The sequence below is a fragment of the Physella acuta genome, unplaced genomic scaffold, assembly GCF_028476545.2.
Source record: "Physella acuta isolate Inbredline_101_S28 unplaced genomic scaffold, ASM2847654v3 ptg001877l, whole genome shotgun sequence".
In the NCBI taxonomy this organism is placed as follows: domain Eukaryota; kingdom Metazoa; phylum Mollusca; class Gastropoda; family Physidae; genus Physella; species Physella acuta.
Genome location: NW_026733383.1, coordinates 31,781 through 103,869, shown reverse-complemented (window position 1 = coordinate 103,869; position 72,089 = coordinate 31,781). Strand labels below are relative to the sequence as shown.

The 72,089-nt window shown below is 35.5% G+C and overlaps 3 protein-coding genes across 5 annotated transcripts in view; 2 read left to right on the top strand and 1 right to left on the bottom strand.

The window, feature by feature from the left end:
• Positions 1-11,827, top strand: part of LOC131931026 (ras-related protein Rab6) — a 12,182-nt gene extending 355 nt beyond the window's left edge. The window contains exons 2-8 of one of the 3 annotated variants that reach the window (XM_059287706.1): positions 2,505-2,563; positions 2,659-2,712; positions 2,897-3,002; positions 3,297-3,408; positions 3,969-4,062; positions 4,664-4,724; positions 10,783-11,827. In XM_059287706.1, coding sequence (XP_059143689.1) covers positions 2,505-2,563; positions 2,659-2,712; positions 2,897-3,002; positions 3,297-3,408; positions 3,969-4,062; positions 4,664-4,724; positions 10,783-10,856 — 560 coding nt within the window. In that variant the 3' untranslated portion in view covers positions 10,857-11,827. The other 2 variants (XM_059287707.1, XM_059287708.1) reach the window with 2 other exon arrangements.
• Positions 11,828-18,172: 6,345 nt separating this feature from the next.
• LOC131931028 (putative methyltransferase DDB_G0268948) lies at positions 18,173-24,247 on the bottom strand. Its single transcript, XM_059287710.1, has 7 exons — positions 24,224-24,247; positions 23,271-23,489; positions 22,256-22,419; positions 21,729-21,837; positions 20,059-20,156; positions 19,091-19,222; positions 18,173-18,269 (listed from the first exon to the last, which is right to left on the bottom strand). Exons 1-7 carry the CDS (start codon positions 24,245-24,247, stop codon positions 18,173-18,175), a joined length of 843 nt encoding a protein of 280 aa, XP_059143693.1.
• A 24,380-nt stretch (positions 24,248-48,627) lies between these two features.
• Positions 48,628-54,861, top strand: LOC131931027 (putative methyltransferase DDB_G0268948). Its single transcript, XM_059287709.1, has 7 exons — positions 48,628-48,642; positions 49,619-49,837; positions 50,304-50,467; positions 51,889-51,997; positions 52,946-53,043; positions 54,049-54,180; positions 54,765-54,861. Exons 1-7 carry the CDS (start codon positions 48,628-48,630, stop codon positions 54,859-54,861), a joined length of 834 nt encoding a protein of 277 aa, XP_059143692.1.
• The last annotated feature ends 17,228 nt before the right edge of the window (positions 54,862-72,089 follow it).

Sequence of the window (72,089 nt, the reverse complement as noted above, 5' to 3'; positions counted from 1 at the left end):
GTTGTTTTTTCTACTTTTCAGTTATTCATAATTTGTGAATTCGACACTACCAACGCTGCCACTGAAAATATTTCTTTAAAACACTAAAAGTAGCTGGTTAAGGACGATAACCCCCCCCCCCCCCCCCCCCCCCCCCTCCGTTAAAGTTATTAGTTATTAAGTAAACTCCACTTAGTTACACCACCCCCCTACGTTTAAAATCGTCTCAAACTAAATTATCTGCCCCTAATAGTCATCACTAAACCCGGCTCAGTTTGTAAACATTTAGAGTGAACCACAGCTCACCAGACCATGTAGGGGTGGGGGTGGTAGGGAGCGCGTTTACAGCTTGTTTTCTAGCGTCTCCCAGAAGAGAATTATTTATTATATATATATATAGATTCTAGATATCTAATCTAGATTTATATCTAGATGTAGACTCTAGAAAGAAGCTACATTAGATAGTATATTAGTTGGTTTGATGGATGAATGAATGCATTTAATAATTAATTTAAATGGATTAGGCCTAAATGTCAAAGCAAAGAGTTACTAAACTATTAAAGAGTAAGACTACCACTTCAATTCATCACTAGATCTAGATGATGAGGCTACATGTCAATAATGTCATAATAATATGATAATAGTATGCAATATGTAGAATCTAGATCTAGTTCTAGCAGTTTTCACTTTTGGTTTAAAAAGTCAGACTAGTGACTGATGATTAGACTAGAGAAGAGAGTTGACTTAGACTTCTAGATCTAGTATTCTAGTGTCTACCTAGTTGTCACTAGTCTTACTAGCTAGATCTAGAATAGACTTTTTTGTTTTGTCTGCTAGACCTAGTTTTAGTATGAATCAGCCTGAGACAAGTGAGTGTACTTTGAACTTAGTGTAGTAGTAGTAGCTACCATTTCAAGTTATCTAAAATCTAAGTCTAATGTAGGCCGTTTTGTTCACAGCTTCTAGGTTTGTTTGTTTATGATGCACATCTAATGGCCCTAGTGCCTAACCTTAATTTCTAACCATTAAACTTGACTCAAGATTACAATACTACCAACAAACAAACACCTATTTTCGGAAGTGTATTATCAGACATTGTAAGTAAAAAGTAAAGTTTCCCTTTCAAACCTGACGGTCTATGGGGCAAGTGAAGTAGAGTTCACTTGTTTCTGTGACCTCGGCATATGAAGAGATAGTGTGGTCAGCACTATGCCCAGCCGCCTTTACTTTCCCTAACATGAGTTAGGTACCCATCAGAGTTGGGTGGACTCAGGGACGGTCTACTGACTTGAACCCGGATTCGAACTCGAGACTAGCGGGTTAGCAGTCCAGCTCTCTACCGCTAGACCACTCCGTCCCATCAGACATTGGCATACCCAATAATCCAACTAATGATTTTGATGCCATCATCAGTTGAAGTAATCTGAACTACCCATTTCTGTTTTCTATTAAAGTTTGATCTGAATTGTCTGGTGTACTTGCAAACAGCACTTTAGTGAAAGTAGCTCTCTGTATACTTGTATTCAGATCAAATAACTCATAAACACAGCTATTAAACCAGCATAATTATGTGGATATTATACTTCGAAACCTTAATTTTATACACACGACAATTATCTAGTAATTATTTTCTGGCTTTATGTGATGTGAGATTGGCAACAGATATTATTTAGAATGCAGTTTATGTAACTTGGTATACTTACCCTCTATCAATTTAAAAAGCATGGCATGCTAATTGTGTACAGATAATGTCATAGAGTAAAAAAAATACCAAGTTCAAATAGCAACATGTCATACCCCCTCAAGACAGAATGTGTTTACAATGATGTTTATCACACTTTGCTACTGTAATTTAAATTTATTTTAAATTATTTATTTTTTAAATATTTGTGTAAAATTAAGCACATTTTAACTTAAAATTAAAAGCAAGCAAGAGTAAACCAAGTTTTAATGGAGGTCACATGCCAATTAGTTTTGTACAAAATGATGAAGGATATGATAGGCACACGTTCACTTTGGAATATTTTCCTGTTATAAATTATAAATACTTGGGTCAAAAAGTTAATTTACGCTAAATTGACTTTGTTTACCTTTAAAAAGTGGATCTTCATAAAAATGCTAAAAGGGGTGTTAAGTTACTGGTATTAAAGTAAATATTAACTAATGTCAATGTCTTCGCTAAACCATAAGATTAAAAAAAGCTAGGCCTCTATCTACTGTTTTATTTAAAACTGATTTAAAAATGCATTTATGATTTTAACGTATTTACATTTCTCACAACTATTAGCATTTGAGCTTGTCTCAGGTCTTAAAATGATGTAACTATTGTTTAAATAGTTTACTGTCTGACATATGCATTTTATAGTTTAAGGTCTATTGTGGTTTGCATTACTTTTTAAATCCGTCTTTTGTCAATAGATAGCCTCCATTGCCTGTTCTTGGTATTTTCCTGATGATTAAGTTTTCTTTACTAAAATTTCTCTTGAACTAGGCTTACTGGAATTTGTATTATTTTATCATTACAGTTGGTAAAACTTCACTAATTACAAGGTTTATGTATGACAGCTTTGATAACACATATCAGGTAAGATTTCCCTTTTCAATTGTAACATGTACAGATATTGCATTTAAGTGATGTTTCTAAAATATGGTCATATATCTTAATACATTTTTTTATAGGCCACTATAGGAATAGACTTTCTTTCAAAAACCATGTATTTGGAAGACAGAACGGTAAGACACATTTTTTCTGTAATTTATGGTAGTCATTGATTTATTTGCCCTTATTTTTATTTTTAAAAAATAACAATTTCTTTGTCTTGACACTTTGGTATAGTAGGCCTTTATATTTTACTGTTTCCTTCTTATTTTGGTCTGCCTTTAGAAATAAAATGTAATGTTAATTTTTACTGACTAGATACGTCTACAATTATGGGACACCGCAGGGCAAGAGAGATTCCGCAGTTTGATTCCTAGTTACATTAGAGATTCTTCAGTAGCTGTTGTTGTCTATGATATTACAAGTAAGCTGTTCTCTCTTTTTGGTCTTTGCTTGGTGCTTTCTACTCTATTGTCATATTCATATCATATTTTAATTTTTTCTGCATTTTGAGTTAGTATTTAATATTTATAGTTTAAACATTCTTCAATGTTTTCTTTTTATTGCAAAATGCAAATCATGAACCAGTCTTAAAACAATGTTTAAAAAAAAATGAATTTCTCTCATAATAGCAAAAATTCTAATTTCATTCTTTTTCCAAAAAGACTACCAATGTTTTTTTCACATCACAATTTTAAAACTATCAATTTTGTTTTAGATGCAAATTCCTTCCATCAAACATCAAAGTGGATTGATGATGTTCGAACAGAGCGAGGGAGTGATGTGATAATCATGCTTGTTGGAAATAAGACAGATCTTTCAGATAAACGGTAAATTACATTTCTTGTGTTATATTTGTTTAGTGGTCTAGCCTTTATAGATAGTAGCTTTGTTTCCTACGCTACTGTCAATCTTGCAATTATAGTATTTTTCAAAAGCTAAAGTATGTTAAATACTCATATAAGTAATTTAAAAAGGAGTAATCAAATGTCAAAGGTTTTTTTTTAAAAGTTGCATATCATCACTTTTATAGAGGTGAGATGTTGAGGTGAAAAGATCTGAAGTGATAAGTCTGTAGCTGTACCTGGGCAATTTTGTTTTTCCGTAATTTTATTTACATAGTTAAGGCACTAGAAAAGGTTGTCTTGCTTTCTAATTTTTTAAAAACATAACTGTACCAAATTAGCAGGAAACTGCATTCTCATTTAAATTAGGCTGTTTGGGTTAATTTCCCATGAACAAGAACTAATGAATACATGGGTAAGATGGGCACTTGGTAAGAACGCCTGGTCTAGTTTGCTTGACATTTATCCCCCTTTACAATAAGATAAAGTTTTCAGTAATTAAGCTGTCCAATTGAAAATTAAAAGCTGATTTTTAAAACTTTCAGACAAGTGTCAACAGAAGAAGGAGAGAGAAAAGCAAAAGAGTTAAATGTGATGTTTATTGAAACAAGTGCAAAGGCTGGTTATAATGTTAAACAAGTAAGTTATTTTTTAAATGTTAGGAGTTTATTTACTTGTCCCAGCATACATATTTTTCCACTGTTCAGTTTTTTATTTTTGTATTGCCTGGTCATACATACATACCAGATGATTTCTAGTTTGTTGGAACTAAAAGGTATTTAGTCAACCATCCTATGGACCTGCTTTATTGTAATGTACCCTTGTACCAGGTATTTAATCACTATGCCTTAACTGGCCGTCAATATTTTAACCTACACTTGTACAAGGTAGTTAATCACTTGTACCAGGATTTAGTCACCATGCCCTAAATGGCAGTCGATATTTTAACCTACCCTTGTACCAGGTATTTAGTCACCATGCCCTAACTAGCCTTAAATATTTTAACCTACCCTTGTACCAGGTATTTAGTCACCATGCCCTAACTAGCCTTAAATATTTTAACCTACCCTTGTACCAGGTATTTAGTCACCATGCCCTAACTGGCCTTAAATATTTTAACCTACCCTTGTACCAGGTATTTAGTCATCATACCCTAACTGGCCTTAAATATTTTAACCTACCCTTGTACCAGATATTTAGTCACCATGCCCTAACTGGCCTGCTGTATTTTTCCCCCCAGTTATTTAGACGAGTTGCTGCTGCTCTTCCAGGAATGGAACAAAAAGATGATAAAAATACAAGTATCCTTTTGCATTTACCCCTCGCTACTGCTATTCATTTGGTCTTTAGTCTTGTTTTAAATTCAAAATTCTTTAGTGCTAATAAAAGTGCATTAATTCCCATGTGTTGTAAGATAGATCACCATATAGCTGTGCCTACAATCACTATTCACTTTTAGGCTGAGCATTCTCTTAAGTTTTCTTGTTGAATTTAGCTGATTTAATTTTTCTCTGATGTGGTAAAGGCTTGTGGAGTGTATTATCATTGGTAAAGCCCATTTTCTTTGTTCTAATGTTTAATCAACACTAGCTAAACCTGAGATGATGCAGGTAAGTGTTTATGGTATATTTACTCGAGTTTTCTGTCATTACACTTTAATGTTGGTGTTTCATATTGCACATCGTTGTAGGTTTTATGTTTAGTATTTTGATGTTTTATTGATGTTTTTTGTTACACATAAATACTGTCATATTTAGAACATTTTTGTCTATCAATAGGCCCAGCAGTTAAAATAATCACTCAGTGAAAATTTAGATCTGAAATAAATCCCTTTTACTCTTTTGTAAGGAAAATTAAAGAACTGAGACTCACATTTGATACAGTTTGAGAAACCTTTTTATTTTAACAAATTACTTTACCTGTTGATAATGATAGTTTTTAAGTTGTTTATTTTAAATAAATAAATCTCTAAAAGTAAGAAACCAGATAAACTGTTTTTAACCAAATACTATATATTCAAAAGAAAAAAAGTACTGTAATTATATCCTCTTAAATACTATCACTTCAAGCATGCTAATGAGTAATTGTGATGATTTCCATCCAAAATAAATTCCTTGACAAAAATTTTCTCAGTGACGGAAGTAAAATTGAAAGAAGCCCCTGTAGAAACTCCGCCCCCTGAAGGAGGATGTGCTTGTTAGTTTGTGTGTAATTTAAGGCTGTGACGAAGTTGCACAATTAATTGCTGAATGTATTAACATAAATGCTGCCGCTAGAGTTTATTTCTTGTCTGAATACAAGATGAGTAAATTATTTTAACACTTGATGTATTTGAACTTTCATAAATACAGTGAAGGTAAAATGATGAAATAAATGAATACTCTTTTAAAAGTGAAATGTCAAGTTTGATTTGTTTCTGTGGTCTAAGTGGATTCTGTTTCAATATATAATTTTTGCACTTGGTCTTGTTTTCACAAGCTGGGTTCTTTACATTTTCTTTTCTTTTTAAAGCATGATTCTATTCTTTACATAGATGATCCTTTGTTTTTTTCTGTTAGTTAACCAACCCACATAACAATTTTTGTTTGACTTGTAACCCACATAGTGATGTGATTCACGCACATACAATTTGTTTTGTTTTTGCTTTGCGTATTGTGTTCCTTAACCATTATTGCAGTGCATGATGTTGTTCTTAAGCCTGACGCCCCCGCAGAACAGCAGACGCCAGAAGGAGGCTGTGCATGCTAGAACTTGTCACGTTTTAACCTCTGATCAACTTTAACCTTTTTGTGTTTGCGCTGATGAATATTACGCACTGTTTATCTTTATTTTATAGCAAAAATGTACCACCAATTTAGAAGTAATTGAAGACGTTTAATCTGGATAATTCAAAATAAAGTACTATAATTTAGGATACAGTTTAGCAGACTATTAATTTTGAACATAAAAAGGCATGGGTGTTTAGTGTAAAAACAATTTTTTCTTTTCATCAGTAGAGAATTGTTTCATGGAATTTGATTTGCAACATTTGACAATGAACTATTGCAATTTTTAAATGGTTTTTTGTGACAGACAATAATTTATTTGGCTATGATCATCTATAAATTTTAAAAACTTGTTGGTTGATGAATATATAGGTATTGAAAATAAACAGTTGTAATATGAATATGCAATGACTGTAAGACTGTTAACGGTGAAGACAACACCTAAGTGACAACCTGTATATATCTGTATATGTAAATTGTCTTAAAACAGTGCTTCACCCTGGCCCAAGTATAATTTCAAGATGTCTGACTTGATTTCTACCATCCATTGAGATACCAACACAATGTGGAAAACTAGAAAAAACAAATATCTTGAGAAATAGTCAGCCGTCTTGAATTATGCAGATACTTTGAGAACCACTGTTATAAAGACAAGTGAATTGGGGCACATTCTTTCATTTAGCTTGATATATCTCTTTCCTAGATCCCATCCATTTGTGATTTATTTTTGCTACACATTTCTTCCAAGAAAGAAATGTTGTGCTTTATCAATATGATCAAAATCTCAAGTAATGTTAATGTTTTTTTGTATCATAAACATACTGTGTTGTGGTGTAGGGATTAATAATAGTTGCTAGGCATATTTAGTATTTATTTAATATTTTAAACTTCACAAAAGTGATTTCTCTAATGTTTGTAAAATAAATTTGATCAATGAACAATCAATACTGATTATCAAAGAGTTCACTTTGGGCCTGATAACTATTAATTTATTATTTTTAACATGTTTTTTCTAACACAAATATTGCATCTTAAAAAAATTGAATGAACACGGCACTTTGCATTCATATTTAAAAACCAATCCTGCAACAGATGAGTGTTGTTGATTGAATGTAATTTTTACATTTGAAGGTATAATTTTAACAAGTGTGGCCGCAAGCTAATTGTTTTGCAGAATTTGTAACTAATTGGCTTTTTACTCAAACTCGTTTGTCACTCTAGTTCTGGCTGTCTGATAGCAGTCATATAGAAAGGCAAAACCATATAAACAGCATGCTCATTTCTTTCATACACTCAGTCTTATGTTTGTATTTTTTAAGTTTATTTGTTTTGCTGAAAATAATTTCAAAAAAATTTTCAGTACCATATATTAAATATGATAGTAAAATCGACCTAGGTAACTGATAAATCAGTTTAAAGTACTTAATGTTGTTTAGTCTGTCGTTTAACAGAAATTATGAAATTTTACAGACGTGTGTAGGAAAGCTGTGATTTGATATCTGTTCTACTTTGTACAGTCTCACACATCAGTCTAGAATTTTAAGGACTTGAGGCATTTTTTTTTGTAGACAATTTAAGCCTTGTAATTCCAGGTTGTAGGCTGGTTAGATTAGTTTTCAAGCTTTGTTAAATTTTTGGGAAAGTGTGACAGCTCGGCTTGATGTATGGTTAATGTTGGCTGTGTAATCTTTTTCTACTATATGATGCCCTATGTGTGGAGCACATCACTGCTATGTACCAGTGTACTAACTATGCTATGGTTGTTTTTATAATATGATTTTCTTTTTCTTATTTGGGTTTTATTTTCTCTAAAGGCTTGAGTTATAATCGAGTGTTAACGTTCTCTTAGAACTTTCTCTGAGAAGTCGTATTATTTATCTACTTGTCTTGTAAAGTTCTATATTGGCTCGCAGTTCACCAAAAAATGCACCAAAGTTTTGAAGTTAAAGTTATTCCCCCCCCCCCAATCATTGTATTTTTTGTTTAATATTTTAACTGCATAAAAACATGATTGATTTTTATCTAGTGTAAACATTTATTGAAGTACTGTGTGCCTTTTTATGGGAAGCATTCATTTATTTTAACTTTAAGCTTTTAAAATAAAAGTACAAGAATAGGCTTACCTAATTAATCTTCATGAATAACTGTATTGACCAAATACTGCCACACATTTCAATTTCCCTCTGTCAAATTTGTGAGGATGACTGCACACTTAAAGCTGTAGTATTGCTTTTATCTAAATTAATTCAGTTACCTCCCCTGTACATGTACATTTTTGTATTGCTTATAAATAGTCAAATCAGTCATAGAGATAAGTCTTTTTCTAGTATTCCATTTTCTACATTTGTAAAGATCTTCCTGCATGGTTTTTAAAGAAAATCATATTCATAAGAGGGTTGCTTTATAAAATTATAGCTTGTAATTAGAGTGCATGAAAATAAATTTATGTACATTATGTCTTTTGATGAACCATGTAAAACTAAATACTATGCAAAAACTAAATTTAGTATTTAAAAAAAAACCCGCATCTACCTAGATCAGTTTTATAGATTGTGTTTTTGTGTTATAATTAACCAGCATGTCTGTAACACTGGATTTGCAATATATATTTTTTTTATTGGATTACACAAACCATGACCAAAATGAACGTTATTTTTTTTATACTTAAGCTACTAAAAAAATCAGAATCTATGTTCGCCTGAATGTCTAATTTTTAATAATTTGACTTAAAATATACACTTGGAAAGGGAATTTTTTTTTTTCATTTTGTTTTGTGGTTCATCATTAGCCATACATGGAGATGTATGTATGGAAATTGTGATTAGTTATAAAAAAATACTGATCAACATACTGTTTTGGTGGTATTTGTAAGTTATAATCCTGCCACTATCCTACATTTGAGTATTTGTGGCAATATTCCATACAGACATAAATCCTTATTTGTTGCCGATGGTGGTAGGATGGTGACAGACAAGTATTGTTTTATTTATATCACTGACTTGACTGTTAGTTAAACAAGGTTTTAATTTATCACTAGTGGTATTAGTATGTATGGCTGTTGTCATGACAACAATAATTGTGGAGAATTTATTCAATAAAATTATGTGTATTTTTATTTACTTTTTTGTTTTATTTTTTTTTGTTTTGCTTGGTGTTTATCTAGTACCTTTGTACTATTGCTTTATGACAAGAATACAGATTTGACTTAGTCCTTTGGAGTAATGGGCCTCAACCATAATCTCCCATTATGTCCAATCCCCAGACAGGTACTGTGCTATCTCCCAAGACATCCCTTTGGGTACCTCCAGATGTATTTAGCCATCTCTCAAGACATCCCTATGGGTTCCTCCAGAAGAGTCCACTTACAGCTCTGTCTTTGACGCCCTCTATTTTGCCTACACAGGAGTTCCATCAGCACCAGATGTGTCACATTTGTATGTGTGTCACTATGTTCCCCCCACCCAGTGCCACTCCCTCATTCTGATCTGTGTCGACATAGGCTCGTTACTTTATGCAAGCATGTTTTTGTGTTTTTTAAACTATGCATTTGGATGGTGTTGCTTTGAATATTTTGTGAGTGTTGCATCTATTATTTCACTGTTTGATGGTGCTGCAATTAATTGTTCAGTGTGATGGTGCTACATTTTGTTGTCCATTTGATGGTGCTGCATTTTATTGTTCCCTATTTGATGGTGTTGCATTTTATTGTTCCCTGTTTGATGGTGCTACATTTTACTGCTACCTATTTGATGGTGCTACATCAGAATTGAGAACTTGGTAAGGAAAACCATTGGACTTTATTCGGAATCTTATGTGTTGATGGTTAGAATTTGAAGCCTGTTACACAAAAGAAGAGCCTAAAATGTAAAGAATCCTGCAACAAGGTATACAATCATTTTATTGCAGTTATTGAAGCTATTCATTTGAACATGCAGTTTACATTAAGAAATTAGAATTTGCACACACAAAAATATTTTTAATCATGGCGGAAAGTTTGGGTCTTTACAAGAAAGAGGCAAATCACATCTAATCTTTTTATCTTTAAATACCCAGTAGCAAAATTTGACTGAAAGTTGACTGAATTGTAAACAAATTTATTAATCATTATGGGTTGTGTTGAGTTTAAGGAAAAGTATTTTATGAGTACACTAACACAATTAATAATGAAGAACATCGATTGATTAATATATTAAATTAATACAAAAGATTGCAATTTGGAGACTAACCTTCACAAAATGATTAACTCTTTGATGTCTATGAATTTGCCCTGACTAACTTGACTAAGTTGACTTAGTCCTCTTTGCTCCTTCTGGAACATAGAGCCTCCAAATCCTGACTGACCACCTACATATATAAAATCTGGTACAGGCACCACATAAGCTACGTAAACTATAAATAATTTATAAATAAAATAATTAAAAACATGGGCAATTGGACTACTACATTTTTGTGGGAAAACGACATTTTGAAAGTTAAATTAAGAATTTTCAGAAAAAATACTTTTGGAAGTAGAAGTTTTACAAAATAGTATACAAGTCTGTGGATATCAAAAGTTTTGAGTTTATCGTCTGCTTGTAGTCCTTAACCCAACCAGATATCGAACTCAAACCCAAGGAGCCTATGATGGAGGTGACCGACCAAGAGGGACAGTGTTCCTGTTTGCTGTAGTGATCAAATTCTTCTCCAAAGCCCAATCTGGGCAACCCATTCGCGCTGTGCAACCTCTCCACAGGAAAGAAAACAAAAAATACAGAATTCCAGTTTTGTTTTGATTTTTTGATTTCGCTTTTTAAAAAAATATGTAAATCTTTGTAAATTATACATCTATGTAATTATTTTATTAGCCTGATTTTTTGTTTGTTTTTAACTGAGAAATCAGTTGAAATTTTTTTCAGCCATTTATTTTATAAAAAATGTATGTATGTATTTTGTGTATAAAATCACTTCACAAAAATGCCGTCTTAGTATTATCAAACGCTACTGCAGAAAAAGTTTTAAATAAAATACACTATTTTCTCATCTTTATGAATTATAATATGCACAGTGGCTTTTAGATCTAGATCTAATTCCAAATGCGCTTCTTGGGTGCTGTGAAGCTACCCGTAAGATATTGGTTAGTTCGCTACTTCAAGTTGACTTGTTTCTGGTTTGCCAATTCTTTGTGGTGTTTCTAGATCCATTAGCTCTCAGTAAAGCTTTAAGACAAAAGATTACATTGTTAGATGGGCACCCACAGAGATGCAGGTGTTGATTTAATTTATGGGTTCAGAACACCTATGATTGCCCAAAGCATAGGTGAAGGTCACAATAGTTTAGATCTTTAATACTAAAAAAATTGTTGTGAGAAGATCCATATTAATATTACAAAAAAAACAACTATCAAATGAAAAACTACTGCTCAGTAATAATTTTGATAACAAAATAAAATTCAGGAACAATAACTCAATTTCACACAGAATTATCATTGCTTGCTTCCCTTGATTCTTCATTTAAAAACTCAAGTGGGGAAACTGTGTATAGATTTTAAATGCTATAGTTCCTAAAACAATGTCTTCTGCCTCAATTGAAAAGATCAGTACTTTTAACTGTACACTTGAAAAATAAACAACTAACTATTCATAGTTAGTAGCTTGTATTGAGCCATTGTTTTACAAAATATTTTTTCCGACTCCTGTTTAATTAACACCTAGTATTGTTCTGTCGTACTTCATCTTATAACCGTCTTAGTGAAAATGAAGTGACGAAATACTGCTCAGACTGTATCAAACAATGTTGATAGTTTCACGGATTAGGTGCACGTTGGTGCACGTATTAAATTTTACATAACACACAAAACTCTAACCAACCCCCCCCCCCCCCCCCCAAACCACTATACTATTTGATACAACAAAAACCGTTATGTTATATGTGAAATTTCAATAGACTTGCTGAAAATGACTTGATACATCTTTATTTTAAACCAAGCGTGAAGCTTGTGTATTGTGTTAAAAAAGATTTTCAACCTAGTAGTGCAATACTTCTAAAAGACGAAAATATAGCAAAAAAAAAGGAAAAAGAAAATCTAATTCCACAACCCCCACCCTCATAGAACACAATAACATATAAAGGTAGTTCACCAGCCCAATCCCACATTCCTATCATTTATGTTCTTAATATCATACAGCGACAAACGGCGCGCTTAATTAAAATGAAAATATCTTGTATGATTAAGTAGAGATCCTACCTTACATATAATAGTATGCAAATATTTATTTATTAGGAACAAAAATGATAAATAATAATAAAGAAAATCCGATACATAACTATGGGGTAGGGGTGGTGGGGGTCGATGGGGGTAGAGAGATCGTGATTATGGGCGAGTTACAGTGCGGGGTGGGGTGGGATGGGAAGAGTTGGTTTTACGTAACATCGGTAAATGTTCATATAATGGTGCTTATCAAGCGAAGAAAGGACTGTTTACGCACCGCTTGTTTCTCTATATTCAGGGATAATTCTAACTGACCCCCCTCCGGTAGAAGCGTATATAAATAAATAATTAAATAAATAAATTATATATATATATATATATATATATATATATATATATATATATATATATATATATATATATATATATATATATATATATATATAATGAAATATGAGACATTACTTGGTAGTTGTCAGATTTCTTCATTCTTTCTCTAGAAGTTAAAACTTCCAAAAATACAACAGTAACACACTCCAATTAAATGTAAAGAACGTTGCTCAACAGGGGAGAGAATATTTAGATCCTTCTACTGTTTGATAGTGGTTGAGAGATTCGGGGTACTTTGGAAGCTCATTCCCCACCCCCACTTTGCTACCCCATCTCCGTCCACACCAATACATCAACACCACGCTACTTCACCTACATCTTTCCCGACTTGAAATCGACATCCTAGACAGTGCTTTTTTTTCTATTGCTATTTCTACGTTTGAACTAGAAGTGATAAACGAATTCGTTAACTGCAAGTCACTATCTGTGTACCTATATTTACTCTACTTACACATGTGTTCTCGGAAAATTTCTTACCAATGGGGCATTTGATGAGATATGTGTGTATAGAAGTTCTATTTATAGACCATTCGGATGTTTTCCGCATTATTCTGTATGCATCTATTTTTTTAAATGGTACTGTTGCTTGGCCATATTACGTGATTTTAAGTTTACAATCAGAATATTTTAGAGTTAAAGTTAGTACTTTGATTAGGATTTGTGTTAGAATTGTTTGGTTTGTGTTTTTAGTTCGAGCTTAGGAAAGAGGCTAGTAGAAACTGAGGCTGTTTTTTTTCTTTGTATTTTTGGGTGCGACTGGACATAGTGTTAACACAAATGAAAAAAAAAACAATATCTCTAGTTTGTCTGCCCAATGGACCGTCAGATCTGAAATGGGTACTTTAAATTCGTACATGTACCGTTAGGGTTTTATTCAGGGTTTCTTCCAGACTTCTTTTTCCGGGGGGGGGGGGGGGCACTTGAAATTTTCGGGGGGGGGGGGGCAGTAGACTTTCTTCCGGGGGGGGGGGGGGCGGACACTGTTAAAAGTATATATTTTCTATATAAATTATATAAATTTCTAAGCCTGCAGTGCTTATCTTGTTGACATCACACGCTATTCAACTCACGGTCTTCGTGTTTATTATGTGCATGCAGCTTTCAGCCTAGTTGTAGTTAAAAAAAAAAACCTCAGCTTGTGTTTTGTTTTATGAAGGGAAACGACTACTTTTTTTGTGAGTTACCGAACCTGAATTTTTTTTCCTTCTCAGTATATATCCAGCCTAAAATTGTTTGTTGAATTTAATTTATTTCACAAATTTTTTTTACCCATCGTAAGAAAAATTCATAGATTAATTTTCAAAAACATTCAGCAAAAGTATTTCCAGTCAAGCTTAGTTTATTAGTATACACTTTAAAATAATTAGCAAAACTTATATTAAGGAATGTAGTGTTTTCATGATCAGTTTTTAAGAAAAAAAAAGCTGTGTATGCAAATAGATACACAGTTACATTTGCTTTACTTGTAATGTATTTTGTAAAATATTTAATTTGGTATAAAATGTTTCATGCTTAAATTAAATTTGGCGTATGAATATATTTCCTGGCCGTTCGCAGTATGCATTATGTCAATCAACCATAATATGTGCTAGCCTACTAAACACATAATACATCTGGCTTTATATTTAATTGACGTGCTCTCTCTAGTTTATTTTTTCGATACCCCTATTACTATTTATTCTAACTCATTATTTGCGAAACGTGTCTGCGAAAGATTAACCATTAACTGTTCAACAATTATATTGAATCGCATTCGTGCTTTGAAGATATTTAAAAATATCGCCGCCCATCAATTTTTTCCGGGATAATATTTTTTTTTAGTACGCCTGATTGTGAATGAGATTGTATATTCCTTTAGCGTATGGACCAATGCCTTTAAAGCTTATCATAGGTCTAGTAAGTTCGTGCTTTATTGTAATAAAATGCACAGGATCAATGTTCTAATAGTTTTTTTTTCGAAGGTAAAAAAATCCATGTTTACATTATATGATTCAAAACAAATAGATACACTGCTTATTTGTATAGGCTGTCAAATTAGAACTGATTTTGAAATTTGTTACAAATATTCTGTTATATTATTACACCTTTTCAAAATTATTTTTTTTTGCAGAAAAAAAATACGTAAAGTTTTAAATAATTGTTAAGTATTTAGATATAGTTAAATTTACTGCTACGGAATGTAAAAAGCTATATAATGTTTGCTTGAAATTTGTATCTCAAATTAAATTTTTCAAAGAAAAAATACAACGTGTTCGTTTGAATAATACCTATTCTCAAAAGCGATCATCTTCCTTTTGTTTATAATATATTTGCATTAGATAGTCTCCTCATACGGTAACCACGGTTCCAGCGAAAACGAGTAAACGGAAATATGCGCGATCGAAAACTGCGCAAACAGAAAAATGCGCAAACAGAAAAATGCGCAAACAGAAAAATGCGCATATACACACTCATTTTACTATTGCGTTCATTTTTCATATTTCGTGGTAAACTGTTTTATTATATGCTACAATGTTCATGTGGTCATTTTTTGCTATCGTCTGGAAATAATCGATAAGTAAATCAGTCTGGCTCATACAGAAGATTACGAATCAGGTACCCGACTACATGTATGCAGGTGTTCTTTGAGTAAATACACCCAGGGAACAAAAATAACTCTTACCTTTTTCCTTTCACAGTGACACGTTTTTACTTTCTCGTATATACGAAGTATAGAGAAAGTCTTGTAATCGTGCAAAAAAAAAAATCGAGATTTTTACAAATCTCGACGTTTTACACCTCACTGATCCGGAAAAACATAATTTTGCAATCTTGTCCGTATGTCTGTGTGTCTGTGTGTGTGTCTGTCTGTCTGTCTGTCCGTGTGTAAACACGATAACTTGAGTACCGTTACAGCTAGGTTGATGAAATTTCATATATAAGTATTTTATCAAAATCGTAGATCCGTATCAACTTTTGAACGATTTCCGATAACCGGAAGTGGTACTTTTTCTACTTTGAATTTTTCAAAAGCCTATAACTTGAGTACTATTTCAGATAGATAAATGAAATTTCACATGTAAGTAAAAGATCTAATTCTCTACCTTCTGTTAAATTTTGAGTAATTTCCGTTGACCGGAAGTAGTAATTTACGCTACTTCCGATTTCTCAAAAAACTAATGTAAATTTTAAAAGTACTAATAATATTGCGCACTATTATGCGCTTTTTTATTTGGCGTTCACTTGGTGTGCAATTAATTTGTCTACGAGATTTTATTCTATTTTTAAAACTTTAAGTATTTAAAATGGATTAAAAATCATGTCTATAGCCCGAGTTCCCATCCCCTGTTATTTTATATAAGAATATTCGAGAAAGTTTAGGGGAGATCACTCCCGGTTTATTTTTTTAACAAAATTATACTGCAATAGTTGAAGTTTCCACCCAAACACATACTTCTGCCTAGGACTACGGGCGGAACGTATTAACATGTTTACATTACCAATCAACTTACATGGATGTTGACAACCGTGTTTTTTGTCCATCGTTTTTACACATTTTCTACCATCAAATAATGTCACAAACAAACCTTAATTTTTTTTTCTAGGCTCCGTGCGCTCATTTAAATAGACGCGTTTTAAAGCAAAGTCTAATTAAAATTGCACACATAATTACAAATAAAATAAACGAAATGTAAAAAATGACGAACACTTCCATCTATTTTCAATGAAACGGAACAATAATCTTGAATTTTTAAACATATTTTTGTATTCATCGCAAACAACATTTGCTGAGGGTCAGCCTTTATAAAATAGCAATTGTTAATTCCCAACACCAACACACACACACACACACACACACACACACAGACACACACACACAGACACACAGAAAAAACATCAATAAAAAACATAACCATAGCTTCTTTGCACTAAATGAACCTTCCCTTAATGCTCTGAGCCTAACGAACGTAATTCTTAATGACACAGCGCTGCTGGGTAATTAATTAACCATGAACCCGAACAGAAATTTCGATCATTGTTGAAACGTCCTACGCTCACAACGTGTCTTGGGTTACCGTGAATTTTCATCGCTGGGTATTGTGTCTTAGCGTTACATTGTTCCCACTTAAACCCGTAACAGCTCAGGAAAACAATACCTTCTTTAAACACCATCGGCTGTTGAATTATTTACTGCCTTTTTTTGTCTTGGTCACATGACTTGCTTACGAATTAGCGATTGGGCGTAGGACGAATTGATTGAATCGGAAGGAAGTTCCAACCCGTTTTTTTGTTGTTTTAACTCGTAATTTTTTTGTCAACGTGATTAGCACATTTAAGTCACTAGAATTTTTTTAGATCTGACGAGGTGATTCATTCTCTCCTCTGACAAACACTAACACACTATGTATATATATATATATATATTATAAATATAGCCTAATGGTTTTTAAATGTACTGTAGTCCCATATATATATATATATATATATATATATATATATATATATATATATATATATATATATATATATATATATATATATATATATGCGGGACATAAACTACAGTACATTTAAAAACCTTTATATTTATAATAATGTTTAAAGGCACTGAATATAAGAAAATACAACATATTTGAAGTGTACATAAAAAATGTATACAGTTCATGAGATCTCTTACATATTTAAATGACAATGCTTTTATTAAAGGTAGCAAGTTTGTTTTATTATCTTATATTTAGTGCATTCAAAAACTTATTTTTAGGAAGGATTTTATATTTAATTTATTTTCTATTTTTTTAGTAATTAGTTTAAAATGAAAAGGACACCACTTAGGCTATGACTAAAACTATTTGCTTTAAAACCCAATTTATCGCTTGCTATCCTTAAAAGACAGTTATCTGCTCTTTCTTAGTCCACTGTCAACTGTTTGTGATTTGTTAGTACTTAATCTTTTTATTTCCCTTTAAATTATTGAATTTAGTAAATTTGAAATTAAATTTTTATTGACAAAACGAATTGCTAATTAGATTAAAACTATTATTCTTGCATTGTAATATAAGATGAATGTATTTGGACAGTTAGAATGAAATCGATTCATTATCGGTGGGTTTAAAGTGAGTTAAATGATTTTCCCACAAACGCCAAAAAAAAAGTGAACTAAATAAAAATTTATATTAAGACTGAACAATTTAATGAAGAGTTAATTTCTAAAACTGGCTAATTAAAACATTAGACAATCAAAGACACTCACAAAACAGATATAAGTTTATGAGAACATAATTTTTCTTTCGCCAATGGTAAAATATTGATTTTTTTTTAAAAACTTTATAATGGAAAAAAAATTGAAAAACGAAATGTTTTCTTCTGTTGTCCAGGTAACTGTTTTTGCCAATACATGAATAGTTTACTCGTGTAGTCATAGTAACCGTTAGTTCCGACATAGGATAACAAAATAGTACCAGTTGACCTTCACCTTGACCGGTTCAGTCAAGTGGTGATTAGATTTTTGGAAGATTTCCTGTAGGCTAGGGAAACGGAAAGTCAGAACAAATTACATGTAGGAAACAAGATAACCAATCAAATAACATATAAAAAACAAGTTAACCAATCAAATAACATATCAAAAACAAGTTAACCAATCAAATAACATGTCACAAACAAGCTAACCAATTAAATAACATGTCACAAACACGCTAACCAATCATATTAAAATGTTACAAACACGTTAACCAATCAAATAATATGTCAAAACAAGTAAACCAATCAAATAACATGTCGCAAATAAGCTAACCAATCAAATAGCATGTCACAAACAAGTTTACCAAAGTAAAACACTGCTAGCATTAGATGTCATCAACCATTAGATATTGTTATAAACTTTAAATTATTCATTTCTTAATTTCCAATGTCTGAATTCTTACATCAAGTTCTAGCCTGAAAATTTCGAGTTCGGATCTCCTTGAGCCTGCTCAGCTCTGATGGGTACCTAATTCACGTTTCGAAATGGCAAAGGAGACCGGGCATAGTACAGATCATAACATCACTTGATAAATCAAGAAACGTATGAAATCTACTTTATCTGCCAAATGGATCATTGGTCTAAAAGGGGAACTTTACTTACTTTACATTTACAAATTATATATATATATATATATATATATATATATATATATATATATATATATATATATATATATATATATATATATATATATATATATATATATATATATATATATATATATATATATACACACACACACACACACACACGCACACACACGTCTTGTCAAGCAAGGACTCTACCTACATACTCGGCTCTGGGCAGTCTAACTAAATTAATTACCTCTGTTTCATCTCCGCTAGAATATCCCTGTCTGGATTATCGTCTGCAAACAACTTTGTGTAGTGGAAGCTGGCCAGGTAACCCACAATCCCATCTAGCGTCAGCTCACCTGTCTTGATGATGTCATCGTGTCTAAGCAGGTGGGAGGGAGACGTTCGGTCAAAGCCAATCAAAATGTCGTTTATTGCCATTTTTATTTTCTCAACCAATCAAAACATCGCATCTCAATATTTGAATTGTTTAGCCAATTAAATAATTTGACTCTTGTAGTCTATACAGAGTCAATGCGAGGCTGGGGCGGAGGGCGCGGACCGCACCGGGTGAATCCGTTTAGGGGGTGACGCCATGGCGATAAATTGCACAATATATAAAAGAAATATGCATTTCGCCTGTTCAATTAATGATTAATTAGAGTAATTCCACATGTATTAATAACTGAATATAGATAAACATCTTTACTATTAACTGTGCACATGTTAAAACTATCTTTGGGGTGGGGGGGGGGGGGGGAAGGGGCTGGTTGAAACCAACTGCAAAATGTACAGAGGAAAAAAGGTTTTGTTGAATTTTTCGAATACCTAGAAAGTCAATCAACGACCGGGGTGAGGGTGACACCAAAATCTAATAATTTACATTGAAAACGATGCTGTGTCCACATGAATCAATAGGTGTATTAAAATAATGTGCGCACAAATTGACGCAATTTGGCAAAATGTGAGGGGGTGACACCATGAGGTGCCGCACCGGGAAACACCCGACTTAGCGACGCCACTGAGACTATACATTATCAGACCCCTGCTATCAAAAATTAGTCAGGCTCAGCTATGAAGAACGTCATCAGACCCTGGTATAAAGTTAAACATCATCTAGGAATTCTAAATATCACTAGACACAGAAACTGTCGCAGCAAAATAAGCAATTGATAACATTATCCCTACTCCCACTATGTGGTTACAAACTTTCCGTACCTCCTAATATCCTTAAACGGAAACTCCAGAGACTGAAACTTTTCTAGAATCATCCGGAAGCGTGTCGTTAGGTACCCTGAGAAGATGGTCGACTGCAGCTGGTGAGTAGAATTGATGATATATGTACTCACACAATAATCCACACACAAGTTACTCTAGGCTAGATAATGGTTGTTTGGTATATGCTGTGACTTATAACAGTGAACATAGTAGTTCAAATTCGGGTGTAACATATATATATATATATATATATATATATATATATATATATATATATATATATATATATATATATGTGTGTGTGTGTGTGTGTGTGTGTGTGTGTGTGTGTGTGTGTGTGTGTACATACTTTGGAAAAAATACACTGCAACAGTAAACAGATAAGTACGATAATACATGACAAACGGGACTTTAACATAGAAACACTCTTCAACAAGGAATACACGGACGATGAAAGCCAATATCTAAATTACATAACAAGGATAGACAATGATGACTATACTAAAATCAACAATCCAATTACAAAAGAGGAAATATCTGAGACGATAAACGGACTAAAACTAAATAAAACTCTAGGACCGTAAGGAATTTTATAAAACGTTTAGAAATGACTTAATATTCATTTTAGAAGCTACATTTCAACACACACATGGAGAGATGATTATGTTACAGAATTTAAAAGAGCATAAATAACACTCTTTTGTAAACACGGGCCTATTTCATTACTGAACGATTATTATAAAATACTGAAAAAAACATTAATTAAGAAACTCGAACCTTTCATACCTAAATTGGTACAACCCGATCAGCAGTACAGCACATCAGGTAGAAACATACAAAAACCACACGCACTTAATCAGAGACATCATACATTATAGCCCGCAGAAGGACACACGACTAGTAATTCTTAGTAAGAAATATATTTTAATTACTCCTTAAAAAATTAGTAAAGTATCCAATTAAATCCAATTTGATTTCAGATTTCATTGTCATTGGGTCTTGACCAACGTGTGAGGTTTTCAGAGAAATTGGTCGGTTAGAAGTGGTCGAAACATTGCTCGCCAGTTTCGTTCCGTAAAACAGTCATATGACAGAGGAAGCAAGTTGAATAAAAGTTTGCAATAAATGATTTTTTCTAAAAGTATAACAATGAACTGCTATTTAAATAACTAAGGTCGCTATTTTATGTATAGAATATATTTTCTAGAAATTAGGAAGCGGCCCACGCTATTCTCATGAAAAAATACAATTACAAAGGAATCTTCTATAGCAATTATCTCAAATTTAATCTTACAGTCATTAACTCTGCCCGTATTCGTAAACTATATTCATGAACACTAGATTTGATTTCGTTTAAATTAATCTGTGATGGCAATGTTAATAATAATTGAAATGGGGATATTCTGCCATTTTTATTGAACAAACTTATTCTGTTCAAAATTTTAAATGGATTCACTATTTTAGTACTAGGCCAATTTAAATTACAGGATTTGAACTCAAGCACACAAACTAGTTCCCACCTCACATTCTAACGCTCACACACATTTACACTCGCACTCGTACTTTCAGACAAACGCACACACACACACACACACACCTTTAACACACATAGAGACACACTTGCACTTGCACACACACTCGCACACACACAATTAATGTTGTGAACATACCTGAGCGATGTAGGCACGGACCTCTGGGTGCTCGAAGTTCTCGTGAAACATGCTGTAGACTGCCAGGGTACCGTCTGGTTTCAGGACACGCCTCGCTTCGCTGAAAAATCTGGGAATTGTGAAAACAAAATAAGAAATTGTTACAACATGTCTGTACTGAAATACCAAGACTAAGGAGTAAAGGATGCCACAGAAGACGAGGATGGGGAGCTGTGGGGTTGGATTACTTTTTGGTTACCCTGCGTGAGGGGCGGGATAAACAAATTTGAGGATGCAAGTGGAAAATTTATTTATTTTAAAAAATGAGTGTAATGTGTCAAAATTTGTTGGGATTATATTTAAGAAGTTAGAGTGGAGTTGAAATTTGTGATGTCAATTTACGGAGGAATGAAGAGAGAAGTATTACTTTTTGTGACAAAGATTAACGATAGGAATAAGGGGAGTGAAAATAACGTTACGTTACTTATAGACAACCCCTTCCCCATTAAATGTATAATTCTAACTGTAAATTTAATTTCGGTTCTTACTTTTTGTAATCCATCCAATGTAGGGCGGTTGCCACGGTTACCATATCCACCGTCTTGTCCCCCAGAAAGTTCAGGTCTTCGGCGTAGGCCACCTTGTAGTCTAGGTTGGGGGCGTTTCTTGGAATAATGGACAATTGGTCTTCGCTGACGTCTGACCCTATGACCTGTAGGTTGAGTGGTTTATTAAAATCCTTAATTTTTATAGAATTGAAGCCCACGCTCTCTAGACTAAGTATTTTAGCGTATCTTAATAATTTAAACATTAATGTTAGTTGATATTTGGTTTGCCCCACGTTTTTCATCGCTTATAGTAGAGTGATCGCTTGCATTATTGTGATGTATAGCATTTATTTTCTACTTTTTAGTTCAATCAGAAAACGTGGGTTTATTAAAACTTTTTTAATGATAATTATTTTCTACTTTTTAGTCATTGTCTGTTTGTTTGCTTTAAAATCTTGCTATCGATTTTATCTTTTCGCATTCACTTTTTCTTTGGGTAAACGAAGATAACTCGTAAAAAACACGTGCATTGAACCCGTGTCGAGTGGGTTAGCAATCGTGTGCCCAACCACTCGACCATATCGTCTCCCCCATACTGGCCACCAGTTGTTACGTTCTGGTTGTTTGTACACAAACACCGCGTGACAACTACTCAGTAAGCAAAAAGAGGGAGAGTACCGAACCTTGTTTTCATCAAATTTCCCCCCACGTTTTTTGAACAATTATATAGCGGTCTAAAATGATCAATAAAATGTTTCCATTGATCAATTTAGTAATAATAACAATTGAATATTCTATTGTCATCGGAAACAAAGCTTCCCTGAAAATTTCAGCGCGCTAGCTAACTGGGAAGTGCCCGAAATTTCGATCGCAAGATTTGATTGGAAAGACGAGAAAGCAAGTTAAAGAAAACGTGGGGATATAAAAATACAAGCGGGGTAGTTTACCTTGATGTATTGAACTACAGGTAAAGAGTCGGAAAAAAGCCAATAAAATATTAAAATACTCTCCATACCTGCTGGAAGTATTTGGTCAGGGGCCGAGTACTCTGACCAGTTTCACAACCAACGTCAACAGCGAGTAGTCTCTTGTTTTGTGGTATTTCTGAATGGTATGCCAGGATTTTCTCGTAAATCTCCTGGGGGTAGGTGGGCCTGTGGGTCGCGTAGATCTGGGCAAACTTCTCCCCCTTGTGGAGATCTTGGGGGATTTCGTCAAACTTGGACGTCAAGTCCTGGTAGTAAAGTTCTCAAGATATTTAAAAAAACTGATGAGGTGTTATCAAAATAAATTTGGTTATAAAAACATTATTGTGAGTAAAGATTTGATTGAATTTTTGTATTTTCGGTAACCGAACAAAATTACAAATTAAAAAAATCAAAAAAAAATCCACACAATATTTTTTTTCCATTTTAACTAGGTCATAAGGTTATAAAAATAAGTTTATTAAAATTTTTTTCAGGGAAAGTTTTGATTACAAATTACTATATAATGGGGTTTTCAGAAGATGGATCTCGGAGTTTCTGTATAAAGATAAAATTTGATTGAAAATTCAACCACCGGACTTAAATGGTTGTCTAGTTATTTATGCTTTGAGAAACCGGAATTAGAGGTAACCTCTAATTCCGGTTTCTCAAAGCATAAATAACTAGACAACCATTTAAGTCCGGTGGTTGAATTTTCAATCGCTCAAAAGTTGATTGAAAAATCAAATAAGATTAAATTCTTGCATACAGAACTACAAATTTGGTATTATAAATCCTCTATTCTTCGAATACCAGACACTAAAAATACAGAGGGTTTATTTTTTTTGTAAAATATTGAGGAGTGTCGTTTACGATTGAAAATTTTCCGGGAGATTGAATTTCGAATTAAAAGTTTGCCAGAATATGAATTTTGTTTAAATTTTATCGTTTTTGTTTTAAAAAATACTAATTAAAAGTGTAAAAAAAACATCCCATAAAATACCTTAATTGCATTAATATGCTCCATTTCAGAAAAATGAAAATATTGCTATAATTTTGATCATGAGTTCAACAGCATTAATTGTAAGCCAGGAAGGTGAAAAACAGCATCACTAATACAGGCAGCATAAAATGATATCATATCCACCTACAACGTACTGTGTCAAGAAAATTAGCCAGCGTTAGCATGACCACACCTCAGGTCATAATTAATCTGAAAGAAACATTAAAAAAAAACCGGGATTGATCTCCGCTAAACTTTCTCGAAGATTCTTATATAACACTACGGGGGGATGGCAACTTGGGAAATAGACATGATTTTTAATCCAATTTTAATTATTACTTAAACTTAAAAAAAAAGAATAGAATCTCGTAGAAAAAAGAATTGCGCACCAAATGAAAGCCAAACAATATGTGTATAATAGTGCGGAATATTTTTAATAATTTATAAATTCACATGCGTTTTTTTAAAAATCGGAAATTGCGTAAATTACATTTCTCGTCAACGGAAATTACTCAAAATCAGGCAGAGAATTAGATCTTTTACTTACACGTGAAATTTAATTGATCTATCTGAAAAAGTACTCAAATTATAGGCTTTTGAAAAATTGAAAGTAGAATAATTTCAACTTCTGGTTACCGGAAATCGCAGAAAAGTTGATACAGACATTTGATATAATACTTAGATATGAAATTTCATCAAGCTAGCTGTAACGATAATCAAGTTATCGTATTCAGAATCACACATACACACATATAAATACACACACATAGACATACGAACACAATTGCAAAACTATGTTTTTCCGACTCATAGACGAGTAAAACATCGAGATTTGTAGAATTTTTTTTTTGCACGATCACAATACTTCCTCTATACTTCGTATAGCAGAAGGTAAAAAACAAACAAACACCACAGCTAAGAATATATATTCGAACTTCATCAGCCTCCAATTTCTTGTCATTGCTAGATTTCGAAATGTTAGTGTTAGTTATACGGATGATACATCTCCCCCCCCCCACCCCCACCTTCACTAATTCTCGAGGTCGCAAATGTCAGATTGCCCTTACTGTCTGCATTTCAGGAATCTTTTTAATCTTTTATTTTTCTAAAGCCAGGTCGTTTCAAAGAGAACATTTTTTTTGTTGCAGCTAACCCAGCCAAGCAACTCTGCACACGTCGTCTTAATTTGCACACATTCAACTGGTTTATATAATAATACCTTCGGGATGACCTAGTGCTTGACATGCATGACAGGAGTTTCAACCTGTATTTACTTAAACACAGGTTAAATATGTAGGTGTAGTTCACAAAGAGACGGTCACATTTGGAGACAGGTGGACAGACAGAGTGGTCACATTTGGAGACTGATGTGGGCACAGAGATGGTCACATTTGGAGAAAGAAGATGGACACACAGATGGTCACATTTGGAGACAGAAGATGGACACAGAGATGGTCACATTTGAACTAGTTAAATATGTAGATGCAGGTCACAGAGAGACGGTCACATTTAGAGACAGGTGGACAGACAGAGTGGTCACATTTGAAGACAGAGGTGGACACACACAGATGGTCACATTTGAAGACAGAGGTGGACACACACAGATGGTCACATTTGAAGACAGAGGTGGACACACACAGATGGTCACATTTGGAGACAGGTGGACACAGAGATGGTCACATTTGGAGACAGAGTGGGACACACAGATGGTCACATTTGGAGACAGAAGATGGACACACAGATGGTCACATTTGGAGACAGAGGTGGACACAGAGATGGTCACATTTGGAGACAGAAGATGAACACACAGAGATGGTCACATTTGGAGACAGAAGATGGACACACAATGGTCACATTTGGAGCCAGAGTTGGAATCACAGATGGTCACATTTGGAGACAATTTATTACAACAACCACAAAATAAAGCTGCAACTTTACCCTACCTGCGCGTTGACCTGTACCAAAAAGTCAGACAACTGAATGTAGGCCAACCTAAACGATACTGGAATTTTTGCCCAGTTTTTATAAAAAAATATTTTTTTTGCAGCATGAAATATCTGTGCCAGGTCATGCTGAGCTTAACGCGTGTATGTTTGTGTGCGTGTGAGAGAGTGTTTGTGAGAGTGTTAGATAGAGAGAGAGAATATACGTCTCATCATCCTTTAAAATTTAAATGGTTTAATGTGTTTGTCTTGTAATTTTAATCTATCTCTTGTTATTAAATTTATTTTTATTGGACTGATCCAATTTCATCTCATTGAAACACATAAAGTGAATAAATTGTATTTTTTGTTGTTTTCAAAATTCGCTGGTAAAAAGCAGATTGAACATATTAATAAAAATATGGATCTCTGCAAAATAGCTTAAAATATCTTGTAAAGCATTTCTATGCATATCTGGCAAAATACAATTGCTAACCTAGGGCTAATCAATAGTTGTCGTAATTAAACCTCACTATAATTCAGATTGCTTAAATCATGGCAGATACGAATTTTTGCAACACCATTTATTTTTTGAAAAATTAACTTTGATTAAAAAAATATTCAGTATCACTGAAATAATAAAATATCTTTTCCAGTTTCTCAAAAAACAGTATATTCTAAGGGCAGTATCTTCTAAAAAGCACTATATTCTAAAAAGCAGTATATTCTAGAAGGAAGTATATTTTAAAATGCAGTATGTTCTAAAAAGCTGAATATTCTAAAAAGCAGTATAATCTAAAAAGCAGTATATTCTAAACAGCAAAAAAAAAAGGTTCAATCTTTGCGTTGCTCAAAAGACGAGCAGTTTTACCACAAACCTACATACATTCTCTAAATGTGTCACCATAACATTGATTATTATATCTAATATATAAAATTGAATTCTGTATGTAGAGGACGGGCGGATGGACTCGTGATTACAAAGGTTTATATAGTAAAAAAATAGACTGGATCGCCATAGTATAATATCTCTAAAGTGCTCATTATCTAAACTAATTATTAAAAAAAAATAACATTAAAGGTTTTCTAAAACAAATTTTATTTTCCAAACTTATGGTGTTAATTGACGACATGTGCATTAAACAAAATCAAAGAAAATGTATCACCTTTCAGAAAAATTCTTATTGTGTCTGAAAATTATTTTCATTTAGACCTTTAGCACTTATTACGCCCCTTGATAAATTAGGAAAAGACAATTACTTCCCATTAAAAAATATTACCTCGGGGAAAAATACTTTTTATTGCAGTATTTTGGGGTTGGCAAAATAATAATTACATTATTAGCGTGGATTGATAAAGTGCAATGAAGTAAGTAAAACACATGAACATTAAAAACTGTCTTTTATTTATTTTATATTTTGAACGTACTGTTTACTAAATATTATTTGTAATCAATAACAGTTTAGAAGCCGCTCCTAAATGTTCTCTATATTTACTTCTATCTTTCCGTTTGCGGAAAAGCTTGGCGTATTATATTCGTTCACTAAATTGAATCAGGCGTGTCCGCTGGCGCCCCGGCAGGATGCGATTTTTCGCCCTGGCCTATCCTGTTAGAGCTATTGTGTAAACGTTCATTTTAAACTATGCAATAGGCTGTGAATAAAAAGAGTTACTATAGTCGGACACTAAATCGAATCCAGTGCGTCTTCTGGCGCCCCCAAGAGTGCTATTTGGCACCCCTGGCCTTCCCGTGAGCGCTATGGCGCCTAAGTTCGTTTTAAACAGTGCAATAGACTATGGATAAGAAAGGTTACTATAGTCCTTAACTAGATCGAAACCGGGCGTCCTCACGCAAGATATATATATATATATATATATATATATATATATATATATATATATATATATATATATATATATATATATATATATATATATATATATATATATATGAAAACTGTCTCACTATATTTTAAATTAAACCATTTAAACTTTATCATTGCAAAATATATCCACCATGCGACAACAAACCACACAGAGGTAGGCTCAAACTCAGGGGCGTAGCAAGGGGGGTGCGGGGGGTGCGGACCGCACCGGGTGACACCATTTAGGGGGTGACACCAAGGCAAAAATAGCAAAATATATAGAGAAAAACTTAAGGGGGGGGGGTGCAAATCGAAAGTTTGAGGGGGAGGGGTGCAAATCGAAAACTTGAAAGTTTGTCCCCGGGAAGGGTCGCTACGCCTCTAGGGGGTGACACCATTAAGTGCCGCACCGGGTGACACCCGACCTCGCTACGCCACTGCTCAAACTCATATCTGGCCTGAAATAATCGAGTTTTAAAACGCCTTAATCTCATTTATGTCCGCCGTAGCTTTTTTATTCTCTACGCAACAGTATGTTAGTTACTGTAGAACAATCACTGTCGTCGTCATAAAGGATGCAAAATAGAATATAATGTTCTAATTATTGGAATCTCTCTTCAATAGACTATATACCCATATCCAAGATAGTGTAGTAGAATTCTACTTTGAAATTCTGTTTAAGATCTTGTGGTGCCAACAATTAATTTAGTTTGAAAATTGAAATCTCTCACTGGTTAACGAGATTTCTAATTCAAAGTGAGAGAAAACGAGACTTACAATCCCTATTAAAAATAAAAATTGCACGCGTTATACACGTCTCGACATGGAGTGATCTCTAAATCAACATTAAAATAAGATAGTCATCTGAAACACCACAGCTAAGAATAGATTCGAACGTCATCAACCTCCACTCCCTCCTCCATGCTAGATTAAAGAATAGGGCTGGTAAGTAGGTCACCAACCAGTTCTATGGCTCATACAGGTTTTATTGAGCCGTAGAACTGGTTGGTGACCTACATACCAGCCCTATTATTTGTGTTATTTTCACGAATGTTACACCACCCTTCCCACACGCATGATTTCTTGATGTAGCACATGTCAGACTGCCCTAGCCGTCTGCGTTTCAGGACACCCAGGTCGTTTCAAACAAAATAAAACGTTTGATGCTCCTAACCCAGTCACCCATTAATTTACATACATTCAGGTTAAAATACGTTTACCCTTGACTTATATTCTATCTGGTTAATACCTTCGGGATGACCTAGTGCTTAACATTGCAGGACCGGAGTTTCTGCCTGTCTTTAATTAAACACAGGTTAAATATTAAGGTGTAGGAGATGGTCACTTTTGGAGACAGAGGTGGACAGAGTGGTCACATTTGGAGACAGAGGTGGACACAGAGATGGTCACTTTTGGAGACAGAGGTGGACACAGAGATGGTCACTTTTGGAGACAGAGGTGGACAGAGTGGTCACATTCGGAGACAGAGGTGGACACAGAGTTGGTCACTTTTGGAGACAGAGGTGGACACAGAGATGGTCACTTTTGGAGACAGAGGTCGACATAGAGATGGTCACTTTTGGAGACAGAGGTGGACACAGAGATGATCACTTTTGGAGACAGAGGTCGACACAGAGATGGTCACTTTTGGAGACAGAGGTGGACACAGAGATGGTCACTTTTGGAGACACAGGTGGACAGAGTGGTCACATTTGGAGACAGAGGTGGACAGAGTGGTCACATTTGGAGACAGAGGTGGACACAGAGATGGTCACTTTTGGAGACAGAGGTGGACACAGTCCCATCTCTTCCTCTCTATCGCTACCACCCCCCACCCCCTCACATTGTCTGGTGAGCTGTGGTTCACGCTGTTTACATTTTACAATCATAGAGACGGGTTTGGTGACGGCTATTAGGGGCAGATAATTTAGTTTGAAGCGATTTTAAACTTAGAGGAGGTAACTAAGAGGAGGCTACTTTTACGTGGGGGGGGGAGGGGTTTAGTGTTTTTAAGCAAATATTTTCAGTGGCAGCATTGGTACTGTCGAATTCACAAATTATAAATTACTGAAAAGTAGAAAAAAAAAACAACTAAATAGCGGCGTATGATACGCAGCGGGTCGGCTAGTACCATATTATTTGATTAAAATATACAGTATCACTGAAACAATTGAATTTCAAAGATTGCTTACAGTTTTTCTCAAAAACCTTCAGGATTTGATATTCTCATAAAGCTGTATATTCTAAGAAAGTTTCACTCTGTGCGTTCCTGGAAAAACGAGCAGTTTTTGCCACAAACCTTCCTAACTGTGAACGTATCACAATAACCCTGGTTGTTATATTCAAATATAAAAGAAACTTTAAATGAAAATAAATATATCAGAGGGAGGAAGTGGTATCAAAATTATTTAGCGCATGTCTTATCTGAAAACAATAACGAGTTTAATTTTCACTTTTCTCCTACAGCCATTTCATATTTCTCCTGAAAAGTCAGCCAGTTCCACACCGGTTGTTAGCCACTAGTTGCATCATTAGAAATACGTCTGACAACCCTAGAGGGCGGGGCTTGCGAGGAAGATAACATCTTGCTTACTAATTTTCACACACAGCTTGTGGATATTGCATCATTTTATGTTGACTATATAAGTGATGTTGTGTTTACACCTTCCTAGCCATTGTTTAACTTGGGATTTAATTTTTAACGCAATTTAATTTAAAAGCAAATAAACTAATTTTAAAAATTTAATTGTATCTTTTCTTCGAAGCTTTTCAATCTAAATGGAGCATATTAAGGTATATAATTTGCTAAATTTTAAAACTTTTAATTATTAATTTTTATACGGAATCTTATTTCCATGAAACTTTTATGCTAAAGTAAATATCCGGTCAAATTTTATCGTTATCAACACTACGCAGTGTTTCAATGTGATATCAACCCTCACTATTTAAAAAAAAAAATCATAAAAAAAAACGTTTTAATTACAAGCTTGTATGTAATAATGCACTAAAAAGTAGAAAATAATTTATAGACTACTATTTAAATAACTATTAAGAAAATCGTGGGTCACTTTAGTATCTGTTGGATACCTTTACTAATGTTTAGGAAGATACCCACGCTTTTCTTTATAGTTATTTAAGTAGTGTATAATTTATTTTCTACTTTTTAGTGCATTAGTACATAAAAGCTTGTTATTAAAAAGTTTTTATGAAATGTTTTAGTACTTTACATGTTTTATTTACAATAGAGTTGCATGACTAAAAACCATTGCGTGCCTATTGAACATTATGACGACCTCAGGAGTTATTAATATTTGTATTTTTTTTTACAAAAAAGGTACTATGTTTATATAAGGAAATATGGCCTATGGTCAGTTAAAACATTGTTCCGGGGTTTTCCCGAGGGTAGCACTATTCTTTTGCTATCCCCCAGGGGCCGATGTACATCCCCAAGAGTTTTCAAAGGGTTCCTAGGTGGGAAATGTTTTTCGATATATAGCTCATATAAGGAGAATTTCACTCATGGTCACTTTTTAGCCATCACCGTGCAAGCAAAGGCTGACCGATAGTTTATCCATAAAGCCGATTCATTTATCTAGGATTATGGAAAAAATGAGCCAGATGTACAGAGCCAAAGTTCCGAAACAATCTTTTGATAATAGTCATCGTTTTTCACATAATTAACAATGTTTATATACGGAAAATTCGAACCGGTCAGTTCTAAAGGTCTTCCGGGGTTTTCCGGAATATATCATTGTTTTTTATTTGCCACCTACGACCTCAGGAATTATGAAAAGGTTCTTACGTGGGAAATTTTTCGATATATAGCTCAAATAAGGTGCCGGTCAGTCGAGGTCACTTCTGACCCCCTCTACGTGGACTTGTTGGCCGACCGGCACCGGCCCCCGTGTTCTGTCGCCCCAAGGCAGGATCCTGCCAAATTTGAAGCGTCTGCAGCGCCAGGAAGTTCCCTATCGGGCACCCGAAAACTTTACTTTATATAATATACAGATTATGATGTAATAAATAGTAAAGGTAAATATTGTCGTCATGTCAAGTAATTTGCCAACGTTGTCGTCGACGCACTTGTCGGAACACTATGAAGAATATTGAAATGGTTAGAGAGGAACATAATGGTAGTGGAAACCCTCTCACTGCATAGCTGCTGAACACATAGTCCCCAGTTATAACACTCTCCGTGTTTTTTGCAGCGAAATAGTTAATCATTAAGGCATTTCACGAGAATTTAGCTCTCCCAAAAATTATTTTCTTAGAACTTTACTCAGCAGAACTAGACGTCCAACAAAAATATATTTTGAGAACTTTACCTACCAGGACTTGCCGTCCAAGTTTGACAACATCCCCCAAGATCTACACAAGGGAGAGAAGTTTGCCCAGATCTACGCAACCCACAGGCCCACCTACCCCCAGGAGATTTACGACAAAATTCTGTCATACCATTCAGAAATACCACAAAACCAGAGACTACTCGCTGTTGACGTTGGTTGTGGAACTGGTCAGAGTACTCTGCCCCTGACCAAATACTTCCAGCAGGTTTGGAGAGTATTTTAATATTTTATTGGCTTTTTTCCGACTCTTTACCTGTATTTCAGTACATCAAGGTAAACTACCCCGTTTGTATTTTTATATTCGAAAATATCTTAAACGTTCACGACATTTTAATGACCAATGTATCAAATACGTTCCTTTTAATTACTAGATTTTCTATTTTTCTATTTATCGTATATATGCTAATGTTGTTCTCTCTGTAAATCTAAAGGAGCTACGAAAACAATTCCATACACAGAACAAGCTAAAAGCAAATACGGAGAATGGGAACATAATCAAATTTTTTTTTTTAGTTTTTAAAGCTGTTTTTTTTCCTTCTTTTTATGACTGAGGCCCTACATACAGAATTTTTCCAAGCCGCAATTATAACAAAAGTTTGGGTAATCAAAAGATTGCGTTTACAAATATTCCGGATAGATACAAAACCGCAATACCAAAACTAAATATACTAACGTGGGTCATCTAAATTTAGCTTGCAATGCTAAAACCTTAGCCTAGATCCTACTCTAGCAATTAATTGATCTTTAAAACCAGAACAATAAAGGATTTTATTTAACCACTCAACCTATAGGTCATTGGGTCAGACGTCAGCGAAGACCAATTGTTTAATCTTCCAAGAAACGCCCCCAACCTAGAATGCAAGGTCGCCTACGCCGAAGACCTCAACTTTCTGGGGGACAAGACGGTGGATCTAGTTACCGTGGGATCCGCTCTACATTGGGTGGATAATAAAAAGTAGGAGCATAATTATATTTACATTTAGCGAGATACACTACAGGGAAGGGGGTCGCCTGTAAAAAACGTTCAGGTATTTTTTTACTCCTAGTAGCTCGATCATAACAATTCGTCACAAAAAACCAGTAGTCCATTGTTCTCATCTCCTTAATGATGGTATCTCAGCACAGACAGATGTCGTAAAATGTTATTATTTTGTTGTCACAATTCCCAGATTTTTCAGCGAAGCGAGGCGTGTCCTGAAACCAGACGGTACCCTGGCAGTCTACAGCATGTTTCACGAGAACTTCGAGCACCCAGAGGTCCGTGCCTACATCGCTCAGGTATGTTCACAAAATTTACTATGTGCGTTTGTGTATGTGTGTGTGTGTGTGCATGTGAGCGTTATTATGTTTATAAAATTCACTCGTGTGTGTGTGCACGAGAGTGTGTGTGTGTCTGTGTGTTAGCTTTAGAATGTGAGTTGGGAACTAGTTTGTGCGCTCGAGCTCAAATCCTGTAAATTAAATTGACCCGGTACTAATGCACCGAATCCACATAAACGTTAACAGAATAAGTTTGTTCTCTAATAAAAATGCCAGAATATCCCCTTTTCAAATATTATTAACATTGTCATCACTGATTAATTTAAAGACGACTAAGAACGATAACAAAAGCAAGTGTTCACGTATATAGTTAAAGATGACTAAGAACGATATTCTTATGCCATGCGACATGGACCAAAAGGGCCGTCAGACCAAGTGACAGACATACCAGATGGCTGCCAAAATAAATAATCCAAATCCTAATGGAAGAGAATTTGTTAATCGAGTTATTTCTGAACTAAAGAACACGTTGACTGAACTTAAACTAGTTCACGGAAATCCAAGGCATAGCCAAAGCCAAGGTTCAGTAGAACGTGCCAACCAAGCTGTTCAAAACATGATGATGACATGGATGAAGACACATGAATCAGCGCATTGGGCTGAGAGTCTTAAATTTATTCAACTTATGAAAAACATAACAATAATATGATAAAAACGGATTATGTGTAGTTTGTGAAAGATATTGCAGTGCAGCCCATTCTTGTGGATCTTGTGGCAACGATGTCCATGCAACATGCGGAGTAGCCAATGAAGCAGACGAAGGTTACGGAGGGAACGTTACTTGTAGATTATGTCGCAGTAAGCAAGAATTCACGGACAACAGGTCAGCATCTCATACTAGCTTGCAATCTCAAGGTGCCAAGAAGCTAAAAAAATCAGATACAAATTTTAAACAAGCTGAAGTGGGAGCTAATGTTCGCATACGTATACCAGTATGGTGACGGACGTCGTGGTGATCACCAAAGCGTCATGAGCGTCGAGGGCGCTTGCTACAAGTTAGGAACGGAAAATGGTGTTCTAAAACAACTGTTAGCTAGAAGTGAGTTTTCAATTCTTCACGAAAAACTGCTTTCATTGTCGCCCTTTGGCACTGAGGAAAAATCACTACGAACCATCGCATCTTCACAATCACTGACCGGTGGCCAAGGCTACATTTTCTGCAATTGCACAACCACATTCACAACAAATCGCTGCAAGTGTAAAAATAACAAGCTACTATGTATTCTAAATGGCATAAAAGTTCAACTTGTTGTAACAAGTGTGTGATGGTACGAAAAAGGATCTTTGTTTGAGTTTCTTCTGGTTGCACCAGTTGTGAGGGTGGGGATTTTAAGAAGGCGGAACGAATGAATCCAATAACACACAGTTCCGTTCCAAATACAAAGTTCTTTATTAAAATTATAAAAATCAAGTTTCTACCTAACTAGCCTGTTAAATAATATCTACTACCACTACTAATACTAACTCTACTAACACGCCCTTCCATGACCAATCCTACCACTATCTACATTCTAACTGTTCTCTACATAACTACGTCTGCTCCATTCTGCAACCTAACACCTTCTGCCCTCGCTAGCTAATCATCATCTCCCGGCCTAACAGTGGCCCACGCTTCAGTGGTCAGCTGACCGTCCCACGTGACCGGTCAGCCCTGTGCGCCCATTGGCCTCTCTAACCAACCAACTAGGCCTATAGTCTGTTTCTGCTAACCTATATCTGCTAAACATGTCTGACGTAATCTTGCGTCATCACAAAGTGATACTATTGATTGAGACTATAGTACAATAATATAATTTGAATGTTTCTGTCATTAACTTAAATTAATAATCAATAAAGACTTAACTGCGTGATCCTTACGGTATAAAAAACCCTAAATCTGCTCATGGTCTTCTCGTTCGAACATTGGCCGGTCATCCCTAACCAGATGATCTTCTAATTAGAACTTTGGCCAAAGGCCGAAATTAAAAGCCATTTCAGACTTTGGCCGGTCCATCCTGGCCACTCCGCGGATCGGCCGGCCAAAGACCGAAATCAAGTTAAGTTTCGGATTTTGACAGGTCAATGGGAGGCGATATTGGCCAATGCGTGCTTGGGCCGACTTCGGGCTTTGACCGTAACATATATATATAAGTCAAGTGCAGATCTGCATCACTTTTTAGTTTACTCCACTTTTCAACGACTTCTTCTTAGCAAATCGTTTTACTCTTTTAAGGATATGCCAGCACGTAGGCATGAAAATACACTGGAACATTTTATTTCTATCCATGACTAATAGTCGATTTTTTAAGCAGAATATATGTTGTTATTATTATTTGATCTACCTTTCAATTGAAAAGCCTCACACAGACAAAGTTGATTCAGCGAGACACGTGTAGGCCTATTTTGGTTGATCGAATAAACACGCATCACAAGCTGACCATACACACATCCGCTTTTTTGCCGCACCTACAAAAATAATCACGTGATCTCGAACTTGGAACTGATCATATGACCAGCTATTTTTTCCTCTAGATCGTTGAAATAACATTGAGCTACTGGCATGAACACCATGATGTAAAGGAGACAAGACGTGTCATCAAGGGCAAGAGTCGCAGCCCTAAGTGTGAACATAAGTTCTGTAAATAGTTTCTAAATAAAATATTCGTGGAACGGGGTTTAACGTTTTATTAAGACTGCCCCTACTCTGTAAACTTCAAAGAATAGCAAGCATTACACTGATACCCATGCCTTACCCTCACTAGTTGATATGCTTCCGACCTTTAGTCAAATAGCACTATTGACACATTTGCAAAAACTCAGTCTACAATACAACAAACATCGTCAAATTATAGGGCAATTTAATTGGAACAACGACTTTTTTTCACAATCTTTTGACAACTTACACAAAAGTGTATATTTTGTGAGAAGCATCGCAACCAAAGTAAAAAATTAATTTAGTAGGCCTATTAAGTAAGTTTATTTTTCTAAAAACTAAAAAAAAGCATGTTAATCAATACTTGGGATTAAGACAACGTGAAGTGACACTGTCTCTACCCCCTCCCCCTTGTCATACATCGTCACAAAAGTCTGAACCCCCTCTACCCCGCGGCGTCTAACGTCATTTATGGACGACCTCATAATACTACGGGGGATGGCAACTCGGGATGTAGACATTATTTTTAATTCATTTATAACTACATAAACTTTTTAAAAATAGAATAGAATATTGTAGAAAACAAGAATCGTGCACTAAGTGAATGGCAACAATATGTGTATAATAGTGCGGAATATTATTAGTACTTTATACATTCATTTTCAATTTTGAAATTACTACTTCCCGTCAACAGAAATTACTCAAAATTTGAGAAGGCAGAGAATTAGACCTTTTACTTACGTGTGAAATTTCATTTGTATATCAGAAATAGTACTCAAATTATAGGCTTTGGAAAAACTTAAAGTAGAAAAAGTCCCATTTTCGTTTATCGAAAATTGCCTAAAAGTTGACGCAGAACTACAAATTTGATATAATACTTTTATATGAAATTTCATCAACCTAGCTCTAACGGTACTTAAGTTATCGTGTTTACACACACACACACATACACACACACGAAAAGTCCAGTTTTTCCGACTCGATTACGCGTAAAACGCCGAAATTTCGATAAATCTGGATTTAGAATTTTTGCCCGATTAAAATAAGTTCCCTATGCTCCGTATATGACGTAGTACTGAAAAGTAAAACTGTGAAAACTGTCAAAATTTCATGTGATTTTTTGTGCACGATTACAATACTTTCTCTATACTCTGTATACGAGAAAGTAAAAAAGGCTAACATCAAAGACACGATGGGTAACATAAATCGTTGACTTTATCGAATGAGACAAATGCCCGAACCGACACTTGGTCGAATGCGAAAAAAAAAACAACGCCCGAATGGACACTTGTGAGAATGGGACAAATGACCGAATGGAAACTTGCCCGAATGCGACAAAAGCCCGAATAGACACTTGCCCGAATGGACAGACGCCCACATGGACACTTGCCCGAATGCGACAAAAGCCCGAATAGACACTTGCCCGAATGGACAGACGCCCACATGGACACTTGCCCGAATGCGACAAATGCCCGAATAGACACTTGCCCGAATGGACAGACGCCCACATGGACACATGCCCGAATGCAAACGTTCTTCGGGCCCAAACAACCATTACCTAGAGTGATGGTACACCTCAGGACTTTACTTAATTTGTGTGTGGGATTATTGTGTGAGTACATGTGGCCCCAATTCTATCCACTAGCTGCAGTCGACCATCTTCTCAGGGTATATGACGTCACACGTTCGCAAAATGTTAGACAAGTTTCCTTTGCTGGAGTTACCGTTTAGGGATATCAGGAAGTAAGTGGACATTGTGAGATCAGATGGTGTGTGAAGCAAATTAGTTTGGATAATGTTATCGATTTTTTATTCATAATTGAAAAATTTACGATTCAGATGACGCTTCTAGTACCTTGAAGATGTTTAATTTTATACTATGGCCTGATGATGTTTAGACTACCAGACCCTGACCATGTTTTGAATAACTAAACCGGGAATGTTTAGACATCCAGGGTCTGATTAGACTACATGGATCTGATGATGTTGTTTTAGGGTTTAGGACAGGGATTCTGTCTGGGTTCGTTCGAATCCCACGGGTTCAGTGAGCTAGTTCAAGGGATTTGGCGGAGGTCAAGACACACACCCGAATTATATAATTCACGATAGGATTTTTTAAAATGTGGACGATATAATTATTAACAAAGATTCACTAAATGCGTATATGAAACGGAGTTCGGTACCTCCAAAAAGGTTAAGAACCACTGACTTAAGAGAAAATTATTTTAATTGCAAGCTTTAACAAAAGAACTTCCAGAACATCAGAGAGTGTAGTTATAATCCTTAAAATGTAGCTCCTTTTGGTACGGTGACATAGCTGTACTGGGATTTCACTCCTTAGAACGACACTTCATATTCCATGTAAAAATACAATAGATGAGGAATGTGGACCATGTAGAGAACTGACATATATATTTCAAGATTGATACTTAAAAGGACATTTCTCTATAACAAAAAGTTTGTGTTTAGAAGAATATTTTTAGGATGATAAGAAAGAGATATTTTGTTTAAATATAAAAAATAGGTGATAAGAAATGTTCTGAATATCTAGAAGCAATATGATATGATTGGCTAGAAGGTGAAAGTGTTAAGATGTGTTTTGAGTCGATATAAAGATAAAATAAAAAGAGATTATTTAATTGGCTAAATAAGTCAAATGTTGAGATACGATGTTTTGATTGGTTGAGAAAATAAAAATGGTTATATACACCATTTTGATTGGCTCTGACCGAACGTCTCCCTCCCACCTGCTTAGACACGATGACATCATCAAGACAGTTGAGCTGACGCTAGATGGGATTGTGGGTTACCTGGCCAGCTTCCACTACACAAAGTTGTTTGCAGACGATAATCCAGACAGGGATATTCTAGCGGAGATGAAACAGAGGTAAGTTAACTTATTGGACTGCCCAGAGCCGAGTATGTAGAGTCCTTGCTTGACAAGACGTGTGTGTGCGTGTATATATATATATATATATATATATATATATATATATATATATATATATATATATATATATATATATATATATTACATTACATTATATTACATTTTTTCATGAGTTTTGAAAAAATAATGTAATTATCTATAATAATAGTTTCGCTGTCTGTCTATCTATCTATCTGTGTATCTATGTATCTGACAAGAACGCTATAGAGAAAACACAAGCAAATAAAAACATGCATAGTGAGACGTAAACGAAATATGACGTCACATTGGAGCATATAGTAGAAATTAGTCTACAGCTGGAGAGTGCACACAGTAATATGACGTCATTGATTCTCGAGTAAACATTGAATAAAAAGCCAATGTTGTCTAATCTTAAAACCGGTTTGCGTGAAGTGTTTCTTTCATTCAATTCTTCGGGTAGGGGCGAAGCCCATCCCCCGCGTAAGAACGTCTAAGCCGACCCCCCCCCCCCCCAAACTCAAAAGAAATGTCGTCATCGATACTCTATAATAAAATTACAGCTTAATTCGTGTGTAAAAAGTGCTTTGCGTGCAGAGTTTCTTTCATGCAATTCTTCGGGTAGTGGTTAAGCACGACACCAGTGTTTCTTTCAGACTTTTTCCTCCTCGGAGGGAGGAACTTTTTCTAATCTAAAAAGTGTTTAGCGTGCACAGTTTTTTTTCTGCATCTCTTCCCGCCCAGGTTCTTCCTTTAGTTTGTATGATCTACAAATGCGACCAGTGTTTCTTTCAGACTTTTTCCTCCCCGGAGAGGGGTGGGGGTACTTGAAATTTTCGGGGGCGGGGGTAGAATTTTCAGGGAGGGGGCGGACACTGGAAAAAGTATAAAATTATATTTCATTGAATGGGACGGTAGACATGTTTTGGGGTGTGTGTGTGGGGGGGGGGGGGGGCGGAGCCCCCTCCTCCAAAGTAGAGTTGCCTGAAAGAAACTCTAAATGCAACTTTTGTCATGAATGAGATTAGATGCATGGTTTAGGGATATGCCTATGACTATATTTTGTATAAATGAAAGTACCGATTCTGGATAAAAATCCGTTTTCAATGTCATTTTTCGTTTCTGTTTAAATTTGAAGTATAGGTGGTGATTTTGGTTTTGGTCAACGGGCCATTTTTCTGGTTAATAATATTTGCGCATGAAAATCGAGAGCCCCATCTTGACATCAAAAGAGCCGCATGCCGACCCCTGGGTTAGCTTGCTTGAGACATGTTATTTGATTGATAAATTTTTTTTGTCCAATCTGATTTGATATATTATCTTGTTTGTTATATTATGCAATTTGATTTACAAACTTTGTTTGCCACACATTTACTCAAACCTTGACTCTCCTTGTTTCCCTAGCCTTGATGAAATCTTCCGAAAAACTCCTCACCACCTGACTGAACCGGTCAAGGTCAAGGTCAACTGGTACTATTTTGTCATTCTATGTCGCAACTAACGGTTACTATGACAACACGAGTGAACTATTGGCGGTAACGATTACTAGACAACTTTAAAAATTATGTTTTTTTTTATTAGCGTGTTTTCTTAATTGAGTTACAACATTTGGCACATACCACAAACAAACAGACACTGTGAAAAAAATAAAAGCTTACAAAACTATTGTATATAACAAAAAGATTAAATTTTATTTTGTGGTCATCCATAAATGACGTCACGTTTTTTTGGGACAATTTCTACCTCACTCTCCCATCCGTCACACGGGAACAGGGTATTAGGTTTACAAAAAACATTTGAAAATTTGAATGCTTAATTAATTAGTGATTTTTTTTTAAATACTCTTATTTTCAAATTGAAATATTAATATCAGCCTATAAAAATGTTTGTGTGGGTTAGTTTTTAACATAGTTCAAACATTTACAAAAATTATCATTACATGAACAAAATGGTCAACATTACAAAAAAAAATTCAAATGAAGGTTTTAATATTTTTTGCTTGATTTGTTGAGTGCTCAAGTTTAAACAGTAATGTTAATTTTAGAGAAATTTTTGGGAATGTTGGCAATTTATTACTCAAAACGTAATTAGCATTACAGAGGTTCCTGAATATTATAACTCACTATTTATGTTACTTTGACTTCGAAAATTAACTTCTACAATTTAATTGGGATACATACCTTAAGTAATAAACACAAATCTTACTCAAATAAATTCTACTCTTCGTCATTTTCTGTTTGTGTTTAAAATAGTATAAGATTGTTTGAAAATAATTATTTTAGAAAGTTAACTCCCTTGTAATTAAACGAATGACGTAGTCTTTATTTACTTCTTTTTTCACAAACAGTTGCTAAGCTTATATAAGAAAATACGTCATCTGGGCTTAACATATTTTTCCAACCAAAATAAAGTTTTTTTGTTACCCTCAAGGGTCGATCTACGATATTAGAAAATATCAGGGGATCGTTAGGCAATTGGCCCCCGTCGAGGGCTAAGAGTCAAACCGACATTATTTTCCAACGGCTTAGCCATTTATCTAGGTGCATGCAAAGTTAGCTTGATGTAAAGAGGGTAAGTACCCTAAAATCTTTGATGAAATTACTCTCTGTTTTTCACATAAAATAAAAAGATTGTGTAGGGAAATACGAAAGGTCAGTTTTGACCACTTTCACGATTTTTCCCGGATATGGCGAGTTTTTTCTGGCACCCCAAGGCGCTCCTCTACGACCTCACAAAATATCAAGGGAGGGTGGGGGGTCGTTCGGCAAAAGTTTTTTTTCGATATATAGCTCAAATAAGGAGAATTTCATTTGCAGTCACTTTTTAGCCCTCGTCGACGGTTTTGAGCCAAACCAACAGTTTTTCCATACAGCCTAGCTATATATCTAGGTGCATGCAAAAAAATTAGCCAGATGTAAAGAAGGTAGGCACCCTAAAATCTGTGTTGAAATTACCCGCTTTTCCCCCTATAAACTACAAAGATTATATAGGGAAATACGACTGGTTAGTTTTGACCACTTTAAGAAGTTTTCCCAGACACCCTTAGGGGTCCTTTTACGAGCTCACAAAATATCAAGGGGGTCGTCCTGCAAAAGTTTTTTTTTCGATATAATATAGCTCACATAAGGCTCGGTAAGTCGAGGTCAGTTTTGACTCTCTCTTCGTGGACGTCGCGGCCAACCGGCACCAACCACCCGTGATCTATTGCCCCAAGGCATGATATATGGCGCATAACATGTTATCACGTGATACTTTATTGTGCTGGAGGAAATCCTGTCACACATTACAATTAAGAACGAAGAAAAATAAAAAATATATTGAGTATAGAAGAGGTATATTGAGTATAGAGTAAAGAGGAAGCATTGTAAGTTTACAAAACACCGAAATCAATGATTTCACTATACTCGACGTTTACACCCTCCTGTGTACGAATAACTTAATTCCTGAAATCTTGCCTGTATGTCAGTGTGTTCGTTTGTAAAAACAGGATTACTTTCCTAACATGTCATTTAAGTTTTCGAAATTTCCTGGAAGTGGTACTTGCTCTACTACCTGTTTCTCTCAAGCCGAAAACTTGAGTACCGTTTCAGAGAGGTGAACGGAATCTCACCTACGAAATACCAAACATGTTTGTAATGATGCAACTACTAACTATGGAAACTGCTAACATTTAAATGTTTATAAAGTAGAGCAACGATTTGATGTAAATCTAGTTAACCCTTTAGCACAAGCCTTTTGCTGACAGAGTATGAAAAAGGCTCTGCTTGGAAAACGTAAATTAACGTTTTTGATTTTTAAGATGGTACAAACTTTTTAAGGATTTAGACATCCCAACTCTTAAGATGTCATTTAAAAAAAATTAAAATTGTTCTAGGTGGTGATCGTTCACGCCCACGACCCATACCCCCCCAGTGGCGTAGCGAGGTCGGGTGTCACCCGGGGCGGCACTTAATGGTGTCACCCCCCAGAGGCGTAGCGACCTTCTAAACTTTCAAACTTCTTTCAATCTTTCGATTTGCACCCACCCCCCCCCCCCCCCCCCCCTCAAGCTTTTGATGTGTATCTCTTAAGGGGAAAGATCTAGCTCTTTACCACATCCGATATAATGATTTCGTTTAACGGAGACTGCCCTGAATAGGAAAGGTGACCTTTAAAATGATACTGAATCAAATATTAAAAAAAAAAACAACCCACGTATGCTATGCCCCCACCCCCTTCTCCAGGTAAAAAATCGTCATAAATAACACACATGCCCTAACTGTCCTAGTTTAGGATATCACACCACTTTTATCACTTTCATCGAAGGCAACGTTGCGTTGAATATAAAAGTTTGATCTTGCGTACTCAGTGTCGGATTTCGTAGAGTTCCAGTTCCTTTCAGGCATCTCTTCGAGTGGGGACGGGGGACGGGGGGATGGGGAGGAAAGTCTTAACCTCCCCCCCAACGAAATGGAATTTATATTTAAAGTATATACTTTTACCAGTGTCCGCCCCTATCCCCCGGAAAATTTAGTCCGGCCCTCCTCCCCCCACTCCACGGAAAAAAAAGTCTGAAAGAAACACTGAACGGGATACGGCTAAAACCTTCTAAGCCAGCCACACCGGGTACATCTAAACCCTTCAAATCAGCCCCGGGCATGTCTACTGTTTCATATAAACCAGGAAATCAGACCTTTGTAACCTTTATGTAGGCCAATCTAAATCTGGCTGTGGCAAGTGAGGATCCAGTTTCTCTCAGCAGAAAACATTTGTGTCCCACTGCGTTCAACACTCAAGCAGTACTTAACATAACAGAGATAATTCTAAAATTTTTTTTTTCTTTAATGCCAAGTTGAGCTCTTTAATCCAACGATATTTTTAAAAAATAAACTTTGATCAGCAGCTTGGGGTAATTTGATTTTGAAAACAATGTCATCAATCAGGTTATGCCACTTTTCAAACATGTAATCAACATACGTACGTTTTGTATAATAACCACTAAGGTGTCGTCCATAAATGGCGTCACACTGGTAGGTGGGAGGGGGCAGAGGCGTAGCGGGGGGGGACATATGTCCCCGGGCGCCGACCTTAGGGGGGCGCCAAATTGAAAGTTTGAGGGGGGGGGGGGTGCAACTGAAAAATTCGAGGGGTGTGCAAATCGAAAGTTTTAGGGGGGTGGGGTGCAAATGAAAAATTCGAGTGGGGTACAAATCCCAAAAGGGTTGCTACGCCTCTGGGGGGGGGGAAGGTAATTTTGTGACGGTGTGTGATGAAAAAGAAACAATGTTAGGAAACGCATTTTAGCAGTTATTTCGCGTTTTAGAAAAATGTTTTAATAAATTGTGATAGGAATTGAATAAAATACTTTATGTTGACAGAGTTCAGACAAGATTTTGGAAAAACTTCGTATGTTAAGAAAAATTCAACTTTAATATTTTGGGGCGTTGTGGGCTGACGGTTGTCTAGTTATTTATGTTTTGAGAAACCTGAAGTAGATGTTACCGGAATTTGCTCAAAAGGTGATTGAAAAAATCAAATCCGATAAAATTGTTACATACAGAACTACAGATTTGGGGTTAATACTTCCTCTAAATTTCGTATTCGAGACAGTAAAATACAGTGTTGATTTTGCTGTAAAATATTGCGAAGTATCGAATAGGATTAAACATTTTCCGGGAAATCGAATTTCTAATAAAATTTTGCCTAAAATGAATTGTATTGTTTATGTTATAAAATTTACTAATTAAATGTGTTAAAAAGAGCCCATAAAATACCTGAATTGCATTAATATGCTCCATTGCAAATGAAATGCTTTGCAGAAAAATGCAATTAAAATGTTTACATTAATTTTGATCATGAGTCGAACAGCATAAATTTTAAGCCACGAAGGTTGAACAGCAACACTAATACAGGCAATATTAAATGTCGTCATATCCACACACAACATACGGTGTCAAGAAAATTAACAAACGTTACTTACACCACACCATCACCTCAAGTCATAATTAATCTGAAAGAAACATGAAAAAAACACCAAAAAAAAAACAAACAACAACACCACAGCTAAGAATAAATTCGAACTTCATCAACCTCCACCTCCTTCTAATTGCTAGATTACGAAAGATTAGTATTACTTTTACGAATGTTACAAAACACCCCCCCTCCCTCTCACACATATTATTTCTTGACGCCGCAAAAGTCAGATTGCCTTAACTGTCTGTATTTCAGGACACTTTTTTTCTGTACCCAGGTCGTTTCAAACAAAATAAAACGTTTGATGCTACAAACCCAGTCACCCATTGATTTGCATACATTCAGGTTAAAATAGTTTAACCTTGACATACATTTTATCTGGATTATGTAATGATACGTTTGGGATGACCTAGTACTTGACATTGCATGACAGGAGTTTCTGCCTGTCTTTAATTAAATACAGGTTAAATATGTAGGTGCAGTTCTCAAGCTGTTGCTGCTGGGTTTATCTAGTACGAGCCGACCCGCGACGTAGCATACGCCGCTATTTAGTTGTTTTATATTCTACTTTTCAGTGGTAGCGATATGGTGTGCTGAGCATGCCAGGAGAGCGAGAGAGGGGGAGGGTCGGCGTGCTTACGTGGTGGTGTCCCGCATGGTACATCCATGAAGAGAATTTTATATATATATATATATATATATATATATATATATATATATATATATATATATATATATATATATATATATATATATATATATATATATATATATATATATATATATATATATATATATATATATATATATATTGTGGTTTTGTTTTACAGCATAGGGATGGACACACAGATGGTTACATGTTGAGCCAAGGGTGGACACAGAGATGGTCACATTTGGAGACAAAGATGGACACATAGATGGTCACATTTGTAGACAACTTCTTACAACAACAACAATATAAAGCTGCAACTTTACCCTACCTGCTGGTACACAGAGATGGTCACATTTGGAGACAACTTCTTACAACAACCACAATATAAAGCTGCATCTTTACCCTACCTGCAGGTACAACTGAACCAGGAAGTCTGACAACTGTATGCTAGACAGCCTAATCGAGACTTGGACTTTTGCCAAGTCTTTCAACAAGGCCAAAATGCGACAGTTGTTTTTGGATTATTTTTTTTTGCTGCATGAAACATCTGTGCCAAATTCTGAGGCGCTTGACAATAGGTCAAGCTGACATTAATATGGGTTAGTGTATATTTGTGTGTTTGTATAGGTGTCTGTGTGTGTCTCTGTGTGTGAGTGTCTGTGTGTAAGAGACAGAGATAGATAGATAGAGAGAGAGAGAGAAAAGGGGGGGGGGAAGAATAAACAGTTAAGCATTCGCATTATAATTTAAAATTTAAATGGTTTACTTTGTCACATTTGTTTGTCTCGTATTATTATTTAGGTCTTATTATTAAATCAAGTTTATTTATTTGGTTGATCCAGTTTCATCGTACTGAAACTAATATAGTGAAACAATTGTACGTTGATTTAACAAAAAAATTCATTAGTAACAAGTAGACCAAAGTATATTTTTAAAAAAAATATTGCCTCTGCTAAATTGCATATTAATTGTAATATATTTCAATGTTATATCTGGCAAAATACTAATTGCTAACCTATGGCTAATCCATGGTCGTAATTAAACCTCACTATAATTAACATGGCTTAAATCATGGCATATACGAATTTTTGCAATACCATATTTATTAAATAATTAGCTTTGATTACAAAATATGCAGCATCACTGAAATAATTATATATTTGTTTCCGGTTTCTCAAAAACCTTCTGTATTCAATTTTAGCATAACGCAGTGTATTCTATGAAAAGTTTCACTCTATGTGTTCCTAGAAAAACGAGCAGTTTTGCCAAAAATTTACCTATCTTTTCTGGACCTTTCACCATATCCCTGACTGTTATATTCAAATACACGAGAAAGATTAAATGAAAATAAATTCCTCTGATGGAGGAAGTGGTATGAAAATTATATAGAGCATGTTTAATCTAAAAACTAGGTCGAGTTTAATTTATAATTTTCTCCTACAGCCACTTCGTATTTCTCCTGAAAGGTCAGCCAGTTCTAGACCAGTTCTTGATCACTAGTTACGCCATAGGAAACACGTCTGACATACCTTAGAGGGAGGGGCATGAAAGCAGAGGCGTAGCGAGGCGGGGAGGGGATGCGGACCGCACCGGGTGACACCATTTAGGGGGTGACACCAAAGCAAAAAAATGCAAAATGTACAGAAGAAAAAGGCTTTTTTTTCCAATTCCATTAATGAATAATTAAAGTTAAAAAGTCTTTTAAGTACAAATTGACAATTATTACAAGAGGGTGGGGGTGACGCCATGACGTAAACGTACTATAGTGAAAAAATGCTACGGGGTCATCCATAAATGACATCACGCTTTTTTGGACGATTTTTACCTCCCCTCGTCACACGTCGTCACAAAAAGCCAGACCCCCCCTAAAATGACGTCACACCTCAGCCTACAACCCCCCCTCAAAATTGCAGTTGAATTTTTTTAAAACATCGATATGTTTCTAAAATCATGTCTGAACTCTGTCAAAATAGAGTATTTTAATCAATTCCTATTACAATTTATTAAAACAGTTTTCTAAAACGCGAAATAAAGTCTAAAATTCGTTTTCAAACATAGCTTTTTTTATAATGCAAAAGTGTGACGTCGCACCATCTGAACCCCCCCCCCCCCCCTCCACCTCATCACACACCGTCACAAAATTACGGACCCCCCTACGAGTGTGACGTCATTTATGGACGACCCCTACATCCATCTATATTATTAACAGATTATAGATAAACATCGTTACTATTGGGTCTGCATAGATTAAAGCTTATACACATACATGTTCGCGTATGTGGCATATACTTAAAGTACAGGCCTATGTAGGCCGGCACAGACACACACACATCTCTCTCTCTATATATATACATATATACATATATATATATATATATATATATATATATATATATATATATTTGTATATGTATATATATATATATATATATATATATGTATATATATATATATATGTATATGTATGTATATATATATATATATATATATATATATATATATATATATATATATATATATATATATATATACTTTGTTTCTTGAGGAGGGGGTTGATACCACGATGTGCCGCACCGGGTGACACCCGACCTAGCGACGCCACTGCATGGAAGGAAGGTAACATCTTGCTTAACAATTTTCATGACACATTATGTTGCTGATTGGTTTGACATAATTTTATGTTGACTATATAATTGATGTTGGTTTTCTACCTTCCTTGTTTAATTACGATTGTTTTCAATATATTTATTTTCAACGCAACTAAAAAGTATTTTAATTATATCTTTTTACAAAACTTTTCAATCACAATGGAGCATATTAAGGTATTTTATTTGCTAAATTTTAATTTTTTTTAATTATTAATTTTTATACGAAATCCTATTTTTAGGAAACTTTAATGCTAAATTAAATATTCCGTCAAATTTTAAATCGTTATCAACTCTACGTAATAATTTACAGTGTTATTAACTCTCAGTATTTTTTAAAAACGAAAACAACTTTCGCCAATATATTTAAACCGTAATCGAATTCCCCTAGTATATTTTCAAGCTAAATGATAATATCTCAGTAATTAATTTCCTGCGAAATCAATTGCATTCTATCTTATTTATCTAATGCGATATCATCACTCCCTAATTTATCTAAAGCGAAATAGTCCTACTCTACTTTATTTCTAAGGAAATAATCTATAAGTGCAAAGGCAACTCTCATATTTTTGTTTGAAGCGAAGAGTCTCTCCTTAATTTATTTCAAGCTAAATACATTTGTTTGTATCTTATTTATTTCACGCGATTTAAACTCCCCCTAATTTATTTCTATTTAAATCAACTCTACCTGATTTGTTTCCATGCAAAATAGTCATTTATTATTTTAATTCAAGCGATATCAACTCTGTCTTATTTATTCCAAGAGACATCTTCTTTACCCTAATTTATTTAAAGGGAGATCCATTTTCCTTAATTCATTTAAAGCACTAAAACTTTCTTTGATGTATTTCGAGCGAAATTATCGTCCCTATTAATTTCAATCGAAATAAATTCTACATATTTTTTTTATGCGAAATAGCTATTCTTTAATTTATTTCAAGGGAATTCTGCTCTCCCAAATTTTTTTGAAGAAATTACCCACCTGGACTTGCCGTCCAAAAAATTATTTTGAGAACTTTACCACCAGGAATAGCCGTCCAAAAATTATTTTGAGAACTTTACCACCAGAACTTGCCGTCCAAAAAATTATTTTGAGATCTTTACCACCAGGACTTGCCGTCCAAAAATATATTTTGAGAACTTTACCCACCAGGACTTGCCGTCCAAGTTTGACGACATCCCTCAAGATCTCCACAAGGGAGAGAAGTTTGCCCAGATCTACGCGACCCACAGGCCCACCTACCCCCAGGAGATTTACGAGAAAATCCTGGCATACCATTCAGAAATACCACAAAACCAGAGACTACTCGCTGTTGATGTTGGTTGTGGGACTGGTCAGAGTACTCTGCCCCTGACCAAATACTTCCAGCAGGTATTTGTTTAAAGTATTTTTAATGTTTTAATATTGTATTGGCTTTTTCGTCTCCTTACCTAAAATTCGAAATATCAAGGTGAACTAACGCATGCATATATATATATATATATATATATATATATATATATATATATATATATATATATATATATATATATATATACTTAGAGGGGTGGAGGGGGGACCCAAAATATTTTTTGCGGGGTGACCCTTTTTTTCTAGTTCCGCCACTGTAGATGACCCACGTTAGCATAATTAGTTTTTGTATTGCAATTTTTAATCAGCAGTATGTCTATCCGGAATATTTGTAAAAGCAATAATTTGAGTACCCAAAGTTCAGTTGTTATTGCGGGGTCTGGCGGCACTGTAGTTCCGCCACTGGTCATCTACAAATATTAGCTGGCAACGCTAAAAGCTTTAGTCTAGAACAATAAAGGATTTTAATTAACCACTACACCCGCAGGTCACAGGGTTAGACGTCAGCGAAGACCAACTGTTTAATCTTCCAAGAAACGTCCCCAACCTAGACTACAAGGTCGCCTACGCCGAAGACCTCAACTTTCTGGGGGACAAGACGGTGGATCTGGTTACCGTGGCATCCGCCCTACATTGGATGAATTATAAAAAGTAGGAGCATAATTATATTTACACTAGCCGTCCCGGCCAGGCCCTGCTCTGGCTTCTGTGAAAAACATTTCTGTTAAAGACCATTACCTGTGTGTTTAGTAATCATCATAACCCCGGCATTGCCCACCCAAACCACAACCAACCAAAACCAAAACAACAAAACACAAACATAACGCTAACACAATTACAAATACAAACGAAAACAAAAACCTAACAACAAACCCAACCACAACCACAAACACCAATACAAACACAAAGAAAAAACAAACAAAAAAGCAAACGAAAACAAAAACCTAACAACAAACCCAACCACAACCACAAACACCAATACCAACCCAAGAAAACAACGAAAAAGCAAACGAAAACAAACCAAATCCAAACGCAAAACCAACCAAAAACACAAATACAAACCCAAAGAAAAAAACACAAACAAAAGCGAAAAAAGAAAGAACAAAAACGAACCAAATCAAAACGCAACCACTAACGCAAACCCACCTAAACACAAAGAAAACACTAACACGAACATAAACGCCCGGGGCGGAATCACCTGTTTTAGCTTAATGAACGACTATAGTACCCCAACTTATTCATAGTCTTTTGCACTCACTTAAACGAACGCGCCTGTTTCAATTTAATGAACAATTATAATACTCCAAGCTTATCCGTAAAATACCTACAACATTTGCACTTGATCAATCCCCGCTAATTATGTAATTATTTTTTTTCCCAACACCAAAACAAAGTAATAAAAAGTAAATTCTTTTCCCCCAATGCAATGGTTTTATAAAGGGAAGTAATTGTGTTTCCCTAATTTATCAAAGGGAAGTAAGTGCTATAGGACTAAATAAAAACATAATTAGAAATTTTGTAAAAGATGATATTTTTTAGAACTTGTGTTTAATGAACATGCCGAAAATTATTACTTTCAGTTTGATAAATGAAAATTATTTCCCAAAACTTTCAATATTAATTTTTTAACTCATAAATTTAGACCATAAGGACTTTAACTATCTAACACTTAAATCCATGGAAGTATGTCAATGACAAACAAACAAACTTATTACATGTTAGTACATACAGAATTGAGCTTTATATATTAGATTTGGCTTTATATATTAGATTTAGCGTGATACATTACAGGGAAGGGGGAGGGGGTCATCAAGGTTTCTTCCAGGCATCTGCCGCTCCCTCCCATCCCGAAGAAGGACTACCCCACGAACGAAATGGAATTTATACAGATATTTACTTTTACCCCCCCCCCCCCCCCCCAGAAATTCTAGTCCACCCCCCGGAAATTTCAAGTACCCCCAGAGAATAATGTCTGGAAGAAACACCAGTGGTCGCCAGTAAAAAACGTTACTGTATTTTCACTCCCGTAGCTCTATCATTATACTTTGTTACAAAAAGCCTTTTCCCCCCAGAGTTTTCAGCCAAGCGAGACGTGTCCTGAAACCAGACAGTACCCTGGCAGTCTACAGTCTTTTTCACGAGAACTTCGAGCACCCAGAGGTCCGTGCCTACATCGTTCAGGTATGGTCAAAAAATTTACTGTATATGTGTGTATCAGAGTGGGTGGTCATGTGTGTGTGTGAGTGTGTATGAGTGTGAGCGTTAGTATGTTACAAAATTCATTGTGTGTGTGTCTGTGAACACGTGTGTGTGTGTGTGTGTGAGCGTTAGAATGTGAGGTGGAAACTAATTAGTGTGCTCGAGTTCAAATCTTGTAAAAGTAAAATTACCCAGTACTAATGCAGCGAATCCATTTCAACATTGAACAGAATAAGTTTGTTCTCTAATAAAAATTTCAGAATATACCTTTCCAATTATTATTAACATCGTCATCACAGATTAAGTTAAAGATGACTAAGAACGATAACAAAGACTAGTGTTCACGAATATAATTTACGAATAAGGCCAGAGTGAATGACTCTCAGACGACTAAGGGCGATAACAAAAGGATAGATAACCAAGGCCAAATTACAGTTTACTTTCGAGGACCCAGGCGTAAACGAAATAAATTTTTTGTTACAGTTAACATTGATTATTTATTGTTGAATCTTGACCGCCTTAAATTTCGTTGACTCCACTTTTCTGTCTGTATTTATTTATAAATACTAATGGATTCGTTGTTTACATTTAAATTGCATTATTATGCGAGACGTAGAAAAAAAAAAGTTAAAAAAAAAAATGGATTAGTTAGCAAAAATTTTAATAGCCCCAAATACGGCAGCTCCTGCGAATCAGCTAATGCCAATTCGTATTGTAAACACTTGCCCATTGGGGCCTGATACATGGACTTTATTTGGCTATTTTTGACTTGCTGCTTCGGCTTTACGCCCGGAATTACAACCACCTATATAAACGCCCGAATGCGACAATTGCCCGAATGGGCATTGTCTAGGAGTGATGCAACACCTCATAACTTAATTTGTGTGGGATTATTGTGTGAGTACATGTGGCCTCAATTCTACTCACTAGCTGCAGTCGACCATCTTCTCAGGGTACGTTACGTCACACGTCCGCAAAGCTCTGGATAAGTTTCATTTGCTGGAGTTCCCGTTTAGGGATATCAGGAAGTAAGTGGACATTGTGTGATCAAATGGTGTGTGAAGCAAATTAGTTTGGATAATGTTATCGATTTGTTATTCATACTTGGAAAATTACCGATTCAGGTGATGTTTAGAATACTATGAAGACAGAGGCGTCGCGACCCTCCCCGGCGCCCGGGGACAAACTTTCAATTTGGCGCCCCCCACCTCAACTTTTCGATTTGCACCCCCCTCAAGTTTTCGATTTGCATCCCCCCCCCCAAACTACAAAATTGCAGCTAAATTGACATTTTAATTTGTTTTTACAACCCATTTTGGCGCCCCCTAAGGTCGGCGCCCGGGGACATATGTCCCCCCTGCCCCCCCCCCCCCCCCCCATCGCTACGCTTCTGCATGAAGATGTTTAATTTTATACCATGGCCTGATGATGTTTAGACTACCAGACCCTGAACATGTTTTGAATAACTAAACCGGGGATGTTTAGACATCCAGGGTCTGATTAGACTACAAGGATCTGATGATGTTGTTTTAGGGTTCAGGACAGTGATTCTAAACGTGGGTTCGTTTGAATCACAGGGGTTCGGTGAAGATCAAGGTACACATCCCAATCATATGATTCACGATCGGATTTTTTCATTGTGGACGACACAACTATCAACAAGGGTTTGGTGACTGCGAATATAAAACGGGGTTCGGTACCTCTAAAAAGGTTAAGAACCACTGATTTAGGAGAATATTATTTTAATGGCAAAAAAAAAAAAAGAACACCCAGAACATCAGAGAGTTTAGTTATAATCATTAAAATGTAGCTCATTTTGGCCAGAGGCGTAGCGACGGGGGGGGGGGGGGGGGAGTACATATGCCCCAGGGCGCCGACCCTAGGGGCGCCAAAATAAGCTCATTTTAGCTGCTATTTTGAATTATAAATATAAAAAAATTAAAGAGATTATTTTAACTGGTTGAGAAAATAAAAATGGCAATAAACGACATTTTGATTGGCTATGACCGAACGTCTCCCTCCCACCTGCTTAGACACGATGACATCATCAAGACAGGTGAGCTGACGCTAGATGGGATTGTGGGTTACCTGGCCAGCTTCCACTACACAAAGTTGTTTGCAGACGATAATCCAGACAGGGATATTCTAGCGGAGATGAAACAGAGGTAAGTTAGCCTAGTTAGACTGCCTAGAGCCGAGTCTGTAGGTAGGTTGAGTCGGTGCTTATCAATATATATATATATATATATATATATATATATATATATATATATATATATATATATATATATATATATATATATATATATATATATATATATATATATATATATATATACACATATATACAGCCGCCTTGGTTTCCTCAACGTGTGGCATTCACCATTAGAGCCTTTAGAGCTGGGTGAAGTCATTTTATAGACTCAAGCCCAGCGACGCCGTCGCATAAGATATGATCAATTTCTAAGAGTAGGCATACATGGCGTCTATTGCTAGCAAAGTATTAGATAGGGCAACCAGAAGTTTGTTACATTTATTTGATTGATTAACTTTTTTTTGTTACATTTTATTTGATTGGTTAACTTTTTTGTTACATTTTATTTGATTGGTTGACTTGTTTGTGACATTTTATTTGATTGGTTGACTTGTTTGTTACATTTATTTGATTGGTTGACTTGTTTGTGACATTTATTTGATTGGTTGACTTGTTTGTGACATGTAATTTAACTTGACTCCCCCTTCTTCCTAGCCTTGAGGAAATCTTCCGAAAATCTTCTAATCACTTGATTGAACCGGTCAAGGTGAAGGTCAGCTGGTACTATTTCGTCATCCTGTGTCGGAACTAACGGTTACTAAGACAACAAGAGAAAACTATTCTTGTATTGGCGCAAACAGTTCCTGGAGAACATTAAACATTTGGTTTATTCATCATCATCATGATAATCATTTTCTATTTTCGTGCACAAGACAACTTGGGCAGATGAAGTAGAGTTCTTCTGTTTCAGAAGAACTCTGCGTATGAAAGGATAGTGTGGTCAGCACTATGCCCAGCCGCCTTTGTTTCCCTAACGCGAGTTAGGTACCCATCAGAGCTGGGTGGACTCAGGGATGTTCCCACTTATTTGAACCCGGATTCGAACTCCAGACTCTCGGGTTAACAGTCTAGCTCTCTACCGCTAGGCCACGCCGTCCACTTTAGGTTTATTAATCAGCGTTTTTTCCTAATTAATGGTTAACAACATTTGGCACAACGCACAAACAGACTTTGTGAAATATACAAAAGCTTCTACAAATATTTTATTTATTTAACAGATTTAAAATTAAAGTTCGTTTTCATTGTACAGTAAAGCGGGAGTAAGCCTTTGAAAATATTCTAGTATCTAATATGTATGTGACAGCGAACATACAATGCGACTTCGGAAAAAAAAAACTCGAGTTGATGATCATAGTGTAATTTTCTTAAAGTGTTTATAAAATAAAAGATTAAAATTTAATTTGGATATTTTTGTAAAAAAAAGTTTATTTTAAACATATCATTTTAATTAACGTTATGTGTAATCAACAAATTCAAAGAAAATGTACCATCATTCACAAAAATTAAAAAGTGTACACATTACTTCACTTTGTTTCATTTATTGCTGATTACTTCCCTTTGTAGATCACAAAAAGTTTTTTTACTTCCCTTTAAAAATAAACACTACATCGGTGAAAAAATCATTTTTATTTGTTTTTATGTGTTCGTAAAACAATTATATAATTAGCTTGTATTGATAAAGTGAAATTGTATAGGTAAAAAATGGATATTTTAAATACTGCCTTTTATTTATTTCATACACTAAACGTACTGTTTACTAAATATCATTTTTAATCAATAACAGTTTAGAAGCCGCTCCCAAATGTCCTCTATGTTTACTTCTATCTTTCAATATGCGATATATATATATATATATATATATATATATATATATATATATATATATATATATATACATATACATATATAAACATACAAACACACACACAAACACACACATATATATATATATATATATATATATATATATATATATATATATATATATATATATATATATATATATATATATATATATATATAAATATATATATATATATATATATATATATATATATATATATATATATAAAACACGTGATGCACATATATACATATATATATATATATATATATATATATATATATATATATATATATATATATATATATATACATATATATACATACATACATACATACATACATACATACATACATACATACATACATACATACATACATACATACATACATACATACATACACATACACACACATATATATATATATATATATATATATATATATATATATATATATATATATATATATATATATATATATATATATATATATATATAAAACACGTGATACCTTATTGTGCTGGAGGAAATCCTGTCCAACATTACAATTAAGAACGAAGAAAAATTTAAAATATATTGAGTATAGAGGAAGTATTGTAAGTGTGCAAAACACCGAAATCAATAATTTCACTAAGCTCGTCGTATACATCTTCCTGTGTACGAAAAACTTAATTTTTGAAATCTTGCCTGTAAGTCAGTGTGTTTCTTTTTTAAAACAGGATTGCTTTCCTAACATGTCATTTAAGTTTTCGAAATTTCACGGAAGTGGTACTTGCTCGACTTCCGGTTTCTCAAAAGCCGATAACTTGAGTGCCGTTTTAGTGAGGTGAACGGAATTTCACCTACGGAATACCAAACTTGTTTGTAATGATGCAACTATTAACTTTAGAAACTGCTAACATTTAGATGTTTATCAAGTATTATTTTCAAGATTTGATGTAGATCAGGTTAACCCGTTAGCACAAGCCTTTTGCTGAAAGAGTACGAAAAAATGCTCTGCTTGAAAAACGTAAATTAACGTGTTTGATTTTTAAGATGTTACAAACTTTCTAAAGATTTAGACATCCCCATCCCTAAGATGTAATTTTAATTTCTTTTTACATTTTTGCTAATTAGTGATCGTTCACTCCCCCTCCCATACCCCCCCCCCCCCCCAACGCAAGTGAATACGATCAGAGACAACAATATTTGTTACAAAATCCAGCTCCACTTATGTTTATATGCCCAGTTCTTCACCTCCCCTATCCCCGCTCCACAATATCCCTTCGCCTAGATATATTCGCAAAATGTATGTGACTCCGTGGGGGGGGGGGGGGGGGGGGGGGAATGATGTAGCTCTTTACGACATCCGATATAATGATTCCGTTTAACGGAGACTGCTCTGAATAAGAAAGGTGACCTTTAAAATGATACTGAATTAATTTGTTTTTTTAGAAAAAAAACAAAACAACCCACGTATGCTATGTCCTTCGCTTCTGCAGGTAAAAAAAATCGTCTCAAATAACAGACATGCCCTAACTGTCCTAGTTTATATACCACGCCACTTTTATCTCTTTCATCGAAGGCAACGTTGCGTTGAATATAAAAGGTTGAACTTGCGTACTCAGCGCCGGATTTCGGAGAGTTTTTTCCAGATTCTTTCAGGGGGGGGGGGGGGGGAGAAAGTCTACCGCTCCCCCCCCCCCCCCCAACCCGCACGAGCGAAATGGAATTTATATAGAAAATATATACTTTTACCAGTGTTGGCCCCAATCCCCCGAAAAATTTAGTCCGATCCTCACCCCCTAAAATATCAACTGCCCCCCCCCCCTACTCCACGGAGAAAAAAGTTTGAAAGAAACACTGAACGGGATACGGCTAAAACCTTCTAAGCCAGCCACACGGGGTACATCTAAACCTAACAAATCAGCCCCAGGTATGTCTACTGTTTCATATAAACCAGGAAATCAGACCTCTGTAACCTTTATTTAGGCTAATCTAAATCTTGATAAGGCATACGAGAAATGTTTCTTCCAGACTTTTTTCTCCGGGGAAGGGGGCATTTTTTTATTTTCGGGGCGGGGGGGAGGGGAGGGCGGTCTACATTTTTCGGGGGGGGGGGCACTAGTAAGTGTATGTTGTATGTTTACTATATAAATTCCATCTCGTTCGGGGGGCGGGGGGGGGCGGTTTCTTGGTGGGGGATGGGGGGAGGTGCTCTGGTGCGGAGCCCCCCCCCCCCCCCCCGCGAATAGATGCCTGGAAGAGACTCTGCAAACGAGGATCCAGTTTCTCGCTGTAGAAAATTTTTTTGTCACACTGCGTTCACCACTCAAGCAGAACTTAACGTGAGAGAGATAACTCTAACTAAAAGAATATTTTCTTCAATGCCAAGTTGAGCTCCCTTTTCCAACGAGATTGTTTGAATAAACTTTGATCAGCAGCTTGGGGTAATTTGATTTTGAAAAAATGTCATCAATCAGGTTATGCCACTTTTCAAACATGTAATCTACATACGTACGTTTTGCATAATAGCCCCCTAAGTCAAACTGGTAGGAGGGGGGGGGGGGTCCGTAATTTTGTGACGGTGTGTGATGAAGGGGAGTGGAGGGGGGGGGGGTCCAGAGGCGTAGCGACCCTTCCCGGCGCCCGGGGACAAACTTTCGATTTGCACCCCCCCCCCCCAAGATTTCGATTAAACCCACCCCTCCTCAAATTTTCTATTTGCATCCCCCTTCAAGCTTTCAATTTATTTTTCCAACCCATTTTGGCGTCCCTTAAGGTCGGCGCCCGGGGACATATGCCCCACCGCCCCCACTCGCTACGCCTCTGTGGGGGAGGGGGTCAGATGGTGTGACGTCACATTTTTTGCTTTATAAAAAAGAAACAATGTTTGAAAACGGATTTTAGCAGTTATTTCTCGTTTAAGAAAACTGTTTTAATAAATTGTGATAGGAATTGATTAAAAAACTCTATGTTGACAGAGTTCTGACAAGATTTTGGAAAAATATAGTATTTCTAGAAAAATTCAACTGCAATTTTGAGGGGGGGGGGGGAGGCGTAGGCTGATGTGTGACGTCATTTTAGTTCAAATATCTGTCCAAACGTCTAGTAATGGTCAAAAAAAGTCATTTAATTACGACCAAATTTTAACCAATATATGAAATTTATAAGCATAACTTTTTCCTTGGGATGGCGTCAGTAGTATGTTTACACTAATAATTCGAAGCTAGAAATAAAACAAACATCAAATATAATGCTAAAAATTAAAATATTACCTAAATCTTATTGGTTTAGACTCGTACAAAAACATAACAAGAAAAAAACAAAGACAATTTTTAAAACAATATGTTCTTTTAATTACATATAGATCCATACAAATTTGTAAATATTCAGAAGTTAAGAAAGTGTTTTTTTTTCCAAATTATTTTTTTGCTTCATTAGAATAAATTCGATATTTCATAAATATCGATTTACAAAAGTATTTTGTAATCACTTAACAAAAATAATAAATAACTTCTAACAGAACTTGAACATGCATTTTTGATTCAAGAAGAAAAAATAGAAGCAAAACAAAATGCGTACATATTTCATATTCAATGTAAAGCTGTTAAGGCTATATTACAATCTTTCTGTTATTCAAATACAACTTGAATGCGAACCAGATGTATAGGTGTAAATTTATCGGTAGATCCTGCTAGATAAGTTCTTGTATTCTCGAATTGGATCTGCGAAGCTAATAAGCAAAGATTTATATAAAATATTTAAGGTATAAAATAGTCTAATAAGAAACTCACTTATTAAACTTATTAATTGTGTTTTTATATTTGTTTTTCTTTTTAACTAATTATTTTGGGTTTAGCCTTAACTCTAGTTTTTCGTTATAAGTTGCGTTTTATATCGATAAAATACTATACGTTTCAAGTCTATAAATCCTGTATTTTTGTGTAAATTATTTCTGGTTTGGTCTTAAAGCTTGTTTATCGATATCAGTTGCGTTTTAATTGGATAAAATCATATAAGTTCCAAGTAAGGAGAGTTTCTTCCAGGCTCGAACGAAATAGAATTTATTTAGAAAATATATACTTTTATCAGTGTCCACCCCCCCGCCCCCGAAAATTTCAAGTGCCTGCCCCCCCCCCCCCCCCTCCCCCGGAGAAAAAAGTCTGAAAGAAACATTGTAAGTCTCGGTGAAAAGTTTATGTATGTGTAAATAAAGTACCTATTCTGAATTTTTATAACTAAAAGGGTGTTTCTACAAATGAATATATATCAATAAATTAATTATCTTCTTTAAATAAATTTGTGTATAACATTTGAAGAAAAGAGAACATTTTTCTCTACATAAATACATACTTAACAGTTCTACACATATTATACAACTTGATGTCCTACGAATCCTATCGTGGTATGTAAAATGTGTAGTATCTCATTGTTTTTGTATACTTTCTTTCGTATTAAGATGTGATTTATTTCTAGTCCAATACACCTTTTATATTAGAAAAAAGACTTCTATAAAAATATGTGTTTAAAATGTAAACTTTTACAACTTGCTTGTTAAAGGCAATTACATTTACAACGGGCATGTTAAACGTGGTTAAACCGTTACAACGGGCACGCTAAACGCTGAGTTATTCAGTCTGAGCTTACAATCCTGGAAATAAGGATAAGAGCCAGATTTTTCTGAGTCCATTGGGCTGTTGTTGCCACTTTGGTTTGAACTTGAGATTTGATCATCCTCTTCTAAAGCCAACGTTTCGTAACTAGAACTGGTTTTTGGAAATTCTGAAGCAGGAGTTGAAAAATTGCAATTTGGTTCAAGAGTATTGATGGAAACTTCAGGAAAAGCCACATTACAATTAATATTTGCAGACCGTTTAAATAAGCTGGTTTTCTTTTTCGGAATATATTGTATTCCTTTATTGTGGTTTGGCTTTTCTTTAAATAAAAATCTGGACAAGTTTGGATTTTTTCTGGTAGACTTAAAGTTCCTCCCGTAAAAAGTGTTCATTAGTTTATTTGTAAACATTTGTCCAGTTTCATCAGCGAAATCTCGCTTGTGGCTAGATTCGGTAGAAACGTGGGATGCTGATAATGGAAAGTCTTTGTTTAGAAAAAAATTTCTTGGATTAAAAAAATTATTTTCAATGTTCGTAGAAAATATGTTCAAGTTATGTCCCTTTCCTTTAGAACTCGTATCTAATTTAGACGCAGTTTTATTATTGGCTTCTTTTTTGTTGTGCACTTTTTGGTGTCGCTCAAGGTTACTTTTATGACTGGTGGCGTACCCGCACAGGTCACAAAAGTAGTCCTTCTGACCGCTGTGTACTGTGAGGTGTCGCCGAAGCAGCGCTTTCCGGCAGAAGTTCCTGGAGCAGATCTGGCACCGGTACCCGCCTTTGTGGAACACTGCGTTGTGGTCTCGGAGCAGTGCTTTGGACTGGAAGGCGAGGCCGCAGCACTCTAACGTTTTGGTGCTCTCCTGATGCATGGTGACGATGTGACGTTTTAAATTGTTTTTCCGGTCCGTCAGATAACGACACTGGGGACACCGGAAAGATTTCCGGTCTCCGAAGCTGGATGACGACTCCTTCAACGGGTTTTCCTCATGTGATGTAGAATTTTCGTCCTCTGTTGTGTTAAAATCGGAATTTCCCGTTGCTTCGGGATTTTGTGTTTCCTCCAATAGGACCCCGTGTTTATTTTCATCGTCACCGTCCTTATCGGCTTTTTCGTTTTCTTCGTCACTCGTAGACGATACCATTGAAGTAGTGTCTTTCTTAACTATCTTTGCGTTTGAATCTAATTCATCACAAAATGTTTTTTTCCTTTTCAGCAGCTTTTTAACTTTACTACCTGGCGAGAGGAAATTCTTCCTGTACTTTGTGATTGAGAGTTTGTGAGTTTTGACCTTAGGAACGCTGGGAGAAAAATTGCTAGAGTTTGATGACGTCGGTAGGACCTCGTCCTCTGTTTCGGTAGACTCCATGTCGTTCTTCTCGCTGGAACTCGTGACGTCATGCTCGGCAATGTGACGCGATTTCCGCCAGTCGGTTTGCGAGTTGAGTAATCTAGAAAGCTCTAAAGCGTGAAGACTTTGCAACTTGTAAAACTCCGGTGAGGTTTGGCTTGGGAAGTTCAACTCTCTCGAACTTTCTTTGCTGACCATTTTTGGAAACCGGAAGTCGTGAAACATACTGCTCATTGAGGAGAGTTTCAGGTCTTTTTGCGTACCCAGCATAGGAGTAAGCTCAGATTTGTAAGCTGCGGACATGCGCAACGCTCGACTGTGCTGGATAATAGAGTTATATATCGCGTTTTCTTTTTCGTTAAACAGTCTATAGCCGCCTATATCCATGGCAACGGGCATCAAAGCCGGACCGAAATGCCTGGGCATATCTGCCAAAGTCAAGGGCAATCCGGTATAGACGTCAGAGAGGCGTACGGCCACGGGTTTCAGAACGAGGCTGGGTAGTCTGACATCAGCATCGTTGTGAAGCATGGGCCGGGCAAGATGGTCGGGGAAGATGGGCTGGTAGGTCAGTGCCGGGCACTGGAACGGTGCCAGACTCAGCTGGCGGTCAGTGAAGTATGACGTGGTGGGGCGACACGGCTGGCTGACCCAAGGCTTCATTCTGGAGCTTACACCGTCTGAACTCATCTGGAAATAGATGATAAAGAAAATATATTTAGCTGACATTACACGGGAATTAAATGTATAACATTATTGAGTATTTGTAACAGGTGAAATACTACGTCCCTGAGTTAACCCAGTATTACTATCTACAGTTTATGTTTTAAAACATTATCTATTTTTATGAAAGTAAATACTATGTTTTGTTCAGGAGATGTATGAGAGATTAGTCAAATCCCTCCAACACTAGACTGCAAACCCGGAAGTCACGAGTTCAAATCCGAGTTGACTCAGTAAACTTCCCCGAGTCCACCCAGCTTTGATAGGTACCTAACTACTGTTGGGGAAAGTATAGGCGGCTGGGTATAGTGCTGAACACACTATCCCTTTATATGCCGAGGTCACAGAAACAGTTGAACTGTACTCCATTTGTCCCATGGACCGTTATGTTTAAAAAGGGAGATTTACTTAAACGCCTACATGAGTTTCCAAATAACCATTTTATTTTAAATTACATCTGATGACGATGGCACTTATTTATTCAAAATGGAAGTTTAAAAAACGCATCACCACAAAAAACTTAACTAGACTATATGCTAAAATAAATAGCGCGAAACTTAAAATTTAAAAATTTGCTAAAGAAACCATCCGACATTTCCACCTTAAAACCTCAAGTTTGCAGAAGTCTAGGTCTTAAACAGGTTTTGTTCGAAAAAAAAACCTTTTCCTTGTTCCCACAATATCATCATAATCTTGTGAACTCTACTCACTCTACTGTTTACATGGTTTGAAATTGTTTACTTGTTTATATTTCTTTTTCTTCGTTCTAAATTGTAATGTTTGAAGGGATTTCATCGAACAAAATTAAGTATTTGTCAACCTATTTGTTTTAGCTACCATGAGCTTTACCAACCCGACCAAGCCGGCCCCTGCTCGATTCATTGATACAAGTAGTACTTTCCTTAAAATTATTTTTTTTAAAAACTTAAAAATTATTTCAAATATTCTACGGCAAATATAATAATTAAAAAAAAACACTACAGAAACGCATCTATAACAACTATATATCTATAGGAAATATACCCCGTTCATTTTTAAAGGAATAATTAAAATTAACTATTTGTCTACATTAAAATCACAACTCGGTAAAATAGATTTAAATTAAGTAAATCTTTAATAAATAACGTAATTTTTAAATTGACTATTTGTTAAACTAAAACTTGTTAAACCTAAGTTATGTTTCAAATTGCGAGATAGATGGTATTAAAAACATGGTTGTAATTCAAACCACTGTTATATCCAACTTAATCCCGTACAAGTGTGAGAAACATCGAATGATAGTTTTAAACTTTTCTTTTATTCTCAATAACTATTACTATTTTAAAAATCTGAGCTTTTATTAATTTATTTAATAATAAAATTGTATATAATTAAAATTTATTTTTTTTGTAGACTTTTCGCTGTTCATCTATTTACTGCTATCTTTTGGTAAATGAAATTAGTTTCGAATTGCGTCTTTTGACAACTTATAAGCAGTGGCATATCTATGGGAGGCGGGTGGGGCGGCTGCCCCGGGCGTCGACCCCAAGGGGGCGCCAAAAGGGGTAGAAAGATTAATTTAAAAGCTCTTTTAAGCTGTAGTATCGAATTATACACAGTCAAAGGAGGGGAACTTTTTAATAGACAGGAATAACTATATATAAAATGGGAGGATAGTCCTCCCCGGGCGCCGGAATAGGCCGCAACGCCTCTGCTTACAAGCGCGTGGGGGTGGCATTCATTACATATATTCTCTTTGGACATTTTAAAAGCATGACGGGAAATTCTTCCCTAACTGAAGCCTAGACATAAGGTATGTTGGAATCGTTAAAAACAAGCGCAATAAACCAAGTTAATTTGCTAATTTATTTTTCTTAATTAGAGATTTAACTACAGAAGATTTTTTTTTTTTTGAAAATATTTTATTTAAAAAGTTTATACAACTTAATTCCTTTGATTTTTAAAACTATAAACACACTTAAAAGTTGTTTAATTTGAAATGCTAGACTGATATATTTTAAAAACGAAACTTTTAAATAGATCAGCGGTTCCTTACCAGTAAAAAAGACACTGGTAGAAGTATTTATTTTGTATATAAATTCTATATATTTCGGGACACGGTAGATGTGTTAACGGAATCTTCATTTTTTTTGTTGCAGTTGAATTGATAAAACTCTTTTGGTATAAAAACTTCGACAATAAAATATTAACAGGACAGTGTAAAATATTTAAATGCTTATTTTTACTTACTGGAAACACTTCAGCACAACAGCGTAACCGTCACTTTTATAGACGAACCATTAAATAAAATCACTGAGCAATAAATATATGAGACTATTGCAACAACTTCATGAAAACGTTTAAACCACCATAATTTCTTAAAATTACCTCCCTTGAACTAAATGCAAAACCGTTTTAGTTATACTAATTGTAGGTTGCAGTGTTAGTTTTAAAAGCATCGAGAACACAATTAACGAGGTTCGTATGCGTTGAAACCAAATCCACAATGTTACTTTTATAGAGAAGGAAATATGCTTTTTATTCCTTAAGTGGGTGTGGCTTATTAAAAACGTTCGATAACTCTTTTTTTTCTCTTTCTCAGCCCTTTCAAAACCACGATCAGCATCACAAACAGCTCTTCAGTTTTTTAAAGAAAGGGAATTCAAACGTTCATCCCCGGCCACGCCCAGGCGATTTTCCCAGCCCGTGGGTGGAGTTATCGATTTTTTTGGTGTAGTTAAATGAGGGGCGGGGTAGGTGTGTGGGTCATGTTCTGACGTGTCGTCTGCCTGATGGTGCTCACACTCAATGGGACGCTGAGTCCTGAAGGTCGAGGTTTTTTTTTGTGAGTGTTGCTCGGCCAATGACGTAAGTCAACACGAGTTCTCAGCCAATGAAGAAAGTCAACAAGAGTTAAGGGTGAGGTGGGGTTTGGGGGGAGGGGATGGGAGGGGGTAATTGTTCAAAAACTTGGTATTGGTTAGTGTATAGATAAGACTTGATTAAGTTTTAACGGTTACTTTTTAATTAATTCTCGACGCTTGACTCTGCAGCGAGATAAATGACTCCTCAAAACAAAGTGTCTCCAGTTGGTAGTGACTCTTCTACATCGTGCATGCCTGGTGACTCTCCTAAACTAAGTATCATCATATAGTCATGACTCCCCTGTAATATTTACACACCTTAAGTTTCTGTGTAAGAAGATTTAAAGCGTTGTTGTCCAAAAGACTTTTCCAATTGGCTTCTGCTCTACCACACATGGTAGTCTTACACCGAGTTTACACTTGCGACATGTTTACTATACAAGTCTAGAAATTTTGTTTTTCGCCATAAGTTTTATCAGAACATATATATCGGGCATACTCACTTATTGCGAAGAGTTTGTTTTTTCTAGACATGAATAGTAAACATGTCGCAAGTGTAAACAATGTGTTGGTCTGTTCATCAGGTTCCAAGTGTTCGATATTCGATTTACTGTGTGGGTCCTTTAGTTACGACAGTGAGCGATTGATTATACCTGGGTAGTTCGTTGTCTGAAATATCATTTCATTGAAATGGTTGGTAGCTTGAAATATTCACAGTCTAAAATGTTCACAGCCTAGAAAAGTTCCTAACGAAATAATTGTATTTTGAGTTTTTCTAACTTGAAATGAGCGTACCTTGAAATGTTAGCAGCCTAAAATTTTATTTTATTTATTTGAAAAGATTGTAGCCTAGAGTGTTCTTAGTCTGAAATGTTCGCATCCGGAAATTTTCGTAGACTGGAAATGTTCGTAACATGAAATAACTAGTCTGAAATTATTTTTAACTTGAAATATGTGTAGCCTGAAATTTGAGGAACCTAAATTGACGTAAAGCTAAAATTTTATTTTTCTTGACTCGAAAAAGTCGTAGTCAGAATTGTTTGTAGCCGGCATTGCTCATAGCCAGGAAACGTTCGTAGCTTGAATTAATTGTTGTTTGAAATTTACCTTCTTCTACTTCTTCTTCGTTCTTAATTCTAGTCTTTGGAAGAGATTTCCTCCAACACAAAGTATTACGTGCCAACTTGTAATGCGCCATTGAGACCATCGACCCAAATTTCAGCCTGCTTTTCTTTTTGATTTGCTTCCATAGCCTTTGTCCAACCAAGAACAAACTACAAGGCAGCAGTTGTTTGATTTTGGAGTTGTCTCTTCTAGAAGAGTGGCTGTCCCCAGCTGACGAGCCTAATCTGCCCGAGGGTTTGAAATCGTGTCTTTTCAGTTTAGCCATACCGACTCGACCAGGCCGACCCGTAAATTTACTTACTTACTTAATCCTCATCACTCCCTGTGGAGTATAGGGCAACAACTAATCTCCACCCTTCCACTCTGTCTTGGGCGAGCCACTTTAAATTTACCTAACCTGATATTATTGTTCGCAGCGGCAAAGTTTTCGCGATGAACACAAAATTAACAGGTAGACGCCAAGGCGAATCTATTTAGTGCATTTATTCTTTGATAGAACTTGTGGCCTTAATATTTGCTGTGGATTGTCTTGTAAACACTGTGGAGTGATTGGGCAACTATCTAGACACGGATATACCGGCTCAGGAGTTGGACTCCCATTAGACAGGCAGGCCTCGACGTAGTGAACTCCAATTAACTGGTAAATTGTGGACTGTTTGGGCGATTGGCAACTGGGCGATGACCACTAGGGCGGTCCATTATTTATTGTGATTGATAGACTAATAATGTGTTGGAAAATTTCAAACATTGTTAAAAATTTTTAGGACTGAATTCAGATGTTTTTGGGTCTTATAATGGTACCGTTTGCAACGGTTGGCCTAGCGATAGAGAGATAGATTGCTAACACAAAAGTCTCGAGTTCGACTTCACGTTCAAGGCAGGAGAATGTTCCTGAGTTCACTCAGCTCTTATAGATACCTAACTCACGTAAGGGGAAACACAAGCGACTGGGCATAGTGCTGACCACAATATCCCTTCATACGCCGAGTTCTCTGAAACAGATTAACTCTACTTCATCTGTCCCAATGTGTCTTGGACATGAACGGGAATAGTAGATGAGATGATGAATGTTACCTTTGTACAGGAAAATATGGCTATTTTTAGTAATCAATGGGTGCCATTTCTATTGACAAACCATTTCTTGTGGTAGCAAGTAACTCATGCAATCGTAGACATACTATTAAAAAAACAACATATCTTCTCCATACAATCAGTTATCCAATAACTTATTCATCAGAGAGGAGTGGCTAAAGATTTGACCAATCAATCGTGTCAATGATTTGACCAGGTGTAGACAAGATGTGGCCTTCTGGTTCGAGATTATTTCTTACTTCGTTGCTCAAGTGTACACTGTTCTCAAGCCTAATGTGTGTTTATCTTTCTTCATCTTTTGTCCACTGTTTGACGTCATAAAACTTTGTTCTCTTATGTTTCAGCCAGGCCATACTTGACAACATTAACCCCTAGCAGCACGTCATTAACCCCACACATGACGTCATTATCCCCACGCATGACGTCACTAACCGCACCCTGGACATAGTTTACACCACACATGACGTCACCAAAACACAAATGACGTCATTGACCTTCCACACATGACGTCATTAACCCACCACATGGCGTCACTAACCGCACCCTGGACGTCATTAACCCACGAATGACGTCACCAAAACACAAATGACGTCATTAACCCTCCACACATGACGTCATTAGCACACACACATGACGTCACTAACCCACACATGACGTCATTAACCCCACGTAGGACGTCAGTTACTCATACTGGACGTCTTTAAAACAACGAATGACGTCATCGACCTCATAGAAAACGTCTTGAAACCCAGACCACTCAATTAACTCCATGCCTAATTAGGTGTGACGATTCTCTGATTAAACAAGTTGATTATCCAGTCACCTTTCAAAAAAAAAGCTGCAAATTTTAATTTACAATTCCAACAAGTCACAACTAAAAAAAAATTGACTCAATAAGTCTTTATAAGAAATCCCTCTCCGTGCCGTAACTACATCAAAGTTTGATGCCAGTAAATGGCCCGTAGACATCAGATAAGGAACCCGTGATGACCCATAAACATCAGATAGGGGACCGGCGATGACCCATAAACATCAGATTGTGAGCATGCGCACACCTTGGTTGGGTAATCAACTATTTTACGTATCGATACCGCACCCCTATCTACCATCACAACGATACTAATGGCGTCTTTTATCTCATGCGTATACCTCATCGTTTATTCAACAAAGAAAACTCGTTTTGAATAATGTACACATCCGGTTTATTGCAATGACGTCATATACAAACAAAAAATTAGTCTCACAACATAACGCAACGCCCAGGAAACATCTTCGACAACAATTGATTATTTATAACTACCGCCTTATACAACAAACCTATGGTTAAAATTATAAATGCAAAGAAAATAAGAATCCTCTCTCTTTTCTAACTGAGCATCGCTTATTAATATACCAATAAGTATTACATTTCTAAAAATGCAAAACAAGTTATTTAAAATTCAGAATATAATCAGCATACGCTCTTGAGTGTTTGAATTTTTTGAAGTATTTTACGTTCAACACCGTTTCTCATTGTCCGTTAATTAAAAAAATATAGTCGTTATGCACTAATTAATATATGTTACGAAGTAATTACTTCCGCCGTTTATTCAAAGACCACTAGCAATTTGAGTAAAGCATTTCATCTTTAACTCACTCCAAACAGTAGTTATCCTTTGTATACCAAAATAAAAGGGAGGGAATAGAATGTTGAGGGCTATGAAATATCGGGAAGCGTAGCGCGCTCAACGCTTCGCTGGGTAAGAAACACCTTGATCTTTATAATTGATTAGCCCCGCGTAACAAACGCACGGGTTTCCGAGCTCCTGTGTTTTTTTTTTCCGGACTGACGGAATTCGTGTATGAAAGTTTGATAAGCGTCTTTGTTAGATCACGTGGGATCGTCATTCAAATTACCGCAAGGACGACGGGTGTATGGGAATATACGGCTCATATCACTGGACTGATACTGGGGGTTTTAGTGTATGCGTCCCGGGTAAAGATAAATAATACACTGATTATTGGATCCAGTTTAATCTTCGGATAAAAGGAACTTGAAACTTTTGAGTTGGTGTGTGTGTGTGTGTGTGTGTGTGTTTGTGTGTGTGTGTGTGTATGTGTCTGTGTGTGTATGTGTGTTTATGTCTGTGTGTTCTTCACGGAAGAAGACGTACGGCAATTTATTCCGGATCCGTAAAGTGAATGTAGTAGAATGGCTGCAGTTCACTGGAGAGAAACAAAGGGAAATAAATCAATACGGAAGTTTGTGTTTCTTTACATTGTTAACCGGCTGAGAAAGAAGAGGCGTAATATCTACAGTACGAAACGGGGGTAGAGAATTTAAACAATGAAGTAAATTAAAGTAACCCTCTCTCTTAGAAGACACGGTCCAGAGGCAGATGAAGTAGATTTTGTGTTTTTCTTTGACTTTGGAAAATGAAACGATTGTTTGGTAAGGGCTAGGCTTATACGGCTTTACTTTCATCAATAACAGCCAGGTACCTATAAGAGCTAAACCACAGGTTCCCAAATTTTTCAGGAAGCGACCCCCTCCAAAATTAATTTTATAAAAGCATTTTTGTAAACGAAAAAAAAAATAATACGATAATAATGTGTTTAGTATTGTTTTATGTTTGCTTAGTATAAAGCGATTGTTGAAAATCCATATTATTTACCAGTTCCAAAATTCGCGAGTGTGTTTTTGTAAACGTCAGCCTCGTGTCATTGTTTACGTATTGTTTATTTCGGTTTTTAGTTTGTCTTTTAAATGAAGAAGAGTTGAATCTCACAGATATATGAAGAAAATGGAACTAGCTTCATGTCAACGAAAGAACTCCATATTTTTTTTGGCGTGTTTCGAATGACTCATATCAAATAACGTTTTTGTTTTGAAGGTTTCATAGACTCAAACTGAAAACAACTTTGCACAGTACGCATTGTTTCTACTGTATTCAATTTCCATTTCCAGTGATGTTAGTAAAGCCAAATTTCAGATATTCTTCTAAATATTTTTTTTTATTTCTAGGGTTTAGTCTACCAGTTGGCGACCACCCAGAAAGCTCTTTTCTTTATAGTTCCTTAAATGATGATGAATTCTTATATAGTGGTAATATTTTCTTCTTTTTAGAGCATACTAGCCGTCCCGGCCAGGTCCTGCTCTGGCTTCTGTGAAAACCTTTCCGTTAAAGACCATTACCTGTGTGTTTAGTAATCATCATAAACCCGGCATTGCCCACCCAAACCACAACCAACCAAAACAACAAAACGTAAACATAACGCTAACACAATTACAAATACAAAAGAAAACAAAAACCTAACAACAAACCCAACCACAATCACAAACACAAATACAAACACAAAGAAAAAACAAACAAAAAAGCAAACGAAAACAAAAACCTAACAACAAACCCAACCACAACCACAAACACCATACGAACACAAAGAAAAAAACAAACGAAAAAGCAAACGAAAACAAACCAAATCCAAACGCAAAACCAGCCACAAACACAAACCCAAAGAAAAAAACACAAACAAAAAAGCAAACGAAAACAAAACAAATCCAAACGCAAAACCAACCACAAACACAAATACAAACACAAACCCAAAGAAAAAAACACAAACGAAAACGAAAAAAGCTTAATAATCGTCTATAGTACCCCAACTTATTCATAGTCTTTTTGCACTCACTTAAACGAACGTAGGTGCCAAACCAAACCAAATGAACAATTATAATACTCCAAGCTTATCGTAAAATACCTACAACATTTGCACTTGATCAATCCCCGCTAATTATGTAATTATTTTTTTTCCCAACACCAAAACAAAGTAATAAAAAGTAAATTCTTTTCTACGAATGCAATGTTTTACAGGGGAAGTAATTGTGTTTTCCTAATTTATCAAAGGGAAGATAAGTGCTAAAGGACTAAACGTAAATAATTTTCAGACATAATTAGAATTTTTGTTACTTTTTTAAAATTGTGTTTAATGAACATGCCGACAATTATTACTATCAGTTTGAAAAATGAAAATTATTTCCCAACACTTTCAACAGTAATCTTTTAACTCATAAATTTAGACTGTGACTACGATAAATAGTCTAACACTTAAATCCATAGAAGTATGTCAACGACAATCAAAGAAACTTATTAAATGTTAGTTACATACAGAATTGAGCTTTATATATTAGATATATATTATTTTTAAAAAATTATTAGTTTAAAAAAATACTTTAGAAATTTTTAATAGTCTAATCGCCTAGCTTAAAGACCAGAAGATCGCGACCATGGGGTATTCACACTAGTATCTTTAGGACTTTTCTTCTACCAATCCAGATAAAACAAGGGGACGGAGTGGTCCAATGGTAGAACGTTTGACTGCTAATCGAAAGGTCTCAGTAGGACGTCATTGAGCTATGATAGGTTCC

Excerpts from the sequence above, each read along its gene's own strand:
- LOC131931028 (XM_059287710.1), bottom strand. The coding sequence starts at position 24,247 with ATGGAGCATATTAATGCAATTAAG. Across the intron at positions 22,420-23,270 it reads TGACCAAATACTTCCAGCAG|GTCATAGGGTCAGACGTCAG; the intron begins GTATGGAGAGTA and ends CTCAACCTACAG. Across the intron at positions 19,223-20,058 it reads CCGTTTAAGGATATTAGGAG|ACACGATGACATCATCAAGA; the intron begins GTACGGAAAGTT and ends CCACCTGCTTAG.
- LOC131931027 (XM_059287709.1), top strand. Across the intron at positions 49,838-50,303 it reads TGACCAAATACTTCCAGCAG|GTCACAGGGTTAGACGTCAG; the intron begins GTATTTGTTTAA and ends CTACACCCGCAG. Across the intron at positions 50,468-51,888 it reads CATTGGATGAATTATAAAAA|AGTTTTCAGCCAAGCGAGAC; the intron begins GTAGGAGCATAA and ends TTTTCCCCCCAG.